Below are 60948 nucleotides of genomic sequence, written 5' to 3' on the forward strand. Positions count from 1 at the left end.
TTTGGGGAATCTCTTATAAAATAGGTTAAAGTTATGTATAGTAACCCTAGGTGTAAAATAGTAAATAATGGCTACATCTCAGAAAGTTTTAAACTATCTAGAGGAGTAAAACAAGGTTGTCCACTGTCGGCCTATTTATTTATTATTGCCATCGAAATGTTAGCTGTTAACCTGTTGGGTCTAGGGGGCAGCATTTGCACGTCTGGATAAAAAAAATGTACCCGATTTAATCTGGTTACTAATCCTACCCAGTAACTAGAATATGCATATACTTATTATATATGGATAGAAAACACTCTAAAGTTTCCAAAACTGTTTGAATGGTGTCTGTGAGTATAACAGAACTCATTTGGCAGGCAAAACCCTGAGACATTTTCTGACAGGAAGTGGATACCTGATGTGTTGTATTGACTTTAAACCTATCCCATTGAAAAACACAGGGGTTTAGGAATATTTTGGCACTTCCTATTGCTTCCACTAGATGTCACCAGCCTTTACAAAGTGTTTTGAGTCTTCTGGAGGGAGATCTGACCGAACAAGAGCCATGGAACGTTGATGTCCCATTAGACACCTGGCGCGCTAGTTCATGTTGGGTACCCTCGTTCCAATACGTTATAAAAGAGTATGCATTCGTCCACCTTGAATATTATTCATGTTCTGGTTAAAAAGGCCCTAATGATTTATGCTATACAACGTTTGACATGTTTGAACGAACGGAAATATATTTTTTCCCCTCGTTCATGACGAGAAGTCCGGCTGGCTTACATCATGTGCTAACGAGACGGAGATTTTTGGACATAAATGATGAGCTTTTTTGAACAAAACTACATTCGTTATGGACCTGTGATACCTGGAAGTGACATCTGATGAAGAGAATCAAAGGTAATGGATTATTTACATAGTATTTTCGATTTTAGATCTCCCCAACATGACGTCTAGTCTGTATCGCAACGCGTATTTTTCCGGGCGCAGTGCTCAGATTATTGCAAAGTGTGATTTCCCAGTAAGGTTATTTTTAAATCTGGCAAGTTGATTGCGTTCAAAAGATGTAAATCTATAATTCTTTAAATGACAATATAATATTTTACCAATGTTTTCTAATTTTAATTATTTAATTTGTTACGCTGACTTGACTGCCGGTTATTGGAGGGAAACGATTTCCTCAACATCAATGCCATAGTAAAACGCTGTTTTTGGATATAAATATGAACTTGATAGAACTAAAAATGCATGCATTGTCTAACATAATGTCCTAGGAGTGTCATCTGATGGAGATTGTAAAAGGTTAGTGCATCATTTTAGCTGGTTTTATGGTTTTGGTGACCCTGTCTTTGACTTGACAAAACATTACACACAACTCTTGTAAATGTACTGTCCTAACATACTCTAAATTTATGCTTTCGCCGTAAAACCTTTTTGAAATCGTAAAACGTGGTTAGATTAAGGAGATGTTTATCTTTCAAATGGTGTAAAATAGTTGTATTTTTGAAAAATTTGAATTTTGACATTTATTTGGATTCAAATTTGCCGCTCTTGAAATGCACCTGCTGTTGATGGAGTGCACCACGGGTGGCACGCTAGCGTCCCACCTAGCCCCAAGAGGTTAAGATTAGATCAAACAATACTATAAAGGGATTAGAAATCTGTGGCTTAAAAACTAAGCTGTCATTGTACGCTGATGATTCATGTTTTCTTTTAAAATCACAATTAGAATCCATCCACAGCCTCATAAAGGATCTAGATACTTTTACTATCCTCTCTGGATTAAAACCAAATTATGATAAGTGTACTATATTATATTGGATCACTAAAAAAATCCTAATTATACATTACCATGTAGTTTACCAATTAAATGGTCTGACGGAGATGTGGACATACTCTGTATACAAATCCCAAAAGAAAGAAATGATCTCACACCAATACATTTTTATAGAAAGTTAGCAAAAATAGATAAGATCTTGCTACGATGGAAAGGAAAATACCTGTCTATATGTGGAAAAATCACCCTGATTAACTCTTTAGTCATATCACAGTTTACCTATTTGCTTATGGTTTTGCCTACACCTAGTGACCTGTTATTAAATTATATGAACAAAAAATATTCATTTTCATTTGGAACGGCAAGCCAGACAAAATTAAAAGGGCCTATTTATATAACGAATATATGAATTCGGAGGGCAGAAATGATTAAATATTAAATGCATTAAACCTCTCACTAAAGGCATCAGTCATACAAAAATTATACTTTAATCCAAACTGGTTCTCTAGTAAATTGGTAGGAATGTCTCATCCTATGTTCAACAATGGTCTTTTTCCCCTTTATTCAGATTACACCTGCCCACTTTCGGTTGTTTGAAAAGAAATTAATCTCCAAAATATATTTATTTTTTAAACAAGCCTTAGAAGGTTGGTTTCAATTGCAGTTTAATCCACCTGAAAAGACAGAACAAATAATACAACAAATATTGTGGTTAAATTCAAATATACTAACTGATTAAAAAAAAATGTATTTTTCAAAGAAATGTTTAGAAAAGGTATAATTTTAGTGAATGATATTATAAATAGGACTGGTGGAGTTATGTCACACATGCAGCTAACACAGACATATTGAAAGGTCTGCTCTACCCAAAATTACAACCAATTAATTGCAGCATTACCACAAAAATGGAAGAGGCACGTAGAAGGGGGTAAAAAGTAAGGAACTTGTATGTCGGCCCTGTATTAAAGAACATAAATGGTTAAACCCTAAGAGGAAAAAATAATAAAAAGAATAAGCAACGTGGTGAGAGTTGATGCCTATTCGGCAGCTAGTTAGCTAGGTGGTGAGTTGATGCCTATTCGGCAGCTAGTTAGCTAGGTGGTGAGTTGATGCCTATTCGGCAGCTAGTTAGCTAGGTGGTGAGTAGATGCCTATTCGGCAGCTAGTTAGCTAGGTGGTGAGTTGATGCCTATTCGGCAGCTAGTTAGCTAGGTGGTGAGTTGATGCCTATTCGGCAGCTAGTTAGCTAGGTGGTGAGTTGATGCCTATTCGGCAGCTAGTTAGCTAGGTGGTGAGTTGATGCCTATTCGGCAGCTAGTTAGCTAGGTGGTGAGTAGATGCCTATTCGGCAGCTAGTTAGCTTGGTGGTGAGTTGATGCCTATTCGGCAGCTAGTTAGCTAGGTGGTGAATTGATCAGGCTACGTTGTATGCAAGCTTAATGTGTGTAAGGAATATGGGATCAAATACTACACTTCTGACTACTGTAATACACTAATTCAATTTATCCAAACGCTTTTGACTTCTTCACATTGGGGGACTAGATACATAAAGTGCTTTGATTTCTAAATGGTAAAACAGATCTTATGAAAATTCCCTCAAATAAAAGGTGACATTCTGTACTGTCACCTCATATAAACATTTGATCTCAAATCCCAAATTCTGGAATACAGAGCCACATTTGTAAATGTTAGTTTCACTGTCTAAATAAATACATAGGGGAGTGTAAACCTCTGCTATTCCTCTCCTTCCCTCCAGACTCCCTGCAGTTCACTGTCTCTGAAGAGGAGGTTCCCCCTGAGCAGCAGGAGTGGAGCCCCAGTCTGGGGCAGAAGGACCGAGAGACCAGAAAGATGAAAGAGGAACAAGAGGAAGTCAGGACCAGTCAGCAGGAAGAGCAGCTTCAAGGGTTCTTTGATACCAAAGACTCCACATTCACTCCTTCCTGTGTGAAAAGTGAATGTGATCAGATGGACCCACATCAAGAAGCCATACTAGCTGAACACCCAACTCTCAGTCCACTGAAAACGTCTAAACTACAGTTGTTTCGTGTGTTGTTAAATGGATGTTTAACGGCATCTGCTGCTGTGGAGATTCTTGGTGCGGTTGAGGAAACTGTAGCAGAGTACCAGGAAGAGAATGATCTGCTACGGAGACTGCTGCGGAGGACACCAGAGATAAAACTATGTAGAATAGGTTTGTACGTAGATCTACCGTAATTTCCGGACTATTAAGCACACCTGAATATAAGCCGCACCCACTGAATTAAAAAATATATATTATTTTGAATATAAATAAGCCGCACATGTCTATAAGCCGCAGGTGCCTACCAGTACATTGAAACAAATGAACTTTACACAGGCTTTAACGAAACACGGCTTGTAACAAAAATAAATAGGCTTTAACGAAACACGGCTTGTAACAAAAAATAAATACGCTTTAACGAAACACGGCTTGTAACAAAAATAAATAGGCTTTAATGAAACACGGCTTGTAACAAAAAAATAAAACATTTGCAGTAAGCTTTAGTTGTCTTTTTGCACCGAGTCAATTCCTCACGCTGCTGTTTCCAACGTCTTATCATCGACTCATTAAGACCAAGCTCCCGTGCAGCAGCTCTATTTCCTTTTCCAACAGCCAGATCAATCGCCTTCAACTTGAAAGCTGCATCATATGCATTTCTCCGTGTCTTTGCCATGATGAGGGTGACAAAATGACTACCGTAATCAGAATGATGGGAAATTTGAGAGCGCTCAATTTAATCTAAACAGTAAACAAAAAAGTTGTTTGACCTTAACCCGTTCGGCAATTTCATTAGAGAAAAAAAAAATTGAAAGCCTTTCTGACTCCAATGCATTTCATTAGAGACTGTGAGTACGTTTACGTTCACACTAGTAATTCAATATTATATTGATGATGGCAGTAGGCAGAGTACGGCTTCAGTCCTGTAGACCCCTGACTCTGCTCATCTTAAACGCCGTGAGGTCATAATAGAAGTAAGCAGACGGTGATCAAAACATCTAGTTTTCTGAGAAATCTCTCAAATTATTAGGACGTGTACAAGCTTTATTAAAATATCAAGTTTGGGAGCAGTGAAACTATTTTTATCTGTATTGCACATTATTTTAGCTCCTGTTATTATGTTGGATCAATGCCAATAAAGACATTTTCAATTAAAAAATATATATAATTCACATTTGTGATTCAAGTGTTCTATTTAATTCTGTAGTATATAAATAACATCTGTTCCTCCTCTCCTTCCCTCCAGACTCCCTGCAGTTCTCTCTTTCTCTCTCTGAAGAGGAAGTTCCCCCTGAGCAGCAGCACTGTGAGCAGGAGTGGAGCCCCAGTCTGGGGCAGGAGGACCCAGAGCCCACACAGATTAAAGAGGAACAGGAGGAAGTCAGGACCAGTCAGGAGGAAGAGCAGCTTCAAGGGCTCTTTGATACCAAAGACTCCATATTCACTCCTTCCTGTGTGAAAAGTGAATGTGATCTGGAGGACCCACTTTGGTCCTTGACTCTTCCCCAAACCCGGACTGTGGAGAACAGAGAGAGTGACTCTAAACCAGTGGATCTGAAACCTTTTGCCACTGTGACCCACATTAAGGGTCTCTACATTCCCTGTGACCCTCCAGATAATCAAAACAATGCCTCCAGCCACAGCTCAGCTGTAAGCAGTGACACAGTAGGACTTGACAGCAGTCCACCATTGGATCCCAGCCCACCATTGGAGAAACACTGTTCCAAACCCAGCACCACATCTAGAAAAACTCACCACTGCCGTGACTGTGGTGAAACGTTTGCTCTGAAAGCTGACCTGCAGAGACATGTGACTCTCACCAAGAAGAGACCCAGTGAATGCTGCTTCTGCAAACAACGCTACAATTCCACCTGTAAACTGAAGGCCCATGTCCGACTCTGTCACGGTGGGAGACCCTATACCTGCCCTGTTTGTAGCAAGACCTTCAAACACAAAGGTGGTCTCCCCAGGCACATGAGGATTCACAAAGGAGAGAAACCTTTTAGCTGTGGTGACTGTGGGAAAAGCTTCAATCAGAAGATGAGCCTAACTGAACATTTACTGATTCACACAGGAGAGAAACCATTTAGCTGTGGTGACTGTGGGAAAAGCTTCAGTCAGAAGGGATCCCTTACTGTTCATAAACTGATTCACACAGGTGAGAAACCTTTTAGCTGTGGTGACTGTGGGAAAAGCTTCAGTGTCAAGGAGCACCTAGCCAGGCATAAACTGACTCACACAGGAGAGAAATCATTTATCTGTGGCGACTGTGGGAATAGCTTTAGTCGCAAAGCTTACCTAACCTTCCACATATTGACTCACACAGGAGAGAAACGATTTAGTTGTAGTGACTGTGGGAAAAGCTTCGCTCAGAAGTGGGAGCTACCGAAGCATAAACTGATTCACACAGGAGAGAAACCTTTTAGCTGTGGTGACTGCAGGAAAAGCTTTACTCAGAAGGGGGACCTACAGAAGCATAAACTGATTCACACAGGAGAGAAACCATATAGCTGTGGTGACTGTGGGAAAAGCTTCAGTCAGAAGGGATCTCTTACTGTTCATAAACTGATTCACAGAGGTGAGAAACCTTTTAGCTGTGGTGACTGTGGGAAAAGCTTCCGTGTCAAGCACAACCTAACCACTCATAAACTGACTCACACGGGAGAGAAATCATTTAACTGTGGTGACTGTGGGAAAAGCTTCAGTGTCAAGAGCTACCTAACCAGGCATAAACTGACTCACATGGTAGAGAAATCATTTAGCTGTGGTGACTGTGGGAAAAGCTTCCGTGCCAAACCCAACCTAACAGCTCATAAACTGATTCACACGGGAGAGAAACAACATGGCTGCTCAGTCTGTGAGAAAAGATTCACTCGTAAGACTCATCTGCTGAGGCATGTAGATTCCGTCCACAAAGGAAAGAAAGGATGAAAACGGGTAGAAGAAAGAAAACAAGGACAGAGTGGAAAAACTTCCTGCTTCCAAAATAACCTAACTATTCATATAATGACTCACACAGGAGAGAAATCATTTAGTTGTGGTTGCTGTGGGAAGAGCTTCAATCGCGGGGAGACCTTAACCACACACAACTGACTCAAATAGGAGAGAAACCCTTTAGCTGTGGTGACTGTGGGAAAAGCTTCAGTCAGAATGGGATAGTTTTACCATGTTTTGAGGCTATAGCATAAAGTGTGTTCGTAATTACATTGCTTACAAACCATGGAGTAAAACAATCTTAGCATTTTTGTATTTTTATTTTTTGAATTAGAATCATTTATTTACAATACAACATATCTCAGACACATTACAACATTGTTTGTCGCTCATCCTGGTGAAAATAGATTAAGGGATGAATACAATTGTTTTTTTTGTTGTTTTTATATGTAAGAATGTTAGTTCCCATCAAGGTGAATGCTGCATTTGTGTGTAGTCTACACTGAGTATACCAAAGGACATCCAGCCAACTTGCCACAACTGTGGGAAGCATTAGAGTCAACATGGGCCAGCATCCCTGTGGAAAGCTTTCAGCACCTTGTAGAGTCCATGTCCAGATGAATTGAGGCTGTTCTGAGGGCATAAAGGGATTCAACTCAATATTAGGAAGGTGTTCTTAATGTTTTGTCCACTCCGTGTATAATTCATTATCATTTTTTTTTTTTTTAATGGATGTGGCAAATGCATAACGGCCTTCCCTGTGGCTCAGTTGGTAGAGCATGGTGTTTGCAACGCCAGCATGGTGTGCAACGCCAGGGTTGTGGGTTCGATTCCCACGGGGGCCAGTACAAAAACAAATGCATGAAATGAAATGTATGCATTCACTACTGTAAGTCGCTCTGGATAAGAGTGTCTGCTAAATGACTAAAATGTAAATATTTAACATTTCCCTAATTAAACTTGTGTTGACCTGCTTCCTCGTTCTGAACTATTGCTCAACTTACAGTACCAGTGCAGTAATAGCACCAAGCGACCACTAGATGGGGGTGTAGGACCACTACATAAGGAAGAGCAGTGTACTGTACTGTGTAGTATAGTAACAGTCTACCCACAACTAGGCTTCTGCAGCCACAGAGGAGCTTTACAAGTCAACTCTGCATTACAAGCCAACATCTCATCAAAACACAAAAATAACTTATTAACTGTATAACTGATCAACGCACCATTATACCAGGTCATGTAATGCTTAACCCCCCCAAAGAGATGAATATGATATTTGGCTACAGAAGTGGTATTTATTACTGATCTCTACAGCTTTTGTTTAAAAATAAATCCTGTGAAATGATGTCAACACATACTGGAGGAGTTACTGACTAGCTACAGTGGCTAGCTTAGCTAACGAACTAGCTACATCACATCAACACATACTGGAGGAGTTACTGACTAGCTACAGTGGCTAGCCTAGCTAACGAACTAGCTACATCACATCAACACATACTGGAGGAGTTACTGACTAGCTACAGTGGCTAGCTTAGCTAACGAACTAGCTACATCACATCAACACATACTGGAGGAGTTACTGACTAGCTACAGTGGCTAGCTTGGCTAACAAACTAGCTACATCACATCAACACATACTGGAGGAGTTACTGACTAGCTACAGTGGCTAGCGTAGCTAACGAACTAGCTACATCACATCAACACATACTGGAGGAGATACTGACTAGCTACAGTGGCTAGCTTAGCTAACAAACTAGCTACATCACATCAACACATACTGGAGGAGTTACTGACTAGCTACAGTGGCTAGCTTAGCTAACGAACTAGCTACATCACATCAACAAGTTATTCAATCGTTGCACCCACACTGCTCGCGCACGTCAAGCATCTATACTGGACTAAACTATACTGGACTGGACTATACTGACTGAACTATACTGGACTGGACTGGACTATACTGGACTAAGCTATACTGGACTAAACTAGACTGGACTATACTGGACTAAGCTATACTGGACTAAACTATACTGGACTATACTGGACTAAACTAAACTATACTGACTGGACTATACTGGACAAAACTAAACTATACTGGACTGAACTAAACTATACTGGACTGGACTATACTGGACTGAATTAAACTCTACTGAACTAAACTTTTCTGGACTGAACTATACTGGACTGGACTATACTGAACTATACTGGACTGGACTATACTGAACTATACTGGACTATCTGCTATACTATACTAGACTCTTTCTTACGACTATACTTCTTTCTGAGAACTATACTGGACTATACTGAACTATACTGGACTATACTGGACAAAACTAAACTATACTAGACTGAACTAAACTATACTGGACTGGACTATACTGGACTAAAATAAACTATACTGGACTATGCTGAACTATACTGGATTAAACTATACTGGACTATACTGGACTATACTGGACTATACTGAACTGAACTACACTGGACTGAACTATACTGGACTAAAATAAACTATACTGGACTATGCTGAACTATACTGGACTAAACTATACTGGACTATACTGGACTAAAATAAACTATACTAGACTGGACTATAGTGGACTATACTGAATTAACTTTTCTGGACTGAACTATACTGGACTGGACTATACTGAACTATACTGGCCTGGACTATACTGGACTAAACTAAACTATACTGGACTGGACCATACTGGACTGGACTATACTGGACTGGACTATACTGGACAAAACTAAACTATACTAGACTGAACTAAACTATACTGGACTGAACTATACTGGACTGGACTAAACTATACTGGACTAAACTATACTGGACTAAACTGGACTATACTGGACTATACTGGACTAAACTATACTGGACTATACTGGACTAAAATAAACTATACTAGACTGGATTATAGTGGACTATACTGGACTGGACTATACTGGACTAAACTGTACTGGACTGAACTAAACTATACTGGACTGGACTGAACTATACTGGACTGGACTATACTGGACTGAACTATACTGAACTATACTGGACTGGACTATACTGAACTATACTGGACTGGACTATACTGAACTATACTGGACTGGACTATACTGAACTATACTGGACCGGACTGGACTGAACTATACTGGACTATACTGAACTATACTGGACTGAACTATACTGGACTGGACTATACTAGACTATACTGGAATAAACTGAACTCTACTGGACAGGACTGGACTAAACTATACTGGACTATACTGGATTGAACTAAACTGGACTGGACTATACTGGACTATACTGGACTGAACTATACTGGACTGAACTATACTGGACTGAACTATACTGGACACAACTGGACTGGACTATACTGGACTGGGCTATACTGAACTATACTGGACTGGACTATACTGAACTGGACTATACTGGACTGGACTATACTGAACTATACTGAACTATACTGGACTGAACTATACTGGACTGGACTATACTGAACTAAACTGTACTGGACTGAACTATACTGGACTATACTGAACTGAACTATACTCGACTATACTGAACTGAACTATACTGGACTGGACTATACTGGACTGAACTGGACTGAACTATACTGGACTTTACTGAACTATACTGGACTGAACTATACTGGACTGGACTACACTGAAGTATACTGGACTGAACTATACTGGACTGGACTACACTGAACTATACTGGACTGAACTATACTGGACTGGACTACACTGAACTATACTGAACTATACTGGACTGAACTATACTGGACTGGACTATACTGGACTATACTGAACTAAACTGAACTGAACTATACTGGACCGGACTATACTGGACCGGACTGAACCATACTGGACTGGACTATGCTGAACTATACTGGACTGAACTATACTGAACTATACTGAACTAAACTATACTTGACTGAACTGGACTGAACTATACTGGAATGGACTATACTGGACTAAACTGAACTATACTGGACTGGACAATACTGGACTGAACTAAACTATACTGGACTGAACTGTACTGGACTGAACTATACTGGACCGGACTGGACTGAACTATACTGGACTGGACTATACTGAACTATACTGGACTGAACTAAACTGGACTGGACTATACTTAACTAAACTATACTGGACTGGACTTTTCTGGACTGGACTATACTGAACTATACTGGACTGAACTAAACGATACTGGACTGGACTATACTGGACTGAACTCTCCTGGACCAGACTGGACTAAACTATACTGGACTAAACAATACTGGACTGAACTATACTGGACTATACTGGACTGAACTATACTGAACTGAACTATACTGGACTACACTTAACTATACTGGACTGGACTATACTGGACTATACTGGACTGGACTATACCGGACTGAACTATACTGGACTGGACTATACTGAACTATACTGGACTTTACTGGACTGAACTATACTGAACTGAACTATGCTGGACTACACTGAACTATACTGGACTGGACTATACTGGACTGGACTATACTGGACTGGACTGAACTATACTGGACTGGACTACACTGAACTACACTCAACTATACTGGACTGAACTATACTGGACTGGACTATTCTGTACTGGACTATACTGGACTATACTTAACTCTACTGGACGGAACTGGACTATACTGGACTGAACTATACTGGACTGAAATACACTGGACTGGTCAAGATGTATAGTGGCAGTTTCTTGAGAACAGGAGGCACCACCAGGGACATAACCTGCAGGCACCAACTTTCCTCAGAAAGTAACAGGGTCACAATCACCAGCCTGCTCCTTCAAATATAAAGGGTTTGGCCGGGGGGCTTTAATTGGCTCATCACGCTCTAGCGACTCCTTGAGGCGGGCCGGGCGCCTGCAGGCTGACTTCAGTTGAACAGTGTTTCCTCCGACACATTGGTGCAGCTGGCTTCTGGGTTAATCAGGTGGGTGTTAAGAAGCGCGGTTTGGCGGGTCATGTTTCAGAGGACGCATGACTCAACCTTCGCACCTTCGCATCTCCCGAGCCCTTTGGGGAGCGGCAGCGATGAGACAAGATCGTAATTGGATATCAGGAATTGAGGAGAAAGGAATATTTTTTTTAAACACATTTGAAAAAAATACAAAAGAGCAAAATGGGAATGTGTAAATAACTAGGTAAGATAATGAAGTGATTGAGTGGTGTGGAGAGTTCCTACAATAACTCGGCAGAACCGTCGTTGTTTCGGTGACGGTCTTAGTTTTGCCACAAAACCACCACTGACACGACCGCTGCTGCTGAGAAACCAGGGGAGACTGAAGTACTAACACTAATTGATAATTGCCTCACAGAGGTGGAGAGCACACCTCCCTGTACTAATTGCTGATTGCCTTGGAGAGGTGAAACCACTCCCTCTCCAATACAGCCACTGATTACCAAAACTAGTCACAAATTTCCCTGCCCCTTGATCCTGGATGATGTGTCAGCAACTATCTGCAAATAATGAGCAGTCAGCAGCTCTCACACACCAAGTAGGCTGCTGGGAAGACAGGAAGCACCTAAAGTAGATGGCCCTAGTTAGCAAAAAGACAGTACTATACCACAACAGTAAAGACAACAAAAAAATGATACTTCTCACTCCTGGAGATATCAGGAGTCCTCCAGCTATAGAATGAAGTCCCAAGCCGTTGCAGCTTTCAGGAGTTGCCTGTGTTACAATGAGTTGTCTTTCAATTCAGTTCATACAATAAGTTATATAACATATTATAACGTTTTCCCCACATGTAGTTATCTATTTCTATTATCACTGCTAGTCTTGGGTGGCAAGTAGCCTCGTGGTTAGAATGTTGGGCCAGTAATCAAAAGGTTGCTGGATCAAATCCCAGAGCTGACAAGGTTAAAATCTGTCATTCTCAACAAGCCAATTAACCCATTGTTCCCCAGGATGCCGTCATTGTAAATAACAATTTGTTCTTAATTGACTTGCCAAGTCAAATAAAGGTTTCATTTTAAAAAAATGGTCTGTACCTTGTAGTTAACTCTCCATCCACATCGAGGCGCTGTGGTATTGTCTTGCCACCCGCTGATACAGGCGGAAGTGAGCTTGCGAGTGGACTTTTCTTTCTTGTGAACATCGTTGTTTCCTCGTGGAAGAAGCTAGCAGCTGAATAGCTAACTAGTTACCAGTCAACTTAAAATGTCGAAACAACAGTCGTTTCATGTGTTTTTAAATGAGCGCTTAACTTCGGCTGCTGTGGAGATTTTCGGGGAAGTTGAGAAAACGGTAGTGAAATACCAGGAGGAGAATGATCGGCTACGGAGACTGCTGGAGATCACATCAGAGGTTCAACTATGTAGAACAGGTACGTATGTACAGTGCATTCGGAAAGTATTCAGACCCCTTCACTATTTCCACATTAGGTTAAAAATCTGTCCATGTGCACTTGAGCAAAGCACTTAACCCTGATGTATCCTGTAATTGCTGCAGATAAGAGCGTCTGCTAAATGACACACATTTCAAGTGTAACGTATTGTGCTTTTGGAGTCATTGTTTTTTATTGTAAATAAGAATATAATGTTTCTGAACACTACTACATTAATGTGGCTGCTACTATGATTACGGATAATCAGGAATAAATCATGACTAATGAAGATCATACACCCCCTCCCCAATAACAGGGGAGGTCAGCATTTTGGGATGGATGTTTATTTATTTTTTATTTCACCTTTATTTAACCAGGTAGGCCAGTTGAGAATACGTTCTCATTTACAACTTTGACCTGGCCAAGATAGTGCAAAGCAGTGGGACACAAGCAACAACACAGAGTTACACATGGAATGAACAAACTTACAGTCAATAACACAATAGAAAAATACATCTATATACAGTGTGTGCAAATGCAGTAAGATTACAATTACAATTTAGCAATAAACACTGGAGTGATAGATGTGCAGAAGATGAATGTGCTAGTAGAGATACTGGGGTGCAAAGGAGAAAAAAAATAACAATATGGGGATGAGGTAGTAGGATGGGCTATTTACAGATGGGCTATGTACAGTGATCTGTGAGCTGCTCTGACAGCTGATGCTTAAAGTTAGTGAGGGAAATATCAGTCTCCAGCAAATTTTATAAATTTTTTATATAAAAAAAACATTCATAAAAAAATGTTTTGCAATTCGTTCCAGTCATTGGCAGCAGAGACCTGGAAGGAAAGGCGGCCAAATTAGGAATTGGCTTTGGGGATGACCAGTGAAATGTACCTACTGGAGCGCGTGCTATGGGTGGGTGCTGCTATGGTGACCAGTGAGCTGAGATAAGGCGGGGCTTTACCTAACAAAGACTTATAGATGACCTGGAGCCAGTGGGTTTGGCGACGAATATGAAGCGAAGGCCAGCCAACGAGGGCGTACAAGTCGCAGTGGTGGGTAGTATATGGGGCTTTGGTGACAAAACGGATGGCACTGTGATAGACTGCATCCAGTTTGCTGAGTAGAGTGTTGGATGCTATTTTGTAAATTACATCGCCGAAGTCAAGGATCGGCAGGATAGTCAGTTTTATGAGGATATGTTTGGCAGCATGAGTGAAGGAAGCTTTGTTGCGATATAGGAAGCCGATTCTAGATTTAATTTTGGATTGGAGATGCTTAATGTGAGTCTGGAAGGAGAGTTTACAGTCTACCCAGACACCGAGGTATTTGTAATTGTTCACAGATTCTAAGTCAGAACCATCCAGAGTAGTTATGCTGGATGGGCGGGCAGGTGCTGGCAGCGATCGGTTGAAGAGCATGCATTTAGTTTTACTTGCGTTTAGAGCAGTTGATGGCATTGAAGCTCGTCTGGAGGTTAGTTAACACAGTGTCCAAAGAAGGGCCAGAAGTATACAGAATGGTGTCGTCTGCGTAGAGGTGGATCAGGGAATCACCAGCATCAAGAGCGACATCATTGATGTATACATAGAAAAGAGTCGGCCCAAGAATTGAACCCTGTGGCACCCCCATAGAGACTGCCAGAGGTCCAGACAACAGGCCCTCCGATTTGACACACTGAACTCTGTCAGAGAAGTAGTTGATGAACCAGGCCAGGCAGTCGTTTGAGAAACCAAGGCTGTTGAGTCTGCCGATAAGAATACGGTGATTGACAGAGTCGAAAGCCTTGGCCAGGTCTATGAATAAAGCTGCACAGTATTGTCTCTTATCGATGGCGGTTATGATATCGTTTAGGACCTTGAGCATGGCTGAGGTGCACCCATGACCAGCTCTGAAACCAGATTGCATGGCGGAGAAGGTACGGTGGGATTCAAAATGGTCAGGGATCTGTTTGTTAACTTGACTTTCGAAGACCTTAGAAAGGCAGGGTAGGATAGATATAGGTCTGTAACAGTTTGGGTCTAGATGAACGCAGCAGCTTTCCAATCTTTAGGAATCTCCGGCGATACGAAAGAGAGGTTGAACAGACTGGTAATAGGGGTTGCAACAATTGTGGCGGATAATTTTAGAAAGAGAGGGTCCAGATTGTCTAGCCCAGCTGATTTGTAGGGGTCCAGATTTTGCAACTCTTTCAGAACATCAGCTATTTGGGTGAAGGAGAAATGGGGGAGGCTTGAGCAAGTTGCTGTGGGGGGTGCAATGCTGTTGACCGGGGTGGAAAGCATAGCCAGCCTTGTTCATGTGATGATCATTCGTTTAACTTTCTCACTTGTCGTCATTGAAGATTCATTCATAATTATCCAGAAACAGATTCCATTGTATTTACAATAAAAGGGACTCCAAACTTACACAATACATTATTCACCATTCAGTTCCTATTGGGCAAAACCCACAACACAGCCAAAACAAACTGCAAATGGGGTGGGTATAATTTGTGGAACGTTCCAACAGGAATCTGTTCCGAAAACAACACATACAACATTGTATAGTGGCAGAGTAAGATACCAGGTAGGGAGTGAGCAATTTTGTTGCATTTTTCACTCACCACGTTGATAAGAGAATTATCTCATAAAGGTTAAATGAATCAATAATCCATTATTAATTAGTAGTTATGTAGCATGGATAATGAATAATTAAAGTAGTGAACGTTAGTCCCATAAGGTCTAGTAGAGACCCGGAAGGGAGAGAAATGTGTGCGTGTGTGATTAGTGGGCCTAAGGGAACTGTGGACATGTGTGTGGGTGAAGAGACCGGGAGTAGCCTTCAAGGTTCTCCTAATCTCGGGGGAAAGGAACAGGCAGCGCTGGATAGTGATTAACAGTGGCGGGAAGTCAGGGGAGAGATACTATTCACCTACTGTATGTGTGGAGGTGTGTGCGTAAACGGAGAGAGAGGATAAAATGAACTTCTTTGTTAATGTTGGGCAGAACGTTCTCTGAACAAACCGTACGAACCTTTTGCAGATGCTGAGTCTTTGCCTAATTATTATGCCATTCTCTCTGGCACAAAAAGTTTAAAAAGTGTTGCTAGGGGACAGAATGCGGTCGGATCATCACATAATTGGCATATATATTACTCTTACAGAATTTCCATGTGGGCGAGGGTATTGGAAAGTTAATCAAAGCTTACTAGATGATAAATTGTTTAGAACTAGGACAGAAGAATTTATAACTGACTTTTTCAGACATAACATAGGTACAGCAGATCCACTTATTGGATGGGACACTTTTAAATGTGCCTTTAGAGGCCATGCAATTCAGTACTCATCTATAAAACAAAAGCAATTTAGATCATAAGAGCCCATATTAACAAAGGAAATTGAAGGACTAACGGTACAGTTAGATAGCAATAAAAACGGTTCCATAGAGGCACAGAATAAGTTAGAGGAAAAATAAAAATAAATGAAGGAACTTATTCAAGAAAGATCCAGTGTTATATATTATAAAAATAAAGCGAACTGGATGGAATATGGGGAAAAATGCACCAAATTATTTTTCAATCTTCAATATAGAAATGCTTCCAAAAAAAATGTATTAAAACTTGTTACAAATGGAGTCACGCATGATTCACCAAATTATATTTTGAAAGAGGAAGTAAAGTACTTTTTAAGAATATGTTTTCGTTTTAGTCTCCATCTCCACTAAACTGAAACAAATTGTATGGATTTTTTTCCTAATAATAATGTAAAATTAACATCTGTACAGAAAGACTCATTTGAAGGCCAAATTACAGAGGAGGAACTACTTGATGCAATTGGGGCCTTTAAGGCTGGGAAAACTCCAGGGCTGGATGGCATACCAGTGGAAGTATACGAAACTTTTTTTGATATAATCAGAGGACCATTATTAGCATGTTTTAACCACTCCTATATAAACGGTAGATTATCAGACACACAACAAGAAGGTCTGATTTCATTATTACTGAAACAGGATCCAAGTGGTGTATATATAAAGATCCAGTCCATTTAAAAAATTGGAGACCTCTTACACTTCAGTGTTGTGATGCAAAAATCCTAGCAAAATGCTTGGCGCATGGAATTAAAAAGTATTGTCAGATATTATTCATCCTAATCAGACAGGTTTTTTACATGGGCGATACATTGGAGATAATATACAACAAGTAATGGAAGCAATAGAACACTATGAAATATCGGGGACACCAGGCCTGGTTTTCATAGCTGATTTTGAAAAGGCTTTTGATAAAGTACGACTGGAGTTAATATATAAATGCCTAGAATATTTCAATTTTGGGGAATCTTATAACATGGGTTAAGGTTATGTATAGTAACCCTAGGTGTAAAATAGTAAATAATGGCTACATCTCAAAAAGTTTTTAACTATCTAGAGGAGTAAAACAAGGTTGTCCTCTGTCGGCATATTTATTTATTATTGCCATCGAAATGTTAGCTGTTAAGATTAGATCAAACAATACTATTAAGGGATTAGAAACCTGTGGCTTAAAAACTAAGCTGTCATTGTACGCTGATGATTCATGTTTTCTTTTAAAACCACAATTAGAATCCATCCACAGCCTCATAAAGGATCTAGATACTTTTGCTATCCTCTCTAGATTAAAACCAAATTATGATAAGTGTACTATATTATATTGGATCACTAAAAAATGCTAATTATACATTACCATGTTACATTACCAATTAAATGGTCTGACGGAGATGTGGACATACTTGGTATACAAATCCCAAAAAAAAGAAATGATCTCACTCCAATACATTTTTATAGAAAGTTAGCAAAAATAGATAAGATCTTGCTACGATGGAAAGGAAAATACCTGTCTATATGTGGAAAAATCACCCTGATTAACTCTTTAGTCATATCACAGTTTACCTATTTGCTTATGGTTTTGCCTACACCTAGTGACATGTTTTTAAATTATAAGAACAAAAAATATTCATTTGGAACGGCAAGCCAGACAAAATTAAAAGGGCCTATTTGTATAATGAATATATGAATTCGGAGGGCAGAAATGATTAAATATTGAAGCATTAGACCTCTCACTAAAGGCATCAGTCATACAAAAGTTATACTTAAATCCAAACAGGTTCTCTAGTAAATTGGTTGCAATGTCTCATCCTATGTTCAAGAATGGTCTTTTTCCCCTTTATTCAGATTACACCTGCCCACTTTCGGTTGTTTGAAAAGAAAATAATCTCCAAAATATCTTTATTTTTTAAACAAGCCTTAGAAAGTTGGTTTCAATTTCAGTTTAATCCACCTGAAAAGACAGAACAAATAATACAACAAATATTGTGGTTAAATTCAAATATACTAACTGATTAAAAAAAAATGTATTTTTCAAAGAAATGTTTAGAACAGGTATAATTTTAGTGAATGATATTATAAATAGGACTGGTGGAGTTATGTCACACATGCAGCTAACACAGACATATTGAAATGTCTGCTCTACCCAAAATTACAACCAATTAATTGCAGCATTACCACAAAAATGGAAGAGGCAAGTAGAAGGGGAAAAAAGTAAGGAACTTGTATGTCGGCCTTGTATTAAAGAACATAAATGGTTAAACTCTAAGAGGAAAAAATAATAAAAAGAATAAGCAACGTGGTGAGTTGATGTCTATTCGGCAGCTAGTTAGCTAGGTGGTGAGTTGATGCCTATTCGGCAGCTAGTTAGCTAGGTGGTGAGTTGATGCCTATTGGGCAGCTAGTTAGCTGGGTGGTGAGTTGATGCCTATTGGGCAGCTAGTTAGCTAGGTGGTGAATTGATCAGGCTACGTTGTATGCATTGTTTGTTGACATCCTTGTTATTTACGTAGTTTTGGGAACAGATTCCTGTTGGAACGTTCCCCAAGTTATACCCACCCCTGCTAATGTATTCAACAAGTATGTGGTTTCACAAGCTTAATGTGTGTAAGGAATATGGGATCAAATACTACACTTCTGACTACTGTAATACACTAAGTTAATTTATCCAAACGCTTTTGACTTCTTCACGTTGGGGGACTAGATACATAAAGTGCTTTGATTTCTAAATGGTAAAACAGATCTTATGAAAATTCCCTCAAATAAAAGGTGACATTCTGTATTATCACTACATATAAAACATTTGATCTCAAATCCCAAATTCTGGAGTATAGAGCCACATTTGTAAATGTTAGTTTCACTGTCTAAATAAATACATAGGGGAGTGTAAACCTCTGCTATTCCTCTCCTTCCCTCCAGACTCCCTGCAGCTCTCTGTCTCTGAAGAGGAGGTTCCCCTGAGCAGCAGGAGTGGAGCCCCATTCTGGGACAGAAGGACCCAGAGACCAGAAAGATGAAAGAGGAACAAGAGGAAGTCAGGACCAGTCAGCAGGAAGAGCAGCTTCAAGGGTTCTTTGATACCAAAGACTCCACATTCACTCCTTCCTGTGTGAAAAGTGAATGTGATCAGATGGACCCACATCAAGAAGCCATACTAGCTGAACACCCAACTCTCAGTCCACTGAAAACGTCTAAACTACAGTTGTTTCGTGTGTTGTTAAATGAATGTTTAACGGAATCTGCTGCTGTGGAGATTCTTGGTGCGGTTGAGGAAACTGTAGCAGAGTACCAGGAAGAGAATGATCTGCTACGGAGACTGCTGGGGAGGACACCAGAGATAAAACTATATAGAATAGGTTTGTACGTAGATCTACCGTAATTTCCGGACTATTAAGCCCACCTGAATATAAGCCGCACCCACTGAATTTAAAAAATATATATTATTTGGAATATAAATAAGCCGCACATGTCTATAAGCCGCAGGTGCCTACCAGTACATTGAAACAAATTAACTTTACACAGGCTTTAACGAAACACGGCTTGTAACAAAAAATAAAAAATTAGCAGTAAGCTTTAGTTGTCTTTTTGCACTGAGTCAATTCCTCACGCTGCTGTTTCCAACGTCTTATCATCGACTCATTAAGACCAAGCTCCCGTGCAGCAGCTCTATTTCCTTTTCCAACAGCCAGATCAATCGCCTTCAACTTGAAAGCTGCATCATATGCATTTCTCTGTGTCTTTGACATGATGAGGGTGACAAAATGACTACCGTAATCAGAATGATGGGAAATTTGAGAGCGCTCAATTTAATCTAAACAGTAAACAAAAAAGTTCTTTGACCTTAACCCGTTCGGCAATTTCATTGGTCTAATGAAAGCTTCATGCCGCCAAAAAACTGAGCACGTCACAGAATGTGGGGGGTTTTTTTGAAAAAAAAATTTGAAAGCGGGAAAAATCCATATATTAGCCGCGTCATTGTTTAAGCCGCGAGGTTCAAAGCGTGGGAAAAAGTTGCGGCTTATAGTCCAAAATTTACGGTAATACCTAGCTAGCTACGGTTCTACTTAGTTAATAAATTGTTTCCGGTGTCGTGTCTTTGGCTATGCCGGATTAAGTGATATGACATGCTAACTTATAAAATGATTTCTCTGTAATTAATATTACCTGATTAAGCTAATCATGTAAATGTAATTAACTAGAAAGTCGGGGCACCACGGAAGAACGTTTATAGAGCCGTTATCTTCCGAATAAACTCTTAAAATACTTTGTAATATTTTACATCGATAGCAGTCAATATTAACCCTTGTTTTATTTTCAGTCTCATAATGAAAGTTGTAAATTCTTGGTTATCTTCACGAACCCTGGCTAACAAGTTGAATCAGCAATACAAAATTGGGTTTATTTATTTACTAAATACCTAACTAATCACACAGAATTACAAATACACCGAATACAAATGATGTCATACAGAAAACGTCCTGGTGGACGGAACCTGTATGAAAGCTGGTTACACAAAGGAAAGGGGGATGGGCTTGAATGAAAGAGCGGGAAGATTTAGGAACACAGAAACAGCAGCTATGCTATCGTAAATACATTATCTTATGCATTCTAAATTACCGCCCATTTGGAAAAGGAAAATGCAATAAATATTTACTCTGAGCTGCGCTTCGGTAGATTGGTCGTAGATGCTGGCCGGGTTGGCCAACAGACCTTCCTGTCCTCGCAAGAATGTCTCTGGTGGTAAATTGGATACGTGGTGGTATCTTCGTCCGTCTGTTAGACTGGATCCGTCGTCCGTCCTTTCCTAGCCCACGTTACAGCGGCTAGGAAGTAGCACTTCTGTAGTGAATAAGCTCAAAGTTCATACCAGTTCATACCATAGCTCACGCCGAGGTTGGCTTAGTTCTGTCCTTGACATGTGTGTCCTTCTAACGTAGAGGCTGCAGACCTCCTGTACTGGAACAACGTGGTTATCTTTTCATCAAAGGCTTATATAGTGGAGAGGGGGGAGGGAGGTGTTTCATCGTTTATAACCCCTGACTCTTCACAGGGGTGGGCCACTGATCAAGCAGGGCACTTTCCTTATGAAAACCCAATTCTCTCATTTGGAAGCTAAAATTACATTTCATCTCCTAACAAACATTTTCAATATCAAACATTTCAATTGCATAACAATTCCATGTGACTCTGATAACTAGAGGGCGTATACTTTCTCAGGTACAGTTTATGTCGTCCTGTCATCAATCATAATGTCTCAGATGACAACTGATATGAAATCCATACTCATTACGTTATCAAGCATATTTCCAACTGGTTTTATTAACAAAATATGGTTCCTTTCCCCATGTGTTTGATGTTCCCAGACTCTCTATATTTAACACAGGCTATTCAAGTCCTTCAGTAGATTCAGAGAGGGGAAGGGAGAAATGTATTTATTGGGGGGGGGTGTCATAAAACTTACCCACAGGCCAACGTCATGACACCGGTAACAGGGATCTCCATTGCATCCATTTTTAAAGAACAGTTTATAATATAGCTAAGATTCACCGGGCATAATTAAAAAGTTATTTGTCAGGAAAAGATTATTTAAAATAGCTTATATAGCACAGCCTTTCTGACTCCAATGCATTTCATTAGAGACTGTGAGTACGTTTACGTTCACACTAGTAATTCAATATTATATTGATGATGGCAGTAGGCAGAGTACGGCTTCAGTCCTGTAGACCCCTGACTCTGCTCATCTTAAACGCCGTGAGGTCATAATACAAGTAAGCATACGGTGATCAAAACATCTAGTTTTCTGAGAAATATCTCAAATTATTAGGACGTGTACAAGCTTTATTAAAATATCAAGTTTGGAAGCAGTAAAAAATGTTTTATGTTTTGCACATTATTTTAGCTCCTGTTATTATGTTGGATCAATGCCAATAAAGACGTTTTCAATTAAAAAAAATATATAATTCACATTTGTGATTCAAGTGTTCTATTTAATTCTGTAGTATATAAATAACATCTGTTCCTCCTCTCCTTCCCTCCAGACTCCCTGCAGTTCTCTCTTTCTCTCTCTGAAGAGGAAGTTCCCCCTGAGCAGCAGCACTGTGAGCAGGAGTGGAGCCCCAGTCTGGGGCAGGAGGACCCAGAGCCCACACAGATTAAAGAGGAACAGGAGGAAGTCAGGACCAGTCAGGAGGAAGAGCAGCTTCAAGGGCTCTTTGATACCAAAGACTCCATATTCACTCCTTCCTGTGTGAAAAGTGAATGTGATCTGGAGGACCCACTTTGGTCCTTGACTCTTCCCCAAACCCGGACTGTGGAGAACAGAGAGAGTGACTCTAAACCAGTGGATCTGAAACCTTTTGTCACTGTGACCCACATTAAGGGTCTCAACATTCCCTGTGACCCTCCAGATAATCAAAACAATGCCTCCAGCCACAGCTCAGCTGTAAGCAGCGACACAGTAGGACTTGACAGCAGCCCACCATTGGATCCAAGCCCACCATTGGATCCAAGCCCACCATTGGAGAAACACTGTTCCAAACCCAGCACCACAGCTAGAAAAACTCATCACTGCCGTGACTGTGGAGAAACGTTTGCTCTGAAAGCTGATCTGCAGAGACATGTGACTCTCAGCAAGAAGAGACCCAGTGAATGTAGATTCTGCAAGAAACGCTACAATTCCACCTGTAAACTGAAGGCCCATGTCCGACTCTGTCACGGTGGGAAACCCTATATCTGCCCTGTTTGTAGCAAGACCTTCAAACACAAAGGTGGTCTCCCCAGGCACATGAGGATTCACAAAGGAGAGAAACCTTTTAGCTGTGGTGACTGTGGGAAAAGCTTCAATCTGAAGATGAGCCTAACTGAACATTTACTGATTCACACAGGAGAGAAACTATATAGCTGTGGTGACTGTGGGAAAAGCTTCAGTGTCAAGCAGAACCTAGCCAGGCATAAACTGACTCACACAGGAGAGAAATCATTTAACTGTGGTGACTGTGGGAAAAGCTTCCGTGTCAAGCAGCACCTAACCAGGCATAAACTGACTCACACAGGAGAGAAATCATTTATCTGTGGCGACTGTGGGAATAGCTTTAGTCGCAAAGCTTACCTAACCTTTCACATATTGACTCACACAGGAGAGAAACCATTTAGTTGTAGTGACTGTGGGAAAAGCTTCCGTGTCAAGCAGCACCTAACCAGGCATAAACTGACTCACACAGGAGAGAAATCATTTAACTGTGGTGACTGTGGGAAAAGCTTCAGTGTCAAGAGCTACCTAACCAGGCATAAACTGACTCACATGGTAGAGAAATCATTTAGCTGTGGTGACTGTGGGAAAAGCTTCCGTGCCAAACCCAACCTAACAGCTCATAAACTGACTCACACGGGAGAGAAACAACATGGCTGCTCAGTCTGTGAGAAAAGATTCACTCGTAAGACTCATCTGCTGAGGCATGTAGATTCAGTCCACAAAGGAAAGGAAGGATGAAAACGGGTAGAAGAAAGAAAACAAGGACAGAGTGGAAAAGCTTCCTGCTTCCAAAATAACCTAACTATTCATATAATGACTCACACAGGAGAGAAATCATTTAGTTATGGTTGCTGTGGGAAGAGCTTCAATCGCGGGGAGACCTTAACCACGCACAACTGACTCAAATGGGAGAGAAACCCTTTCGCTATGGTGACTGTGGGAAAAGCTTCAGTCAGAATGGGATAGTTTTACCATGTTTTGAGGCTATATCATAAAGTGTGTTCGTAATTACATTGTTTTACTCCATGGTTTGTAAGCAATCTTAGCATTTTCGTATTTTTATTTTTTGAATTAGAATCATTTATTTACAATACAACATATCTCAGACACATTACAACATTGTTTGTCGCTCATCCTGGTGAAAATAGTTTAAGGGATAAATACTATTTTTTTTTATGTAAGAATGGACTCTACAAGGTGAAGGCTGTATTTGTGTGTAGTCTACACTGAGTATACCAAAGGACATCCAGCCAACTTGCCACAACTGTGGGAAGCATTAGAGTCAACATGGGCCAGCATCCCTGTGGAAAGCTTTCAGCACCTTGTAGAGTCCATGTCCAGACGAATTGAGGCTGTTCTGAGGGCATAAAGGGATTCAACTCAATATTAGGAAGGTGTTCTTAATGTTTTGTCCACTCCGTGTATAATTCATTATAAAGTTTTTTTTTTTAAATGGATGTGGCAAATGCATAACGGCCTTCCCTGTGGCTCAGTTGGTAGAGCATGGTGTTTGCAACGCCAGCATGGTGTGTGCAACGCCAGGGTTGTGGGTTCGATTCCCACGGGGGCCAGTACAAAAACAAATGCATGCATTCACTACTGTAAGTCGCGCTGGATAAGAGTGTCTGCTAAATGACTAAAATGTAAATATTTAACATTTCCCTAATTAAACTTGTGTTGACCTGCTTCCTCGTTCTGAACTATTGCTCAACTTACAGTACCAGTGCAGTAATAGCACCAAGCGACCACTAGATGGGGGTGTAGGACCACTACATAAGGAAGTGCAGTGTACTGTACTGTGTAGTATAGTAACAGTCTACCCACAACTAGGCTTCTGCAGCCACAGAGGAGCTTTACAAGTCAACTCTGCATTACAAGCCAACATCTCATCAAAACACAAAAATAACGTATTAACTGTATAACTGATCAACGCACCATTATACCAGGTCATGTAATGCTTAACCCCCCCCAAAGAGATGAATATGATATTTGGCTACAGAAGTGGTATTTATTACTGATCTCTACAGCTTTTGTTTAAAAATAAATCCTGTGAAATGATGTCAACACATACTGGAGGAGTTACTGACTAGCTACAGTGGCTAGCTTAGCTAACGAACTAGCTACATCACATCAACACATACTGGAGGAGTTACTGACTAGCTACAGTGGCTAGCCTAGCTAACGAACTAGCTACATCACATCAACACATACTGGAGGAGTTACTGACTAGCTACAGTGGCTAGCTTAGCTAACAAACTAGCTACATCACATCAACACATACTGGAGGAGTTACTGACTAGCTACAGTGGCTAGCTTAGCTAACGAACTAGCTACATCACATCAACACATACTGGAGGAGTTACTGACTAGCTACAGTGGCTAGCTTAGCTAACGAACTAGCTACATCACATCAACACATACTGGAGGAGATACTGACTAGCTACAGTGGCTAGCTTAGCTAACGAACTAGCTACATCACATCAACACATACTGGAGGAGATACTGACTAGCTACAGTGGCTAGCTTAGCTAACAAACTAGCTACATCACATCATCACATACTGGAGGAGTTACTGACTAGCTACAGTGGCTAGCTTAGCTAACGAATTAGCTACATCACATCAACAAGTTATTCAATCGTTGCACCCACACTGCTCGCGCACGTCGAGCATCTATACTGGACTAAACTATACTGGACTGAACTGAACTGGACTATACTGGACTGGACTATACTGGACTAAACTATACTGGACTGGACTATACTGGACTACTACAAGCTATACTGGACTGGACTAAACTATACTGGACTGGACTATACTGGACTGGACTATACTGGACTAAACTAAACTATACTGGACTGAACTAAACTATACTGGACTGGACTATACTGGACTGGACTAAACTCTACTGAACTAAACTTTTCTGGACTATACTGGACTATACTGAACTATACTAGACTGAACTAAACTATACTGGACTGGACTAAAATAAACTATACTGGACTATACTGGACTATACTGGACTGAACTACACTGAACTGAACTATACTGGACTGAACTATACTGGACTAAAATAAACTATACTGGACTATACTGGACTATACTTAACTATACTGGACTAAACTATACTGGACTAAAATAAACTATACTAGACTGGACTATAGTGGACTATACTGAACTAAACTTTTCTGGACTGGACTATACTGAACTATACTGGCCTGGACTATACTGGACTAAATTAAACTATACTGGACTATACTGGACTGGACTATACTGGACTATACTGGACAAAACTAAACTATACTAGACTGAACTAAACTATACTGAACTGAACTATACTGGTCTGAACTATACTGGACTGGATTAAACTATACTGGACTGGATTAAACTATACTGGACTAAACTATACTGGACTAAACTGGACTATACTGGACTAAACTATACTGGACTATACTGGACTAAAATAAACTATACTAGACTGGACTGGACTATAGTGGACTATACTGGAATGGACTATACTGGACTAAACTGTACTGGACTGAACTAAACTATACTGGACTGGACTGAACTATACTGGACTGAACTATACTGAACTATACTGGACTGAACTATATTGGACTGGACTATACTGGACTATACTGGACTGGACTATACTGAACTATTCTGGACCGGACTGGACTGAACTATACTGGACTATACTGAACTATACTGGACTGAACTATACTGGACTGGACTATACTAGACTATACTGGAATAAACTGAACTCTACTGGACAGGACTATACTAGGCTGAACTATACTGGACTATACTGGATTGAACGAAACTGGACTGGACTATACTAGACTATACTGGAATAAACTGAACTCTACTGGACAGGACTATACTAGACTGAACTATACTGGACTATACCGGACGGAACTATGCTGGACTGGACTATACTGGACTGGACTATACTGAACTACACTGAACTATACTGAACTGAACTATGCTGGACTACACTGAACTATACTGGACTGGACTATACTGGACTGAACTATACTGGACTGAACTATACTGGACTACACTGAACTACACTGAACTATACTGGACTGGACTATACTGGACTGGACTATTCTGTACTGGACTATACTGGACTATACTTAACTCTACTGGACGGAACTGGACTATACTGGACTGAACTATACTGGACTGAAATACACTGGACTGGTCAAGATGTATAGTGGCAGTTTCTTGAGAACAGGAGGCACCACCAGGGACATCAGCTGCAGGCACCAACTTTCCTCAGAAAGTAACAGGGTCACAATCACCAGCCTGCTCCTTCAAATATAAAGGGTTTGGCCGGGGGGCTTTAATTGGCTCATCACGCTCTAGCGACTCCTTGAGGCGGGCCGGGCGCCTGCAGGCTGACTTCAGTTGAACAGTGTTTCCTCCGACACATTGGTGCAGCTGGCTTCTGGGTTAATCAGGTGGGTGTTAAGAAGCGCGGTTTGGCGGGTCTTGTTTCAGAGGACGCATGACTCAACCTTCGCACCTTCCGAGCCCTTTGGGGAGTGGCAGCGATGAGACAAGATCGTAATTGGATATCAGGAATTGAGGAGAAAGAAATATTTTTTTTAAACACATTTGAAAAAACTACAAAAGAGCAAAATGGGAATCTGTAAATAACTAGATAAGATAATCAAGTGATTGAGTGGTGTGGAGAGTTCCTCAAATAACTCGGCAGAACCGTCGTTGTTTCGGGTGACGGTCTTAGTTTTGCCACAAAACCACCACTGACACCACCACTGACACGACCGCTGCTGCTTACAGCTGCTGCTGAGAAACCAGGGGAGACTGAAGTACTAACACTAATTGATAATTGCCTCACAGAGGTGGAGAGCACACCTTCCTGTACTAATTACTGATTGCCTTGGAGAGGTGAAACCACTTCCTCTCCAATACAGCCACTCATTACCAAAACTAGTCACAAATTTCCCTGCCCCTTGATCCTGGATGATGTGTCAACAACTATCTGCAAATACTGAGCAGTCAGCAGCTCTCACACACCAAGTAGGCTGCTGGGAAGACAGGCCCTAGTTTGCAAAAAGACAGTACTATACCACAACAGTAAAGACAACAAAAAATGATACTTCTCACTCCTGGAGATATCAGGAGTCCTCTAGCTATAGAATGAAGTCCCAAGCCGTTGCAGCTTTCAGGAGTTGCCTGTGTTACAATGAGTTGTCTTTCAATTCAGTTCATACAATAAGTTATATAACATATTATAACGTTTTCCCCACATGTAGTTATCTATTTCTATTATCACTGCTAGTCTTGGGTGGCAAGTAGCCTCGTGGTTAGAATGTTGGGCCAGTAATCAAAAGGTTGCTGGATCAAATCCCAGAGCTGACAAGATAAAAATCTGTCATTCTGAACAAGCCAATTAACCCATTGTTCCCCAGGATGCCGTCATTGTAAATAATAATTTGTTCTTAACTGACTTGCCAAGTTAAATAAAGGTTTCATTTAAAAAAATGGTCTGTACCTTGTAGTTAACTCTCCATCCACATAGAGGCGCTGTGGTATTGTCTTGCCACCCGCTGATACAGGCGGAAGTGAGCTTGCGAGTGGACTTTTCTTTCTTGTGAACATCGTTGTTTCCTCGTGGAAGAAGCTAGCAGCTGAATAGCTAACTAGCTACCAGTCAACTTAAAATGTCGAAACAACAGTCGTTTCGTGTGTTTTTAAATGAGCGCTTAACTTCGGCTGCTGTGGAGATTTTCGGGGAAGTTGAGAAAACGGTAGTGAAATACCAGGAGGAGAATGATCGGCTACGGAGACTGCTGGAGATCACATCAGAGGTTCAGCTATGTAGAACAGGTACGTATGTACAGTGCATTCGGAAAGTATTCAGACCCCTTCACTATTTCCACATTAGGTTAAAAATCTGTCCATGTGCACTTGAGCAAAGCACTTAACCCTGATGTATCCTGTAATTGCTGCAGATAAGAGCGTCTGCTAAATGACACACATTTCAAGTGTAACGTATTGTACTTTTGCAGTCATTGTTTTTTATTGTAAATAAGAATATAATGTTTCTGAACACTACTACATTCATGTGGCTGCTACTATGATTACGGATAATCACGAATAAATCGTGAATAATGAAGATCATACACCCCCTCCCCAATAACAGGGGAGGTCAGCATTTTGGGATGGATGTTTATTTATTTTTTATTTCACCTTTATTTAACCAGGTAGGCCAGTTGAGAATACGTTCTCATTTACAACTTTGACCTGGCCAAGATAGTGCAAAGCAGTGGGACACAAGCAACAACACAGAGTTACACATGGAATGAACAAACTTACAGTCAATAACACAATAGAAAAATAAATCTATATGCAGTAAGATTACAATTACAATTTAGCAATAAACACTGGAGTGATAGATGTGCAGAAGATGAATGTGCTAGTAGAGATACTGGGGTGCAAAGGAGAAAAAAAATAACAATATGGGGATGAGGTAGTAGGATGGGCTATTTACAGATGGGCTATGTACAGGTGCAGTGATCTGTGAGCTGCTATGACAGCTGATGCTTAAAGTTAGTGAGGGAATTATCAGTCTCCAGCAAATTTTATAAATTTTTTATATAAAAAAAACATTCATAAAAAAATGTTTTGCAATTCGTTCCAGTCATTGGCAGCAGAGAACTGGAAGGAAAGGCGGCCAAATTAGGAATTGGCTTTGGGGATGACCAGTGAAATGTACCTACTGGAGCGCGTGCTATGGGTGGGTGCTGCTATGGTGACCAGTGAGCTGAGATAAGGCGGGGCTTTACCTAACAAAGACTTATAGATGACCTGGAGCCAGTGGGCTTGGCGACGAATATGAAGCGAGGGCCAGCCAATGAGAACGTACAGGACGCAGTGGTGGGTAGTATATTGGGCTTTGGTGACAAAATGGATGGCACTGTGATAGACTGCATCCAGTTTGTTGAGTAGAGTGTTGGATGCTATTTTGTAAATGACATCACCGAAGTCAAGGATCGGCAGGATAGTCAGTTTTACGAGGGAATGTTTGGCAGTATGAGTGAAGCATGCTTTGTTGCGATATAGGAAGCCGATTCTAGATTTCATTTTGGATTGGAGATGCTTAATGTGAGTCTGGAAGGAGAGTTTACAGTCAAACCAGACACCTAGGTATTTGTAATTGTCCACATATTCTAAGTCAGAACCGTCCAGAGTAGTGATGCAGGACGGGCGGGCAGGTGCTGGCAGCGATCGGTTGAAGAGCATGCATTTAACCTCTTACATCTAGACGTTCCGCTAGCGGAACACCTGCTCCAATATCCAATGATAGGCGTGGCGCGAATTACAAATTCCTCAAAAATACAAAAACTTCAATTTTTCAAACATATGACTATTTCACAGCATTTTAAAGACAAGACTCTCCTTTATCTAACCACACTGTCCGATTTCAAAAAGGCTTTACAGCGAAAGCAAAACATTAGATTATGTCAGCAGAGTACCAAGCCAGAAATAATCAGACACCCATTTTTCAAGCTAGCATATAATGTCACAAAAACCCAGAAGACAGCTAAATGCAGCACTAACCTTTGATGATCTTCATCAGATGACACACCTAGGACATTATGTTATACAATACATGCATGTTTTGTTCAATCAAGTTCATATTTATATTAAAAAAACAGCTTTTTACATTAGCATGTGACGTTCAGAACTAGCATACCCCCCGCAAACTTCCGGGAATTTGCTAACAATTTACTAAATTACTCACGATAAACGTTCACAAAAAGCATAACAATTATTTTAAGAATTATAGATACAGAACTCCTCTATGCACTCGATATGTCCGATTTTAAAATAGCTTTTGGTGAAAGCACATTTTGCAATATTCTAAGTACATAGCCCAGCCATCACGGGCTAGCTATTTAGACACCCGGCAAGTTTAGCCTTCACCAAAATCAGATTTACTATTATAAAAGTTTGATTACCTTTTGTTGTCTTCGTCAGAATGCACTCCCAGGACTGCTACTTCAATAACAAATGTTGGTTTGGTCCAAAATAATCCATCGTTATATCCGAATAGCGGCGTTTTGTTCGTGCGTCCCAGACACTATCCGAAATGGTAAATCAGGGTCGTGCGCATGGCGCAATTCGTGACAAAAAAATCTAAATATTCCATTACCGTACTTCGAAGCATGTCAACCGCTGTTTAAAATCAATTTTTATGCAATTTATCTTGTAAAAAGCGATAATATTCCGACCGGGAATCTCCTTTTCGGCAAACAGAGGAAAAATCACAAAGACGGGGGCAGCCAGGGCACACGCCTAAGCCCGCAGTCCCTTGATCGGCCACTTGAGAAAGGCGATAATGTGTTTCAGCCTGGGGCTGGGATGACGACATTCAGGTTTTTTCCGGGCTCTGAGCGCCCATGGAAGACGTAGGAAGTGTCACGTTAGAGCAGAGATCCTTTGTAAAAGATAGAGATGGCAAAGAAGTTCAAGAAATGGTCAGACAGACCACTTCCTGTAAAGGAATCTCTCAGGTTTTGACCTGCCATTTGAGTTCTGTTATACTCACAGACACCATTCAAACAGTTTTAGAAACTTTGGAGTGTTTTCTATCCAAAGCCAATAATTATATGCATATTCTAGTTACTGGGCAGGAGTAGTAAGCAGATTAAATCGGGTACGTTTTTTTATCCAGCCGTGAAAATACAGAATGCGGTCGGATCATCACATAATTGGCATATATATTACTCTTACAGAATTTCCACGTGGTCGAGGGTATTGGAAATTTAATCAAAGCTTACTAGATGATAAATTGTTTAGAACTAGGACAGAAGAATTTATAACTGACTTTTTCAGACATAACATAGGTACAGCAGATCCCCTTATTGTATGGGACACTTTTAAATGTGCCTTTAGAGGCCATGCAATTCAGTACTCATCTATAAAACAAAAGCAATTTAGATCATAAGAGTCCATATTAACAAAGGAAATTGAAGGACTAAATGTACAGTTAGATAGCAATAAAAACGGTTCCATAGAGGCACAGAATAAGTTAGAGGAAAATAAAAATAAATGAAGGAACTTATTCAAGAAAGATCCAGTGTTATATATTAGAAAATTAAAGCGAACTGGATGGAATCTGGGAAAAAATGCACCAAATTATTTTTCAATCTTCAATATAGAAATGCTTCCAAAAAAATGTATTAAAACTTGTTACAAATGGAGTCACGCATGATTCACCAAATTATATTTTGAAAGAGGAAGTAAAGTACTTTTTAAGAATATGTTTTAGTTTTAGTCTCCTACATCTCCACTAACTGAAACAAATTTTATGGATTTTTTTCCTAATAATAATGTAAAATTAACATCTGTACAGAAAGACTCATGTGAAGGCCAAATTACAGAGGAGGAACTTCTTGATGCAATTGGGGCCTTTAAGGCTGGGAAATCTCCAGGGCTGGATGGCATACCAGTGGAAGTATACAAAACTTTTTTGATATAATCAGAGGACCATTATTAGCATGTTTTACCACTCCTATATAAACGGTAGATTATCAGACACGCAACAAGAAGTTCTGATTTCATTATTACTGAAACAGGATCCAAGTGGTATATATAAAGATCCAGTCCATTAAAAAATTGGAGACCTCTTACACTTCAGTGTTGTGATGCAAAAATCCTAGCAAAATGCTTGGCGCATGGAATTAAAAAGTATTGTCAGATATTATTCATCCTAATCAGACAGGTTTTTTACATGGGCGATACATTGGAGATAATATACAACAGTTAATGGAAGCAATAGAACACTATGAAATATCGGGGACACCAGGCCTGGTTTTCATAGCTGATTTTGAAAAGGCTTTTGATGAAGTACGACTGGAGTTTATATATAAATGCCTAGAATATTTCAATTTTGGGGAATCTCTTATAAAATGGGTTAAAGTTATGTATAGTAACCCTAGGTGTAAAATAGTAAATAATGGCTACATCTCAGAAAGTTTTAAACTATCTAGAGGAGTAAAACAAGGTTGTCCACTGTCGGCATATTTATTTATTATTGCCATCGAAATGTTAGCTGTTAAGATTAGATCAAACAATACCATTAAGGGATTAGAAATCTGTGGCTTAAAAACTAAGCTGTCATTGTACGCTGATGATTTATGTTTTCTTTTAAAATCACAATTAGAATCCATCCACAGCCTCATAAAGGATCTAGATACTTTTACTGTCCTCTCTGGATTAAAACCAAATTATGATAAGTGTACTATATTATATTGGATCACAAAAAAATGCTAATTATACATTATCATGTAGTTTACCAATTAAATGGTCTGACGGAGATGTGGACATACTCTGTATACAAATCCCAAAAGAAAGAAATGATCTCACTCCAATACATTTTTATAGAAAGTTAGCAAAAATAGATAAGATCTTGCTACGATGGAAAGGAAAATACCTGTCTATATGTGGAAAAATCACCCTGATTAACTCTTTAGTCATATCACAGTTTACCTATTTGCTTATGGTTTTGCCTACACCTAGTGACCTGTTTTTAAATTATATGAACAAAAAATATTCATTTTCATTTGGAACGGCAAGCCAGACAAAATTAAAAGGGCCTATTTATATAATGAATATATGAATTCGGACGGCAGAAATTATTAAATATTGAAGCATTAGACCTCTCACTAAAGGCATCAGTCATACAAAAGTTATACTTAAATCCAAACTGGTTCTCTAGTAAATTGGTTGCAATGTCTCATCCTATGTTCAAGAATGGTCTTTTTCCCCTTTATTCAGATTACACCTGCCCACTTTCGGTTGTTTGAAAAAGAAATAATCTCCAAAATATCTTTATTTTTTAAACAAGCCTTAGAAGGTTGGTTTCAATTTCAGTTTAATCCACCTGAAAAGACAGAACAAATAATACAACAAATATTGTGGTTAAATTCAAATATACTAACTGATTAAAAAAAATGTATTTTTCAAATAAATGTTTAGAACAGGTATAATTTTAGTGAATGATATTATAAATAGGACCGGTGGAGTTATGTCACACATGCAGCTAACACAGACATATTGAAATGTCTGCTCTACCCAAAATTACAACCAATTAATTGCAGCATTACCACAAAAATGGAAGAGGCAAGTAGAAGGGGAAAAAAGTAAGGAACTTGTATGTCGGCCTTGTATTAAAGAACATAAATGGTTAAACTCTAAGAGGAAAAAAGAATAAAAAGAATAAGCAACGTGGTGAGTTGATGCCTATTCGGCAGCTAGTTAGCTGGGTGGTGAGTTGATGCCTATTCGGCAGCTAGTTAGCTGGGTGGTGAGTTGATGTCTATTCGGCAGCTAGTTAGCTAGGTGGTGAGTTGATGCCTATTCGGCAGCTAGTTAGCTAGGTGGTGAGTTGATGCCTATCCGGCAGCTAGTTAGCTAGGTGGTGAGTTGATGCCTATTCGGCAGCTAGTTAGCTAGGTGGTGAGTTGATGCCTATTCGGCAGCTAGTTAGCTAGGTGGTGAGTTGATGCCTATTCGGCAGCTAGTTAGCTAGGTGGTGAGTTGATGCCTACTCGGCAGCTAGTTAGCTAGGTGGTGAGTTGATGCCTATTCGGCAGCTAGTTAGCTGGGTGGTGGGTTGATGCCTATTCGGCAGCTAGTTAGCTGGGTGGTGGGTTGAAGCCTATTCGGCAGCTAGTTAGCTAGGTGGTGAGTTGATGCCTTTTCGGCAGCTAGTTAGCTAGGTGGTGAGTTGATGCCTATTCGGCAGCTAGTTAGCTGGGTGGTGAGTTGATGTCTATTCGGCAGCTAGTTAGCTAGGTGGTGAGTTGATGCCTATCCGGCAGCTAGTTAGCTAGGTGGTGAGTAGATGCCTATCCGGCAGCTAGTTAGCTGATGCCTATTCGGCAGCTAGTTAGCTGGGTGGTGAGTTGATGCCTATTCGGCAGCTAGTTAGCTGGGTGGTGAGTTGATGCCTATTCGGCAGCTAGTTAGCTGGGTGGTGAGTTGATGCCTATTCGTCAGCTAGTTAGCTAGGTGGTGAGTTGATGCCTACTCGGCAGCTAGTTAGCTGGGTGGTGAGTTGATGCCTACTCGGCAGCTAGTTAGCTGGGTGGTGGGTTGAAGCCTATTCGGCAGCTAGTTAGCTGGGTGGTGAGTTGATGCCTTTTCGGCAGCTAGTTAGATAGGTGGTGAGTAGATGCCTATTCGGCAGCTAGTTAGCTAGGTGGTGAGTAGATGCCTATTCGGCAGCTAGTTAGCTAGGTGGTGAGTAGATGCCTATTCGGCAGCTAGTTAGCTAGGTGGTGAGTAGATGCCTATTCGGCAGCTAGTTAGCTAGGTGGTGAGCAGATGCCTATTCGGCAGCTAGTTAGCTAGGTGGTGAGCAGATGCCTATTCGGCAGCTAGTTAGCTAGGTGGTGAGCAGATGCCTATTCGGCAGCTAGTTAGCTAGGTGGTGAGTTGATGCCTATTCGGCAGCTAGCTAGGTGGTGAGTTGATGCCTATTCGGCAGCTAGTTAGCTAGGTGGTGAGTTGATCAGGCTACGTTGTATGCATTGTTTGTTGACATCCTTGTTATTTACGTAGTTTTGAGAACAGATTCCTGTTGGAACGTTCCCCAAGTTATACCCACCCCTGCTAATGTATTCAACAAGTATGTGGTTTCACAAGCTTAATGTGTGTAAGGAATATGGGATCAAATACTACACTTCTGACTTCTGTAATACACTAAGTTCATTTATCCAAACGCTTTTGACTTCTTCACGTTGGGGGACTAGATGCATAAAGTGCTTTGATTTCTAAATGGTTAAAACAGATCTTATGAAAATTCCCTCAAATAAAAGGTGACATTCTGTATTGTCACCACATATAAAACATTTGATCTCAAATCCCAAATTCTGGAGTATAGAGCCACATTTGTAAATGTTAGTTTCACTGTCTAAATAAATACATAGGGGAGTGTAAACCTCTGCTATTCCTCTCCTTCCCTCCAGACTCCCTGCAGCTCTCTGTCTCTGAAGAGGAGGTTCCCCCTGAGCAGCAGGAGTGGAGCCCCAGTCTGGGACAGAAGGACCCAGAGACCAGAAAGATGAAAGAGGAACAAGAGGAAGTCAGGACCAGTCAGCAGGAAGAGCAGCTTCAAGGGTTCTTTGATACCAAAGACTCCACATTCACTCCTTCCTGTGTGAAAAGTGAATGTGATCAGATGGACCCACATCAAGAAGCCATACTAGCTGAACACCCAACTCTCAGTCCACTGAAAACGTCTAAACTACAGTTGTTTCGTGTGTTGTTAAATGAATGTTTAACGGAATCTGCTGCTGTGGAGATTCTTGGTGCGGTTGAGGAAACTGTAGCAGAGTACCAGGAAGAGAATGATCTGCTACGGAGACTGCTGGGGAGGACACCAGAGATAAAACTATATAGAATAGGTTTGTACGTAGATCTACCGTAATTTCCGGACTATTAAGCCCACCTGAATATAAGCCGCACCCACTGAATTTAAAAAATATATATTATTTGGAATATAAATAAGCCGCACATGTCTATAAGCCGCAGGTGCCTACCAGTACATTGAAACAAATTAACTTTACACAGGCTTTAACGAAACACGGCTTGTAACAAAAAATACAAAATTAGCAGTAAGCTTTAGTTGTCTTTTTGCACTGAGTCAATTCCTCATGCTGCTGTTTCCAACGTCTTATCATCGACTCATTAAGACCAAGCTCCCGTGCAGCAGCTCTATTTCCTTTTCCAACAGCCAGATCAATCGCCTTCAACTTGAAAGCTGCATCATATGCATTTCTCTGTGTCTTTGACATGATGAGGGTGACAAAATGACTACCGTAATCAGAATGATGGGAAATTTGAGAGCGCTCAATTTAATCTAAACAGTAAACAAAAAAAGTTCTTTGACCTTAACCCGTTCGGCAATTTCATTGGTCTAATGAAAGCTTCATGCAGCCAAAAAACTGAGCACGTCACAGAATGTGCGTTTTTTTTAGAATTTTTTTTTTTAAAGCGGGAAAAATCCATATATTAGCCGCGTCATTGTTTAAGCCGCGAGGTTCAAAGCGTGGGAAAAAAGTTGCGGCTTATAGTCCAAAATTTACGGTAATACCTAGCTAGCTACGGTTCTACTTAGTTAATAAATTGTTTCCGGTGTCGTGTCTTTGGCTATGCCGGATTAAGTGATATGACATGCTAACTTATAAAATGATTTCTCTGTAATTAATATTACCTGATTAAGCTAATCATGTAAATGTAATTAACTAGAAAGTCGGGGCACCACGGAAGAACGTTTACAGAGCCGTTATCTTCCGAATAAACTCTTAAAATACTTTGTAATATTTTACATCGATAGCAGTCAATATTAACCCTTGTTTTATTTTCAGTCTCATAATGAAAGTTGTAAATTCTTGGTTATCTTCACGAACCCTGGCTAACAAGTTGAATCAGCAATACAAAATTGGGTTTAATTATTTATTTACTAAATACCTAACTAATCACACAGAATTACAAATACACAGAATACAATGATGTCATACAGAAAACGTCCTGGTGGACGGAACCTGTATGAAAGCTGGTTACACAAAGGAAAGGGGGATGGGCTTGAATGAAAGAGCGGGAAGATTTAGGAACACAGAAACAGCAGCTATGCTATCGTAAATACATTATCTTATGCATTCTAAATTACCGCCCATTTGGAAAAGGAAAATGCAATAAATATTTACTCTGAGCTGCGCTTCGGTAGATTGGTCGTAGATGCTGGCCGGGTTGGCCAACAGACCTTCCTGTCCTCGCAAGAATGTCTCTGGTGGTAAATTGGATACGTGGTGGTATCTTCGTCCGTCTGTTAGACTGGATCCGTCGTCCGTCCTTTCCTAGCCCACGTTACAGCGGCTAGGAAGTAGCACTTCTGTAGTGAATAAGCTCAAAGTTCATACCAGTTCATACCATAGCTCACGCCGAGGTTGGCTTAGTTCTGTCCTTGACATGTGTGTCCTTCTAACGTAGAGGCTGCAGACCTCCTGTACTGGAACAACGTGGTTATCTTTTCATCAAAGGCTTATATAGTGGAGAGGGGGAGGGAGGTGTTTCATCGTTTATAACCCCTGTCTCTTCACAGGGGTGGGCCACTGATCAAGCAGGGCACTTTCCTTATGAAAACCCAATTCTCTCATTTGGAAGCTAAAATTACATTTCATCTCCTAACAAACATTTTCAATATCAAACATTTCAATTGCATAACAATTCCATGTGACTCTGATAACTAGAGGGCGTATACTTTCTCAGGTACAGTTTATGTCGTCCTGTCATCAATCATAATGTCTCAGATGACAACTGATATGAAATCCATACTCATTACGTTATCAAGCATATTTCCAACTGGTTTTATTAACAAAATATGGTTCCTTTCCCCATGTGTTTGATGTTCCCAGACTCTCTATATTTAACACAGGCTATTCAAGTCCTTCAGTAGATTCAGAGAGGGGAAGGGAGAAATGTATTTATTGGGGGGGGGTGTCATAAAACTTACCCACAGGCCAACGTCATGACACCGGTAACAGGGATCTCCATTGCATCCATTTTTAAAGAACAGTTTATAATATAGCTAAGATTCACCGGGCATAATTAAAAAGTTATTTGTCAGGAAAAGATTATTTAAAATAGCTTATATAGCACAGCCTTTCTGACTCCAATGCATTTCATTAGAGACTGTGAGTACGTTTACGTTCACACTAGTAATTCAATATTATATTGATGATGGCAGTAGGCAGAGTACGGCTTCAGTCCTGTAGACCCCTGACTCTGCTCATCTTAAACGCCGTGAGGTCATAATACAAGTAAGCATACGGTGATCAAAACATCTAGTTTTCTGAGATATCTCAAATTATTAGGACGTGTACAAGCTTTATTAAAATATCAAGTTTGGAAGCAGTAAAAAATGTTTTATATGTTTTGCACATTATTTTAGCTCCTGTTATTATGTTGGATCAATGCCAATAAAGACGTTTTCAATTAAAAAAAATATATAATTCACATTTGTGATTCAAGTGTTCTATTTAATTCTGTAGTATATAAATAACATCTGTTCCTCCTCTCCTTCCCTCCAGACTCCCTGCAGTTCTCTCTTTCTCTCTCTGAAGAGGAAGTTCCCCCTGAGCAGCAGCACTGTGAGCAGGAGTGGAGCCCCAGTCTGGGGCAGGAGGACCCAGAGCCCACACAGATTAAAGAGGAACAGGAGGAAGTCAGGACCAGTCAGGAGGAAGAGCAGCTTCAAGGGCTCTTTGATACCAAAGACTCCATATTCACTCCTTCCTGTGTGAAAAGTGAATGTGATCTGGAGGACCCACTTTGGTCCTTGACTCTTCCCCAAACCCGGACTGTGGAGAACGGAGAGAGTGACTCTAAACCAATGGATCTGAAACCTTTTGTCACTGTGACCCACATTAAGGGTCTCAACATTCCCTGTGACCCTCCAGATAATCAAAACAATGCCTCCAGCCACAGCTCAGCTGTAAGCAGCGACACAGTAGGACTTGACAGCAGCCCACCATTGGATCCAAGCCCACCATTGGAGAAACACTGTTCCAAACCCAGCACCACAGCTAGAAAAACTCATCACTGCCGTGACTGTGGAGAAACGTTTGCTCTGAAAGCTGATCTGCAGAGACATGTGACTCTCAGCAAGAAGAGACCCAGTGAATGTAGATTCTGCAAGAAACGCTACAATTCCACCTGTAAACTGAAGGCCCATGTCCGACTCTGTCACGGTGGGAAACCCTATATCTGCCCTGTTTGTAGCAAGACCTTCAAACACAAAGGTGGTCTCCCCAGGCACATGAGGATTCACAAAGGAGAGAAACCTTTTAGCTGTGGTGACTGTGGGAAAAGCTTCAATCTGAAGATGAGCCTAACTGAACATTTACTGATTCACACAGGAGAGAAACTATATAGCTGTGGTGACTGTGGGAAAAGCTTCAGTCAGAAGGGATCCCTTACTGTTCATAAACTGATTCACACAGGTGAGAAATCTTTTAGCTTTGGTGACTGTGGGAAAAGCTTCAGTGTCAAGCAGAACCTAGCCAGGCATAAACTGACTCACACAGGAGAGAAATCATTTAACTGTGGTGACTGTGGGAAAAGCTTCCGTGTCAAGCAGCACCTAACCAGGCATAAACTGACTCACACAGGAGAGAAATCATTTATCTGTGGCGACTGTGGGAATAGCTTTAGTCGCAAAGCTTACCTAACCTTTCACATATTGACTCACACAGGAGAGAAACCATTTAGTTGTAGTGACTGTGGGAAAAGCTTCCGTGTCAAGCAGCACCTAACCAGGCATAAACTGACTCACACAGGAGAGAAATCATTTAACTGTGGTGACTGTGGGAAAAGCTTCAGTGTCAAGAGCTACCTAACCAGGCATAAACTGACTCACATGGTAGAGAAATCATTTAGCTGTGGTGACTGTGGGAAAAGCTTCCGTGCCAAACCCAACCTAACAGCTCATAAACTGACTCACACGGGAGAGAAACAACATGGCTGCTCAGTCTGTGAGAAAAGATTCACTCGTAAGACTCATCTGCTGAGGCATGTAGATTCAGTCCACAAAGGAAAGGAAGGATGAAAACGGGTAGAAGAAAGAAAACAAGGACAGAGTGGAAAAGCTTCCTGCTTCCAAAATAACCTAACTATTCATATAATGACTCACACAGGAGAGAAATCATTTAGTTATGGTTGCTGTGGGAAGAGCTTCAATCGCGGGGAGACCTTAACCACGCACAACTGACTCAAATGGGAGAGAAACCCTTTCGCTATGGTGACTGTGGGAAAAGCTTCAGTCAGAATGGGATAGTTTTACCATGTTTTGAGGCTATATCATAAAGTGTGTTCGTAATTACATTGTTTTACTCCATGGTTTGTAAGCAATCTTAGCATTTTCGTATTTTTATTTTTTGAATTAGAATCATTTATTTACAATACAACATATCTCAGACACATTACAACATTGTTTGTCGCTCATCCTGGTGAAAATAGTTTAAGGGATAAATACTATTTTTTTTATGTAAGAATGGACTCTACAAGGTGAAGGCTGTATTTGTGTGTAGTCTACACTGAGTATACCAAAGGACATCCAGCCAACTTGCCACAACTGTGGGAAGCATTAGAGTCAACATGGGCCAGCATCCCTGTGGAAAGCTTTCAGCACCTTGTAGAGTCCATGTCCAGACGAATTGAGGCTGTTCTGAGGGCATAAAGGGATTCAACTCAATATTAGGAAGGTGTTCTTAATGTTTTGTCCACTCCGTGTATAATTCATTATAACGTTTTTTTTTTAATGGATGTGGCAAATGCATAACGGCCTTCCCTGTGGCTCAGTTGGTAGAGCATGGTGTTTGCAACGCCAGCATGGTGTGTGCAACGCCAGGGTTGTGGGTTCGATTCCCACGGGGCCAGTACAAAAACAAATGCATGCATTCACTACTGTAAGTCGCGCTGGATAAGAGTGTCTGCTAAATGACTAAAATGTAAATATTTAACATTTCCCTAATTAAACTTGTGTTGACCTGCTTCCTCGTTCTGAACTATTGCTCAACTTACAGTACCAGTGCAGTAATAGCACCAAGCGACCACTAGATGGGGGTGTAGGACCACTACATAAGGAAGTGCAGTGTACTGTACTGTGTAGTATAGTAACAGTCTACCCACAACTAGGCTTCTGCAGCCACAGAGGAGCTTTACAAGTCAACTCTGCATTACAAGCCAACATCTCATCAAAACACAAAAATAACGTATTAACTGTATAACTGATCAACGCACCATTATACCAGGTCATGTAATGCTTAACCCCCCCCAAAGAGATGAATATGATATTTGGCTACAGAAGTGGTATTTATTACTGATCTCTACAGCTTTTGTTTAAAAATAAATCCTGTGAAATGATGTCAACACATACTGGAGGAGTTACTGACTAGCTACAGTGGCTAGCTTAGCTAACGAACTAGCTACATCACATCAACACATACTGGAGGAGTTACTGACTAGCTACAGTGGCTAGCCTAGCTAACGAACTAGCTACATCACATCAACACATACTGGAGGAGTTACTGACTAGCTACAGTGGCTAGCTTAGCTAACAAACTAGCTACATCACATCAACACATACTGGAGGAGTTACTGACTAGCTACAGTGGCTAGCTTAGCTAACGAACTAGCTACATCACATCAACACATACTGGAGGAGTTACTGACTAGCTACAGTGGCTAGCTTAGCTAACGAACTAGCTACATCACATCAACACATACTGGAGGAGATACTGACTAGCTACAGTGGCTAGCTTAGCTAACGAACTAGCTACATCACATCAACACATACTGGAGGAGATACTGACTAGCTACAGTGGCTAGCTTAGCTAACGAACTAGCTACATCACATCAACACATACTGGAGGAGATACTGACTAGCTACAGTGGCTAGCTTAGCTAACGAACTAGCTACATCACATCAACACATACTGGAGGAGATACTGACTAGCTACAGTGGCTAGCTTAGCTAACAAACTAGCTACATCACATCATCACATACTGGAGGAGTTACTGACTAGCTACAGTGGCTAGCTTAGCTAACGAATTAGCTACATCACATCAACAAGTTATTCAATCGTTGCACCCACACTGCTCGCGCACGTCGAGCATCTATACTGGACTAAACTATACTGGACTGAACTGAACTGGACTATACTGGACTGGACTATACTGGACTAAACTATACTGGACTGGACTGGACTATACTGGACTGGACTATACTGGACTAAGCTATACTGGACTGGACTAAACTATACTGGACTGGACTATACTGGACTGGACTATACTGGACTAAACTAAACTATACTGGACTGAACTAAACTATACTGGACTGGACTATACTGGACTGGACTAAACTCTACTGAACTAAACTTTTCTGGACTATACTGAACTATACTGGACTATACTGAACTATACTAGACTGAACTAAACTATACTGGACTGGACTAAAATAAACTATACTGGACTATACTGGACTATACTGGACTGAACTACACTGAACTGAACTATACTGGACTGAACTATACTGGACTAAAATAAACTATACTGGACTATACTGGACTATACTGAACTACACTGGACTAAACTATACTGGACTAAAATAAACTATACTAGACTGGACTATAGTGGACTATACTGAACTAAACTTTTCTGGACTGGACTATACTGAACTATACTGGCCTGGACTATACTGGACTAAACTAAACTATACTGGACTATACTGGACTGGACTATACTGGACTATACTGGACAAAACTAAACTATACTAGACTGAACTAAACTATACTGAACTGAACTATACTGGTCTGAACTATACTGGACTGGATTAAACTATACTGGACTGGATTAAACTATACTGGACTAAACTATACTGGACTAAACTGGACTATACTGGACTAAACTATACTGGACTATACTGGACTAAAATAAACTATACTAGACTGGACTGGACTATAGTGGACTATACTGGAATGGACTATACTGGACTAAACTGTACTGGACTGAACTAAACTATACTGAACTATACTGGACTGAACTATACTGAACTATACTGGACTGAACTATATTGGACTGGACTATACTGGACTATACTGGACTGGACTATACTGAACTATTCTGGACCGGACTGGACTGAACTATACTGGACTATACTGAACTATACTGGACTGAACTATACTGGACTGGACTATACTAGACTATACTGGAATAAACTGAACTCTACTGGACAGGACTATACTAGGCTGAACTATACTGGACTATACTGGATTGAACGAAACTGGACTGGACTATACTAGACTATACTGGAATAAACTGAACTCTACTGGACAGGACTATACTAGACTGAACTATACTGGACTATACCGGACGGAACTATGCTGGACTGGACTATACTGGACTGGACTATACTGAACTACACTGAACTATACTGGACTATACTGGACTGAACTATACTGAACTGAACTATGCTGGACTATACTGGACTGGACTATACTGGACTGAACTATACTGGACTGAACTATACTGGACTACACTGAACTACACTGAACTATACTGGACTGGACTATACTGGACTGGACTATTCTGTACTGGACTATACTGGACTATACTTAACTCTACTGGACGGAACTGGACTATACTGGACTGAACTATACTGGACTGAAATACACTGGACTGGTCAAGATGTATAGTGGCAGTTTCTTGAGAACAGGAGGCACCACCAGGGACATCAGCTGCAGGCACCAACTTTCCTCAGAAAGTAACAGGGTCACAATCACCAGCCTGCTCCTTCAAATATAAAGGGTTTGGCCGGGGGGCTTTAATTGGCTCATCACGCTCTAGCGACTCCTTGAGGCGGGCCGGGCGCCTGCAGGCTGACTTCAGTTGAACAGTGTTTCCTCCGACACATTGGTGCAGCTGGCTTCTGGGTTAATCAGGTGGGTGTTAAGAAGCACGGTTTGGCGGGTCTTGTTTCAGAGGACGCATGACTCAACCTTCGCACCTTCCGAGCCCTTTGGGGTGTGGCAGCGATGAGACAAGATCGTAATTGGATATCAGGAATTGAGGAGAAAGAAATCTTTTTTTTAAACACATTTGACAAAGCTACAAAAGAGCAAAATGGGAATCTGTAAATAACTAGGTAAGATAATCAAGTGATTGAGTGGTGTGGAGAGTTCCTCAAATAACTCGGCAGAACCGTCGTTGTTTCGGTGACGGTCTTAGTTTTGCCACAAAACCACCACTGACACGACCGCTGCTGCTTACAGCTGCTGCTGAGAAACCAGGGGAGACTGAAGTACTAAAACTAATTGATAATTGCCTCACAGAGGTGGAGAGCACACCTTCCTGTACTAATTACTGATTGCCTTGGAGAGGTGAAACCACTTCCTCTCCAATACAGCCACTCATTACCAAAACTAGTCACAAATTTCCCTGCCCCTTGATCCTGGATGATGTGTCAACAACTATCTGCAAATACTGAGCAGTCAGCAGCTCTCACACACCAAGTAGGCTGCTGGGAAGACAGGCCCTAGTTAGCAAAAAGACAGTACTATACCACACCAGTAAAAACAACAAAAAATGATACTTCTCACTCCTGGAGATATCAGGAGTCCTCCAGCTATAGAATGAAGTCCCAAGCCGTTGCAGCTTTCAGGAGTTGCCTGTGTTACAATGAGTTGTCTTTCAATTCAGTTCATACAATAAGTTATATAACATATTATAACGTTTTCCCCACATGTAGTTATCTATTTCTATTATCACTGCTAGTCTTGGGTGTCAAGTAGCCTCGTGGTTAGAATGTAGGGCCAGTAATCAAAAGGTTGCTGGATCAAATCCCAGAGCTGACGAGATAAAAATCTGTCATTCTGAACAAGCCAATTAACCCACTGTTCCCCAGGATGCCGTCGCTGTAAATAATAATTAGTTCTTAACTGACTTGCCAAGTCAAATAAAGGTTTCATTTTAAAAAAATGGTCTGTAACTTGTAGTTAACTCTCCATCCACATAGATGCGCTGTGGTATTGTCTTGCCACCCGCTGATACAGGCGGAAGTGAGCTTGCGAGTGGACTTTTCTTTCTTGTGAACATGGTTGTTCCTCGTGGAAGAAGCTAGCAGCTGAATAGCTAACTAGCTACCAGTCAACTTAAAATGTCGAAACAACAGTCGTTTCATGTGTTTTTAAATGAGCGCTTAACTTCGGCTGCTGTGGAGATTTTCGGGGAAGTTGAGAAAACGGTAGTGAAATACCAGGAGGAGAATGATCGGCTACGGAGACTGCTGGAGATCACATCAGAGGTTCAACTATGTAGAACAGGTACGTATGTACAGTGCATTCGGAAAGTATTCAGACCCCTTCACTATTTCCACATTAGGTTAAAAATCGGTCCATGTGCACTTGAGCAAAGCACTTAACCCTGATGTATCCTGTAATTGCTGCAGATAAGAGCGTCTGCTAAATGACACACATTTCAAGTGTAACGTATTGTACTTTTGGAGTCATTGTTTTTTATTGTAAATAAGAATATAATGTTTCTGAACACTACTACATTCATGTGGCTGCTACTATGATTACGGATAATCACGAATAAATCATGACTAATGAAGATCATACACCCCCTCCCCAATAACAGGGGAGGTCAGCATTTTGGGATGGATGTTTATTTATTTTTTATTTCACCTTTATTTAACCAGGTAGGCCAGTTGAGAATACGTTCTCATTTACAACTTTGACCTGGCCAAGATAGTGCAAAGCAGTGGGACACAAGCAACAACACAGAGTTACACATGGAATGAACAAACTTACAGTCAATAACACAATAGAAAAATAAATCTATATACAGTGTGTGCAAATGCAGTAAGATTACAATTACAATTTAGCAATAAACACTGGAGTGATAGATGTGCAGAAGATGAATGTGCTAGTAGAGATACTGGGGTGCAAAGGAGAAAAAAATAACAATATGGGGATGAGGTAGTAGGATGGGCTATTTACAGATGGGCTATGTACAGTGATCTGTGAGCTGCTCTGACAGCTGATGCTTAAAGTTAGTGAGGGAAATATCAGTCTCCAGCAAATTTTATAAATTTTTATATAAAAAAACATTCATAAAAAAATGTTTTGCAATTCGTTCCAGTCATTGGCAGCAGAGAACTGGAAGGAAAGGCGGCCAAATTAGGAATTGGCTTTGGGGATGACCAGTGAAATGTACCTACTGGAGCGCGTGCTATGGGTGGGTGCTGCTATGGTGACCAGTGAGCTGAGATAAGGCGGGGCTTTACCTAACAAAGACTTATAGATGACCTGGAGCCAGTGGGTTTGGCGACGAATATGAAGCGAAGGCCAGCCAACGAGGGCGTACAAGTCGCAGTGGTGGGTAGTATATGGGGCTTTGGTGACAAAACGGATGGCACTGTGATAGACTGCATCCAGTTTGCTGAGTAGAGTGTTGGATGCTATTTTGTAAATTACATCGCCGAAGTCAAGGATCGGCAGGATAGTCAGTTTTATGAGGATATGTTTGGCAGCATGAGTGAAGGAAGCTTTGTTGCGATATAGGAAGCCGATTCTAGATTTAATTTTGGATTGGAGATGCTTAATGTGAGTCTGGAAGGAGAGTTTACAGTCTACCCAGACACCGAGGTATTTGTAATTGTTCACAGATTCTAAGTCAGAACCATCCAGAGTAGTTATGCTGGATGGGCGGGCAGGTGCTGGCAGCGATCGGTTGAAGAGCATGCATTTAGTTTTACTTGCGTTTAGAGCAGTTGATGGCATTGAAGCTCGTCTGGAGGTTAGTTAACACAGTGTCCAAAGAAGGGCCAGAAGTATACAGAATGGTGTCGTCTGCGTAGAGGTGGATCAGGGAATCACCAGCATCAAGAGCGACATCATTGATGTATACATAGAAAAGAGTCGGCCCAAGAATTGAACCCTGTGGCACCCCCATAGAGACTGCCAGAGGTCCAGACAACAGGCCCTCCGATTTGACACACTGAACTCTGTCAGAGAAGTAGTTGATGAACCAGGCCAGGCAGTCGTTTGAGAAACCAAGGCTGTTGAGTCTGCCGATAAGAATACGGTGATTGACAGAGTCGAAAGCCTTGGCCAGGTCTATGAATAAAGCTGCACAGTATTGTCTCTTATCGATGGCGGTTATGATATCGTTTAGGACCTTGAGCATGGCTGAGGTGCACCCATGACCAGCTCTGAAACCAGATTGCATGGCGGAGAAGGTACGGTGGGATTGGAAATGGTCGGTGATCTGTTTGTTAACTTGGCTTTCGAAGACCTTAGAAAGGCAGGGTAGGATAGATATAGGTCTGTAACAGTTTGGGTCTAGATGAACGCAGCAGCTTTCCAATCTTTAGGAATCTCCGGCGATACGAAAGAGAGGTTGAACAGACTGGTAATAGGGGTTGCAACAATTGTGGCGGATAATTTTAGAAAGAGAGGGTCCAGATTGTCTAGCCCAGCTGATTTGTAGGGGTCCAGATTTTGCAACTCTTTCAGAACATCAGCTATTTGGGTGAAGGAGAAATGGGGGAGGCTTGAGCAAGTTGCTGTGGGGGGTGCAATGCTGTTGACCGGGGTGGAAAGCATAGCCAGCCTTGTTCATGTGATGATCATTCGTTTAACTTTCTCACTTGTCGTCATTGAAGATTCATTCATAATTATCCAGAAACAGATTCCATTGTATTTACAATAAAAGGGACTCCAAACTTACACAATACATTATTCACCATTCAGTTCCTATTGGGCAAAACCCACAACACAGCCAAAACAAACTGCAAATGGGGTGGGTATAATTTGTGGAACGTTCCAACAGGAATCTGTTCCGAAAACAACACATACAACATTGTATAGTGGCAGAGTAAGATACCAGGTAGGGAGTGAGCAATTTTGTTGCATTTTTCACTCACCACGTTGATAAGAGAATTATCTCATAAAGGTTAAATGAATCAATAATCCATTATTAATTAGTAGTTATGTAGCATGGATAATGAATAATTAAAGTACTGAACGTTAGTCCCATAAGGTCTAGTAGAGACCCGGAAGGGAGAGAAATGTGTGCGTGTGTGATTAGTGGGCCTAAGGGAACTGTGGACATGTGTGTGGGTGAAGAGACCGGGAGTAGCCTTCAAGGTTCTCCTAATCTCGGGGGAAAGGAACAGGCAGCGCTGGATAGTGATTAACAGTGGTGGGAAGTCAGGGGAGAGATACTATTCACCTACTGTATGTGTGGAGGTGTGTGCGTAAACGGAGAGAGAGGATAAAATGAACTTCTTTGTTAATGTTGGGCAGAACGTTCTCTGAACAAACCGTACGAACCTTTTGCAGATGCTGAGTCTTTGCCTAATTATTATGCCATTCTCTCTGGCACAAAAAGTTTAAAAAGTGTTGCTAGGGGACAGAATGCGGTCGGATCATCACATAATTGGCATATATATTACTCTTACAGAATTTCCACGTGGGCGAGGGTATTGGAAATTTAATCAAAGCTTACTAGATGATAAATTGTTTAGAACTAGGACAGAATAATTTATAACTGACTTTTTCAGACATAACATAGGTACAGCAGATCCACTTATTGTATGGGACACTTTTAAATGTGCCTTTAGAGGCCATGCAATTCAGTACTCATCTATAAAACAAAAGCAATTTAGATCATAAGAGCCCATATTAACAAAGGAAATTGAAGGACTAACGGTACAGTTAGATAGCAATAAAAACGGTTCCATAGAGGCACAGAATAAGTTAGAGGAAAAATAAAAATAAATGAAGGAACTTATTCAAGAAAGATCCAGTGTTATATATTATAAAAATAAAGCGAACTGGATGGAATATGGGGAAAAATGCACCAAATTATTTTTCAATCTTCAATATAGAAATGCTTCCAAAAAAAATGTATTAAAACTTGTTACAAATGGAGTCGCGCATGATTCACCAAATTATATTTTGAAAGAGGAAGTAAAGTACTTTTTAAGAATATGTTTTCGTTTTAGTCTCCATCTCCACTAAACTGAAACAAATTGTATGGATTTTTTTCCTAATAATAATGTAAAATTAACATCTGTACAGAAAGACTCATTTGAAGGCCAAATTACAGAGGAGGAACTACTTGATGCAATTGGGGCCTTTAAGGCTGGGAAAACTCCAGGGCTGGATGGCATACCAGTGGAAGTATACGAAACTTTTTTTGATATAATCAGAGGACCATTATTAGCATGTTTTAACCACTCCTATATAAACGGTAGATTATCAGACACACAACAAGAAGGTCTGATTTCATTATTACTGAAACAGGATCCAAGTGGTATATATAAAGATCCAGTCCATTTAAAAAATTGGAGACCTCTTACACTTCAGTGTTGTGATGCAAAAATCCTAGCAAAATGCTTGGCGCATGGAATTAAAAAAGTATTGTCAGATATTATTCATCCTAATCAGACAGGTTTTTTACATGGGCGATACATTGGAGATAATATACAACAAGTAATGGAAGCAATAGAACACTATGAAATATCGGGGACACCAGGCCTGGTTTTCATATCTGATTTTGAAAAGGCTTTTGATAAAGTACGACTGGAGTTAATATATAAATGCCTAGAATATTTCAATTTTGGGGAATCTTATAACATGGGTTAAGGTTATGTATAGTAACCCTAGGTGTAAAATAGTAAATAATGGCTACATCTCAAAAAGTTTTAAACTATCTAGAGGAGTAAAACAAGGTTGTCCTCTGTCGGCATATTTATTTATTATTGCCATCGAAATGTTAGCTGTTAAGATTAGATCAAACAATACTATTAAGGGATTAGAAACCTGTGGCTTAAAAACTAAGCTGTCATTGTACGCTGATGATTCATGTTTTCTTTTAAAACCACAATTAGAATCCATCCACAGCCTCATAAAGGATCTAGATACTTTTGCTATCCTCTCTAGATTAAAACCAAATTATGATAAGTGTACTATATTATATTGGATCACTAAAAAATGCTAATTATACATTACCATGTTACATTACCAATTAAATGGTCTGACGGAGATGTGGACATACTTGGTATACAAATCCCAAAAAAAAGAAATGATCTCACTCCAATACATTTTTATAGAAAGTTAGCAAAAATAGATAAGATCTTGCTACGATGGAAAGGAAAATACCTGTCTATATGTGGAAAAATCACCCTGATTAACTCTTTAGTCATATCACAGTTTACCTATTTGCTTATGGTTTTGCCTACACCTAGTGACATGTTTTTAAATTATAAGAACAAAAAATATTCATTTGGAACGGCAAGCCAGACAAAATTAAAAGGGCCTATTTGTATAATGAATATATGAATTCGGAGGGCAGAAATGATTAAATATTGAAGCATTAGACCTCTCACTAAAGGCATCAGTCATACAAAAGTTATACTTAAATCCAAACAGGTTCTCTAGTAAATTGGTTGCAATGTCTCATCCTATGTTCAAGAATGGTCTTTTTCCCCTTTATTCAGATTACACCTGCCCACTTTCGGTTGTTTGAAAAGAAAATAATCTCCAAAATATCTTTATTTTTTAAACAAGCCTTAGAAAGTTGGTTTCAATTTCAGTTTAATCCACCTGAAAAGACAGAACAAATAATACAACAAATATTGTGGTTAAATTCAAATATACTAACTGATTAAAAAAAATGTATTTTTCAAAGAAATGTTTAGAACAGGTATAATTTTAGTGAATGATATTATAAATAGGACTGGTGGAGTTATGTCACACATGCAGCTAACACAGACATATTGAAATGTCTGCTCTACCCAAAATTACAACCAATTAATTGCAGCATTACCACAAAAATGGAAGAGGCAAGTAGAAGGGGAAAAAAGTAAGGAACTTGTATGTCGGCCTTGTATTAAAGAACATAAATGGTTAAACTCTAAGAGGAAAAAATAATAAAAAGAATAAGCAACGTGGTGAGTTGATGTCTATTGGGCAGCTAGTTAGCTAGGTGGTGAGTTGATGCCTATTCGGCAGCTAGTTAGCTAGGTGGTGAGTTGATGCCTATTGGGCAGCTAGTTAGCTGGGTGGTGAGTTGATGCCTATTGGGCAGCTAGTTAGCTAGGTGGTGAATTGATCAGGCTACGTTGTATGCATTGTTTGTTGACATCCTTGTTATTTACGTAGTTTTGGGAACAGATTCCTGTTGGAACGTTCCCCAAGTTATACCCACCCCTGCTAATGTATTCAACAAGTATGTGGTTTCACAAGCTTAATGTGTGTAAGGAATATGGGATCAAATACTACACTTCTGACTACTGTAATACACTAAGTTAATTTATCCAAACGCTTTTGACTTCTTCACGTTGGGGGACTAGATACATAAAGTGCTTTGATTTCTAAATGGTAAAACAGATCTTATGAAAATTCCCTCAAATAAAAGGTGACATTCTGTATTATCACTACATATAAAACATTTGATCTCAAATCCCAAATTCTGGAGTATAGAGCCACATTTGTAAATGTTAGTTTCACTGTCTAAATAAATACATAGGGGAGTGTAAACCTCTGCTATTCCTCTCCTTCCCTCCAGACTCCCTGCAGCTCTCTGTCTCTGAAGAGGAGGTTCCCCCTGAGCAGCAGGAGTGGAGCCCCATTCTGGGACAGAAGGACCCAGAGACCAGAAAGATGAAAGAGGAACAAGAGGAAGTCAGGACCAGTCAGCAGGAAGAGCAGCTTCAAGGGTTCTTTGATACCAAAGACTCCACATTCACTCCTTCCTGTGTGAAAAGTGAATGTGATCAGATGGACCCACATCAAGAAGCCATACTAGCTGAACACCCAACTCTCAGTCCACTGAAAACGTCTAAACTACAGTTGTTTCGTGTGTTGTTAAATGAATGTTTAACGGAATCTGCTGCTGTGGAGATTCTTGGTGCGGTTGAGGAAACTGTAGCAGAGTACCAGGAAGAGAATGATCTGCTACGGAGACTGCTGGGGAGGACACCAGAGATAAAACTATATAGAATAGGTTTGTACGTAGATCTACCGTAATTTCCGGACTATTAAGCCCACCTGAATATAAGCCGCACCCACTGAATTTAAAAAATATATATTATTTGGAATATAAATAAGCCGCACATGTCTATAAGCCGCAGGTGCCTACCAGTACATTGAAACAAATTAACTTTACACAGGCTTTAACGAAACACGGCTTGTAACAAAAAATAAAAAATTAGCAGTAAGCTTTAGTTGTCTTTTTGCACTGAGTCAATTCCTCACGCTGCTGTTTCCAACGTCTTATCATCGACTCATTAAGACCAAGCTCCCGTGCAGCAGCTCTATTTCCTTTTCCAACAGCCAGATCAATCGCCTTCAACTTGAAAGCTGCATCATATGCATTTCTCTGTGTCTTTGACATGATGAGGGTGACAAAATGACTACCGTAATCAGAATGATGGGAAATTTGAGAGCGCTCAATTTAATCTAAACAGTAAACAAAAAAAGTTCTTTGACCTTAACCCGTTCGGCAATTTCATTGGTCTAATGAAAGCTTCATGCCGCCAAAAAACTGAGCACGTCACAGAATGTGGGGGTTTTTTTTGAAAAAAAAATTTGAAAGCGGGAAAAATCCATATATTAGCCGCGTCATTGTTTAAGCCGCGAGGTTCAAAGCGTGGGAAAAAAGTTGCGGCTTATAGTCCAAAATTTACGGTAATACCTAGCTAGCTACGGTTCTACTTAGTTAATAAATTGTTTCCGGTGTCGTGTCTTTGGCTATGCCGGATTAAGTGATATGACATGCTAACTTATAAAATGATTTCTCTGTAATTAATATTACCTGATTAAGCTAATCATGTAAATGTAATTAACTAGAAAGTCGGGGCACCACGGAAGAACGTTTATAGAGCCGTTATCTTCCGAATAAACTCTTAAAATACTTTGTAATATTTTACATCGATAGCAGTCAATATTAACCCTTGTTTTATTTTCAGTCTCATAATGAAAGTTGTAAATTCTTGGTTATCTTCACGAACCCTGGCTAACAAGTTGAATCAGCAATACAAAATTGGGTTTATTTATTTACTAAATACCTAACTAATCACACAGAATTACAAATACACCGAATACAAATGATGTCATACAGAAAACGTCCTGGTGGACGGAACCTGTATGAAAGCTGGTTACACAAAGGAAAGGGGGATGGGCTTGAATGAAAGAGCGGGAAGATTTAGGAACACAGAAACAGCAGCTATGCTATCGTAAATACATTATCTTATGCATTCTAAATTACCGCCCATTTGGAAAAGGAAAATGCAATAAATATTTACTCTGAGCTGCGCTTCGGTAGATTGGTCGTAGATGCTGGCCGGGTTGGCCAACAGACCTTCCTGTCCTCGCAAGAATGTCTCTGGTGGTAAATTGGATACGTGGTGGTATCTTCGTCCGTCTGTTAGACTGGATCCGTCGTCCGTCCTTTCCTAGCCCACGTTACAGCGGCTAGGAAGTAGCACTTCTGTAGTGAATAAGCTCAAAGTTCATACCAGTTCATACCATAGCTCACGCCGAGGTTGGCTTAGTTCTGTCCTTGACATGTGTGTCCTTCTAACGTAGAGGCTGCAGACCTCCTGTACTGGAACAACGTGGTTATCTTTTCATCAAAGGCTTATATAGTGGAGAGGGGGGAGGGAGGTGTTTCATCGTTTATAACCCCTGACTCTTCACAGGGGTGGGCCACTGATCAAGCAGGGCACTTTCCTTATGAAAACCCAATTCTCTCATTTGGAAGCTAAAATTACATTTCATCTCCTAACAAACATTTTCAATATCAAACATTTCAATTGCATAACAATTCCATGTGACTCTGATAACTAGAGGGCGTATACTTTCTCAGGTACAGTTTATGTCGTCCTGTCATCAATCATAATGTCTCAGATGACAACTGATATGAAATCCATACTCATTACGTTATCAAGCATATTTCCAACTGGTTTTATTAACAAAATATGGTTCCTTTCCCCATGTGTTTGATGTTCCCAGACTCTCTATATTTAACACAGGCTATTCAAGTCCTTCAGTAGATTCAGAGAGGGGAAGGGAGAAATGTATTTATTGGGGGGGTGTCATAAAACTTACCCACAGGCCAACGTCATGACACCGGTAACAGGGATCTCCATTGCATCCATTTTTAAAGAACAGTTTATAATATAGCTAAGATTCACCGGGCATAATTAAAAAGTTATTTGTCAGGAAAAGATTATTTAAAATAGCTTATATAGCACAGCCTTTCTGACTCCAATGCATTTCATTAGAGACTGTGAGTACGTTTACGTTCACACTAGTAATTCAATATTATATTGATGATGGCAGTAGGCAGAGTACGGCTTCAGTCCTGTAGACCCCTGACTCTGCTCATCTTAAACGCCGTGAGGTCATAATACAAGTAAGCATACGGTGATCAAAACATCTAGTTTTCTGAGAAATATCTCAAATTATTAGGACGTGTACAAGCTTTATTAAAATATCAAGTTTGGAAGCAGTAAAAAATGTTTTATGTTTTGCACATTATTTTAGCTCCTGTTATTATGTTGGATCAATGCCAATAAAGACGTTTTCAATTAAAAAAAATATATAATTCACATTTGTGATTCAAGTGTTCTATTTAATTCTGTAGTATATAAATAACATCTGTTCCTCCTCTCCTTCCCTCCAGACTCCCTGCAGTTCTCTCTTTCTCTCTCTGAAGAGGAAGTTCCCCCCTGAGCAGCAGCACTGTGAGCAGGAGTGGAGCCCCAGTCTGGGGCAGGAGGACCCAGAGCCCACACAGATTAAAGAGGAACAGGAGGAAGTCAGGACCAGTCAGGAGGAAGAGCAGCTTCAAGGGCTCTTTGATACCAAAGACTCCATATTCACTCCTTCCTGTGTGAAAAGTGAATGTGATCTGGAGGACCCACTTTGGTCCTTGACTCTTCCCCAAACCCGGACTGTGGAGAACAGAGAGAGTGACTCTAAACCAGTGGATCTGAAACCTTTTGTCACTGTGACCCACATTAAGGGTCTCAACATTCCCTGTGACCCTCCAGATAATCAAAACAATGCCTCCAGCCACAGCTCAGCTGTAAGCAGCGACACAGTAGGACTTGACAGCAGCCCACCATTGGATCCAAGCCCACCATTGGATCCAAGCCCACCATTGGAGAAACACTGTTCCAAACCCAGCACCACAGCTAGAAAAACTCATCACTGCCGTGACTGTGGAGAAACGTTTGCTCTGAAAGCTGATCTGCAGAGACATGTGACTCTCAGCAAGAAGAGACCCAGTGAATGTAGATTCTGCAAGAAACGCTACAATTCCACCTGTAAACTGAAGGCCCATGTCCGACTCTGTCACGGTGGGAAACCCTATATCTGCCCTGTTTGTAGCAAGACCTTCAAACACAAAGGTGGTCTCCCCAGGCACATGAGGATTCACAAAGGAGAGAAACCTTTTAGCTGTGGTGACTGTGGGAAAAGCTTCAATCTGAAGATGAGCCTAACTGAACATTTACTGATTCACACAGGAGAGAAACTATATAGCTGTGGTGACTGTGGGAAAAGCTTCAGTGTCAAGCAGAACCTAGCCAGGCATAAACTGACTCACACAGGAGAGAAATCATTTAACTGTGGTGACTGTGGGAAAAGCTTCCGTGTCAAGCAGCACCTAACCAGGCATAAACTGACTCACACAGGAGAGAAATCATTTATCTGTGGCGACTGTGGGAATAGCTTTAGTCGCAAAGCTTACCTAACCTTTCACATATTGACTCACACAGGAGAGAAACCATTTAGTTGTAGTGACTGTGGGAAAAGCTTCCGTGTCAAGCAGCACCTAACCAGGCATAAACTGACTCACACAGGAGAGAAATCATTTAACTGTGGTGACTGTGGGAAAAGCTTCAGTGTCAAGAGCTACCTAACCAGGCATAAACTGACTCACATGGTAGAGAAATCATTTAGCTGTGGTGACTGTGGGAAAAGCTTCCGTGCCAAACCCAACCTAACAGCTCATAAACTGACTCACACGGGAGAGAAACAACATGGCTGCTCAGTCTGTGAGAAAAGATTCACTCGTAAGACTCATCTGCTGAGGCATGTAGATTCAGTCCACAAAGGAAAGGAAGGATGAAAACGGGTAGAAGAAAGAAAACAAGGACAGAGTGGAAAAGCTTCCTGCTTCCAAAATAACCTAACTATTCATATAATGACTCACACAGGAGAGAAATCATTTAGTTATGGTTGCTGTGGGAAGAGCTTCAATCGCGGGGAGACCTTAACCACGCACAACTGACTCAAATGGGAGAGAAACCCTTTCGCTATGGTGACTGTGGGAAAAGCTTCAGTCAGAATGGGATAGTTTTACCATGTTTTGAGGCTATATCATAAAGTGTGTTCGTAATTACATTGTTTTACTCCATGGTTTGTAAGCAATCTTAGCATTTTCGTATTTTTATTTTTTGAATTAGAATCATTTATTTACAATACAACATATCTCAGACACATTACAACATTGTTTGTCGCTCATCCTGGTGAAAATAGTTTAAGGGATAAATACTATTTTTTTTTATGTAAGAATGGACTCTACAAGGTGAAGGCTGTATTTGTGTGTAGTCTACACTGAGTATACCAAAGGACATCCAGCCAACTTGCCACAACTGTGGGAAGCATTAGAGTCAACATGGGCCAGCATCCCTGTGGAAAGCTTTCAGCACCTTGTAGAGTCCATGTCCAGACGAATTGAGGCTGTTCTGAGGGCATAAAGGGATTCAACTCAATATTAGGAAGGTGTTCTTAATGTTTTGTCCACTCCGTGTATAATTCATTATAAAGTTTTTTTTTTAAATGGATGTGGCAAATGCATAACGGCCTTCCCTGTGGCTCAGTTGGTAGAGCATGGTGTTTGCAACGCCAGCATGGTGTGTGCAACGCCAGGGTTGTGGGTTCGATTCCCACGGGGGCCAGTACAAAAACAAATGCATGCATTCACTACTGTAAGTCGCGCTGGATAAGAGTGTCTGCTAAATGACTAAAATGTAAATATTTAACATTTCCCTAATTAAACTTGTGTTGACCTGCTTCCTCGTTCTGAACTATTGCTCAACTTACAGTACCAGTGCAGTAATAGCACCAAGCGACCACTAGATGGGGGTGTAGGACCACTACATAAGGAAGTGCAGTGTACTGTACTGTGTAGTATAGTAACAGTCTACCCACAACTAGGCTTCTGCAGCCACAGAGGAGCTTTACAAGTCAACTCTGCATTACAAGCCAACATCTCATCAAAACACAAAAATAACGTATTAACTGTATAACTGATCAACGCACCATTATACCAGGTCATGTAATGCTTAACCCCCCCCAAAGAGATGAATATGATATTTGGCTACAGAAGTGGTATTTATTACTGATCTCTACAGCTTTTGTTTAAAAATAAATCCTGTGAAATGATGTCAACACATACTGGAGGAGTTACTGACTAGCTACAGTGGCTAGCTTAGCTAACGAACTAGCTACATCACATCAACACATACTGGAGGAGTTACTGACTAGCTACAGTGGCTAGCCTAGCTAACGAACTAGCTACATCACATCAACACATACTGGAGGAGTTACTGACTAGCTACAGTGGCTAGCTTAGCTAACAAACTAGCTACATCACATCAACACATACTGGAGGAGTTACTGACTAGCTACAGTGGCTAGCTTAGCTAACGAACTAGCTACATCACATCAACACATACTGGAGGAGTTACTGACTAGCTACAGTGGCTAGCTTAGCTAACGAACTAGCTACATCACATCAACACATACTGGAGGAGATACTGACTAGCTACAGTGGCTAGCTTAGCTAACGAACTAGCTACATCACATCAACACATACTGGAGGAGATACTGACTAGCTACAGTGGCTAGCTTAGCTAACAAACTAGCTACATCACATCATCACATACTGGAGGAGTTACTGACTAGCTACAGTGGCTAGCTTAGCTAACGAATTAGCTACATCACATCAACAAGTTATTCAATCGTTGCACCCACACTGCTCGCGCACGTCGAGCATCTATACTGGACTAAACTATACTGGACTGAACTGAACTGGACTATACTGGACTGGACTATACTGGACTAAACTATACTGGACTGGACTATACTGGACTAAGCTATACTGGACTGGACTAAACTATACTGGACTGGACTATACTGGACTGGACTATACTGGACTAAACTAAACTATACTGGACTGAACTAAACTATACTGGACTGGACTATACTGGACTGGACTAAACTCTACTGAACTAAACTTTTCTGGACTATACTGAACTATACTGGACTATACTGAACTATACTAGACTGAACTAAACTATACTGGACTGGACTAAAATAAACTATACTGGACTATACTGGACTATACTGGACTGAACTACACTGAACTGAACTATACTGGACTGAACTATACTGGACTAAAATAAACTATACTGGACTATACTGGACTATACTTAACTATACTGGACTAAACTATACTGGACTAAAATAAACTATACTAGACTGGACTATAGTGGACTATACTGAACTAAACTTTTCTGGACTGGACTATACTGAACTATACTGGCCTGGACTATACTGGACTAAATTAAACTATACTGGACTATACTGGACTGGACTATACTGGACTATACTGGACAAAACTAAACTATACTAGACTGAACTAAACTATACTGAACTGAACTATACTGGTCTGAACTATACTGGACTGGATTAAACTATACTGGACTGGATTAAACTATACTGGACTAAACTATACTGGACTAAACTGGACTATACTGGACTAAACTATACTGGACTATACTGGACTAAAATAAACTATACTAGACTGGACTGGACTATAGTGGACTATACTGGAATGGACTATACTGGACTAAACTGTACTGGACTGAACTAAACTATACTGGACTGGACTGAACTATACTGGACTGAACTATACTGAACTATACTGGACTGAACTATATTGGACTGGACTATACTGGACTATACTGGACTGGACTATACTGAACTATTCTGGACCGGACTGGACTGAACTATACTGGACTATACTGAACTATACTGGACTGAACTATACTGGACTGGACTATACTAGACTATACTGGAATAAACTGAACTCTACTGGACAGGACTATACTAGGCTGAACTATACTGGACTATACTGGATTGAACGAAACTGGACTGGACTATACTAGACTATACTGGAATAAACTGAACTCTACTGGACAGGACTATACTAGACTGAACTATACTGGACTATACCGGACGGAACTATGCTGGACTGGACTATACTGGACTGGACTATACTGAACTACACTGAACTATACTGGACTATACTGAACTGAACTATGCTGGACTACACTGAACTATACTGGACTGGACTATACTGGACTGAACTATACTGGACTGAACTATACTGGACTACACTGAACTACACTGAACTATACTGGACTGGACTATACTGGACTGGACTATTCTGTACTGGACTATACTGGACTATACTTAACTCTACTGGACGGAACTGGACTATACTGGACTGAACTATACTGGACTGAAATACACTGGACTGGTCAAGATGTATAGTGGCAGTTTCTTGAGAACAGGAGGCACCACCAGGGACATCAGCTGCAGGCACCAACTTTCCTCAGAAAGTAACAGGGTCACAATCACCAGCCTGCTCCTTCAAATATAAAGGGTTTGGCCGGGGGGCTTTAATTGGCTCATCACGCTCTAGCGACTCCTTGAGGCGGGCCGGGCGCCTGCAGGCTGACTTCAGTTGAACAGTGTTTCCTCCGACACATTGGTGCAGCTGGCTTCTGGGTTAATCAGGTGGGTGTTAAGAAGCGCGGTTTGGCGGGTCTTGTTTCAGAGGACGCATGACTCAACCTTCGCACCTTCCGAGCCCTTTGGGGAGTGGCAGCGATGAGACAAGATCGTAATTGGATATCAGGAATTGAGGAGAAAGAAATATTTTTTTTAAACACATTTGAAAAAAATACAAAAGAGCAAAATGGGAATCTGTAAATAACTAGATAAGATAATCAAGTGATTGAGTGGTGTGGAGAGTTCCTCAAATAACTCGGCAGAACCGTCGTTGTTTCGGTGACGGTCTTAGTTTTGCCACAAAACCACCACTGACA

General features: G+C 40.6%; 5 protein-coding genes across 6 annotated transcripts in view; all 5 read left to right on the forward strand.

Annotated features, from left to right (window-relative positions):
- LOC106560466 (gastrula zinc finger protein XlCGF57.1-like) overlaps positions 1 to 7358 on the forward strand; it is a 14354-nt gene extending 6996 nt beyond the window's left edge. Inside the window, exons 2-3 of one of the 2 annotated variants that reach the window (XM_014123421.2) lie at positions 3516 to 3953; positions 5026 to 7357. In XM_014123421.2, coding sequence (XP_013978896.2) covers positions 3516 to 3953; positions 5026 to 6710 — 2123 coding nt within the window. In that variant the 3' untranslated portion in view covers positions 6711 to 7357. Of the gene's footprint in view, positions 1 to 3515; positions 3954 to 5025 lie in introns of both variants that reach the window. The other variant, XM_014123436.2, reaches the window with a different exon arrangement.
- A 5456-nt stretch (positions 7359 to 12814) lies between these two features.
- LOC123728767 (gastrula zinc finger protein XlCGF57.1-like) lies at positions 12815 to 24525 on the forward strand. Its single transcript, XM_045701629.1, has 2 exons — positions 12815 to 13056; positions 22437 to 24525. The coding sequence occupies exons 1-2, from the start codon at positions 12891 to 12893 to the stop codon at positions 23885 to 23887; spliced, it is 1617 nt and encodes a 538-aa protein (XP_045557585.1). The 5' UTR covers positions 12815 to 12890; the 3' UTR covers positions 23888 to 24525.
- Positions 24526 to 28753: 4228 nt separating this feature from the next.
- Positions 28754 to 41431, forward strand: LOC123728766 (zinc finger protein 37-like). Its single transcript, XM_045701628.1, has 3 exons — positions 28754 to 29006; positions 36158 to 36595; positions 39281 to 41431. Exons 1-3 carry the CDS (start codon positions 28841 to 28843, stop codon positions 40795 to 40797), a joined length of 2121 nt encoding a protein of 706 aa, XP_045557584.1. The 5' UTR covers positions 28754 to 28840; the 3' UTR covers positions 40798 to 41431.
- Positions 41432 to 45814: 4383 nt separating this feature from the next.
- LOC106560484 (uncharacterized) lies at positions 45815 to 55495 on the forward strand. Its single transcript, XM_045700613.1, has 3 exons — positions 45815 to 46069; positions 52326 to 52763; positions 55446 to 55495. The coding sequence occupies exons 1-3, from the start codon at positions 45904 to 45906 to the stop codon at positions 55493 to 55495; spliced, it is 654 nt and encodes a 217-aa protein (XP_045556569.1). The 5' UTR covers positions 45815 to 45903.
- Positions 55494 to 57536, forward strand: LOC123728768 (zinc finger protein 714-like). The gene has a single exon (XM_045701630.1). The coding sequence runs from the start codon at positions 56193 to 56195 to the stop codon at positions 56895 to 56897; it is 705 nt and encodes a 234-aa protein (XP_045557586.1). The 5' UTR covers positions 55494 to 56192; the 3' UTR covers positions 56898 to 57536.
- The last annotated feature ends 3412 nt before the right edge of the window (positions 57537 to 60948 follow it).

This window comes from Salmo salar, chromosome ssa18 (genome assembly GCF_905237065.1).
Source record: "Salmo salar chromosome ssa18, Ssal_v3.1, whole genome shotgun sequence".
NCBI lineage: Eukaryota > Metazoa > Chordata > Actinopteri > Salmoniformes > Salmonidae > Salmo > Salmo salar.

Bases quoted from the DNA above. Each gene is read 5' to 3' on its own strand.
- LOC123728766 (XM_045701628.1), top strand. From the start codon at position 28,841: ATGTCGAAACAACAGTCGTTTCGTGTGTTTTTAAATGAGCGCTTAACT. The intron at 29,007-36,157 runs GTACGTATGTAC...CCTTCCCTCCAG, and splicing joins GGTTCAGCTATGTAGAACAG to ACTCCCTGCAGCTCTCTGTC. The intron at 36,596-39,280 runs GTTTGTACGTAG...CCTTCCCTCCAG, and splicing joins GATAAAACTATATAGAATAG to ACTCCCTGCAGTTCTCTCTT.
- LOC123728767 (XM_045701629.1), top strand. From the start codon at position 12,891: ATGTCGAAACAACAGTCGTTTCATGTGTTTTTAAATGAGCGCTTAACT. The intron at 13,057-22,436 runs GTACGTATGTAC...CCTTCCCTCCAG, and splicing joins GGTTCAACTATGTAGAACAG to ACTCCCTGCAGTTCTCTCTT.
- LOC123728768 (XM_045701630.1), top strand. From the start codon at position 56,193: ATGAGGATTCACAAAGGAGAGAAACCTTTTAGCTGTGGTGACTGTGGG.
- LOC106560484 (XM_045700613.1), top strand. From the start codon at position 45,904: ATGTCGAAACAACAGTCGTTTCATGTGTTTTTAAATGAGCGCTTAACT. The intron at 46,070-52,325 runs GTACGTATGTAC...CCTTCCCTCCAG, and splicing joins GGTTCAACTATGTAGAACAG to ACTCCCTGCAGCTCTCTGTC. The intron at 52,764-55,445 runs GTTTGTACGTAG...CCTTCCCTCCAG, and splicing joins GATAAAACTATATAGAATAG to ACTCCCTGCAGTTCTCTCTT.